Source organism: Panthera tigris, chromosome D1 (assembly GCF_018350195.1).
Source record: "Panthera tigris isolate Pti1 chromosome D1, P.tigris_Pti1_mat1.1, whole genome shotgun sequence".
Lineage (NCBI taxonomy): Eukaryota > Metazoa > Chordata > Mammalia > Carnivora > Felidae > Panthera > Panthera tigris.
This window is the reverse complement of record NC_056669.1, coordinates 105083961-105152634: the sequence shown is the minus strand read 5'-3', so window position 1 is coordinate 105152634 and position 68674 is coordinate 105083961. Positions and strand designations below refer to the sequence as shown.

The following is a 68674-nucleotide window of genomic DNA, read 5'->3' as shown; positions in this document are numbered from 1 at the left end:
AGGCCAGGTGACCTCTCCAAGGTGTCTCCAAGGGCAGATAGTCATGGGGTCTTTTAGAAGGACATCATCAAAGGCAAGATCCTTGACCTCCAAAGGCCTCCAGTCCAAAGGCAGAGGCCAGCTCTCCACTGGGCATGATGATTCTAGAAGAGATCTCCAGGGCTGCAAGCTGCTAGAAATGGAAGGGCGCCTGGGCTGTGCTGGGGTCTGGGGACACAATGTAACACGCAGCTCAAAGTCCAGTGGGAAGGTAGACAAGCAAACAACAGCCAGGGCCCGAGGGATAAGGTCCCCGGCAGAGACATGGTGTGCTGGGCTCTCCCAGCGGGAGCTCCCACAGAGGCAGGAAGGCCTGAGTTGCCTTAAACACGGGGGCCTTCCACGCTCAATCATCCTCAACATCCCAGGTCATGGCTTTTGGCCTTAACCTCTTGGAAAGGGGGGATCCGGAGCCCCTAGACTTTGAGTCTACATTGCCTCTGGGTTTTCAAGAAGTGTGTTAAGGCCAAGTTCTCCGAATCGCGGCTGCATCGTCTAGAAATGCACCGGAATCTGCCTCGGTGTCATTCTTTCCAGTTTTGAAGTTTCCGAACTCCAACTTCCTGCACACTTCGCTTTCCTGAACCTCGGGGTGAATCCCAGACACTTGAAACGTTAGCTGTTCACTTAAAACATCAACCCGGTCCCTCTCGGTCCCCACCAAGGTTTCCAGCCCCGGGATTTTTCTTCAGCGTCCTCGCCTTTGCACCAACTACCTGGGGCTCCGCTTTTTCACATACACATCACGTGATATACACATTCTAGCAACAAGTTTATCGTTGTTCTTAACGACCACGCTGTACTCCACCCTGTGTCCTGGTCTACATTTTCAGCTTGTGTTTCTGCCAGTGACCATGGCCTTGGGCAAGCCTGGCCTCCTACAGGTCTCTCACCTCTTTATTTGTAAAACATGGTGACGTGGAAACTCCCAAGTCTTTTGGCAGCCTTAACGTTGCAAGGGTCTTATGACTTTCCAGCTGTGGAGTCCTAAACTGTAACCCTAGGGTGACAGTCCCTAGAAGGGAGAGGCCTCACTGTGGGGTGGGACGACGCTGAGGAAGAAATAGGTAGGAAAAGTGATTACCACTAGCCCCCTTCCTTGGCTGGGTGATCCAGATCCCTTCGTTGTTCGTCTAGCCTGGGCAACCGGCCACACGCGAAGATGGGGGTGTTCACCCACTCACTCCTCAGAGTGAAGCTACAGCCCTCCAAGCCTCCTAGTCTTTCCCGCCCCTCGATGACAAAGCACTTTTGGAGTCAAAGCTCAAACCCTCCAGACCAGCAGAGTGCTGAGTCACGGTGGGACAGCAGTTGTCGACCACAACCCCACCCCCTGCACCCCCACCCCCCCCACCCCGCCTCTTCCCCCTCCAGTTCTGGAATAAGCCAGTGTCTTCCAGAAAAAATAAAAACAAAAGCAACAACAACAACAACAAAAAAACTAGCCCGGCTCTTCTCTGGCTTGCCCTCCCTCCCGCCGCTCCCAGCCCCAAGAGGTGGCTGTCCCGGGAGGCCAGCCAAACGCCCCGCCTCGTCCAAGTCACGAGGAGCTGGGGCTGGAGGGGCAGGGAGGCGAAATCCTGGTCAGCAAAGGTCCAGAGGGCAGGTCACAGCTTTGAAAGAATCTAGAGGCTTGGAAATGGCAGTTCTAACACTCAGGGTTCCCAGAAGGTGGGGAATGGCCCAAGCAAACACACACACACACACACACACACACACACACACACACACACACACACACATTCAGCCCAGCACAAGATTTCCCTTTCATTCTTCCCAGCCAGCCTCTCCCAATGGCTTACCACAGTCAAAGCTCTCCCTCATGACTGCAACTGTGTTTTTATCTCAGCACAGAGCCAATACTCATTATTGAAACCTACTTTCTGCAATAGACCAACTTCCTTCAGGTGGGTCCAATGTCATGCTGGCTCTGTACGCCTGGATGTCCTGGAGGCCCCGAGAGTCAGCACCCCAGGGTCCAAAAGCAAGCTTGCCTTCCCTCCAACCTGCATTTCGTCCCACACTCACCCAGCTCCTAGGGGCTGGGGGCTCTCTTGCCCACCCCCCACTCTTTACTTCCACCCTTCGCACTACCAATCAGCCACCTCGTCCTGTCTATTCTGTCCCCCTCATATCTCACATCTTCTTGCTGTCTCCTCTGCTGAGAGCCAGGGCTGTTCCCTCCCAAACAGTACCCAGCCCTCTTGCCTGACTGTAATTCACCCTCCACATTCAATCCTGCAGCCGTCTTCTGTTTGCTCAACAGATACAGAGCACCTAGTAACAAGCACCTTGCAAAATGTTGGAAGTGCAGGATGAAGAAGGCAGAAACAACCCTGCCCTCCAGGAGCTTACAGTATCCAGCAGGAAAGATAAGCAAAAAGTGACTTAGGCGTGCATGACATATAATCATACACACAAGTATTCTATACTTTAGTTATTCGTTGTCACTACTTAACCAAGCTACAAATATCAACTCAATTTGTCATTTGTATTTTTTTTTAATATTTATTTTTCAGAGAGAGACAGAGTGCGAGTGGGGAGGGACAGAAAGAGAAGGAGACACAGAATCCGAAGCGGGCTCCACGCTCTGAGATGTCAGCATCGAGCCCAACGTGGGGCTTGAACTCAAGAACCGTGAGATCATGAACTGAGCCGAAGTCGGAAGCTTAACTGACCGAGCCACCCAGGCGCCCCTGTCATTTGTATTTTTAACTTGGTTTATGGCATCTTTTGTCTTACGGCTTGTTGTTTTATGATTCCATTGATGTGAAATTCTAGAACGTGCGAAGTTAATCAATATTGAAAAATGTCAGAAGCTGGTTGTCTTGGGGGGCACGGGGAAAACTTCTGGAAAGGGATACAAAGGAACTTCTAGGATAATGGAAATCTTCTGTATCTTGTTTCAGCTGGATTCAAGGGTCAACACTGGCCCTTAATCAAGCATGTAAGATTCTGTGCATTTTATTGTAATTAATCAAAAAAATTAAATCACTCATTTTTGCAAAGAAAAAACAGTTTTGTTGGCTTTTTATCTACTTGATTCCAGTCTGTTCCATATTCCTATAGCTATACCCACAATTTTTCTTCTAGGTATGCCTCCCTCAAAGATGTAACTACGTGTATTTTGGACTTACCAAGTTTTTGTAGGACATACCCTCTGTTCTTTTTCCAAGTGCTCTGTACAACTGAAAGGACTTACTAGGAACAATTTTATTTTATTTTATTATTTTTTAATATTTATTTTTGAGAGAGAGACAGAGTGTAGTGGAGGAGGGGCAGAGAGAGAGGGAGACACAGAATCCAAAGCAGGCTCCAGGCTCTGAGCTGTCAGCACAGAGCCCGCGACACGGGGCTCAAACCCACGAACCCTGAGATCATGACGTGAGCCGAAGTCAGACGCTTAACCGACTGAGCCACCCAGGTGGCCCGGAACAATTTTAATTCATTTTCACAAACTCTGTGTCAGCCATGTCCTTGATTTTGGTCACTGTCCTGAGGACTCATCTTAATCAGCATTTGCTACTCAAAGTTATTTCTCCATTTTATTTTTTACTGGTTGAAAAAGACAAACAGTTCTAGCTTCAATACCACAAGTCCCAGAAATTTTGGATTCTCTCTGTTCCTCTTGCAAATAGGCCAAGTCTGTTCTAAATTCCTTCTTCCTGTAATCAAGTGCAGCTGATCACCAAGGTAGTTGTAGTAACTTTCGGGTTTGCAAACTTGTTGCAACAATTTGGAGCTCTTACAGGAATTGGGAGTGTCATTGATTTTCTCTTTGGCAGATTCTTTCTCTTCTGAAGACACTGGCTGTTTTTATTTGGCACAATCCCATCGTTGATCGTCCTCCGCATTGTCTCGTGGCGGCCAGGTGCCACTCTCCCACGTGGCTGAGTCTGTCACCTGCTCTCCGTGTCACTGGACCTCCCAGCCATCCAACTTTGCATTTTTTTTAAGTAGTCAATCTGCCAACTGCCCCTTTATGGCTTTTTACAACCTCAAAAGAACACTCCCTACTCCAGAATTTTAAAAGATAATCTCCTAGATATTCGTTTAGTAACTTCATGGGTGTTTTTGTTTTTTAAAGGCTTGGATCTTTAATCTGTCTGGAACACATTTTGAAATACAATGAGTCATTTTTTTTTTTCATATGACTCTCCATTGTTTCAACATCATTTGTTGAACCCATTCTTTCTCCCCAAATTTGAAAGGTCACTTCGGCATCTACGAAGTTCCCATAAGTACCCGAATAGGACTGTTAACACTGATATATCATATCTTCCTGAGCCGGTACCAACTGCTTAGACGACTTTATACAGTACTTTTTAAATATCAGAGAGGGCAAATCAGGCCCTGAGGGCAAACCCTCAGAACCTTTTTTCCGACAAATGCTTATCAGCTATTCTACACATGCATTCTTCCAAATTTAGGATCATTTCGTCAAGTTCCAAAATGTACCGTGGAGTTTTACAGAAATTGCATTGAATCTATAGGTTTCCATGGGGGGACAAGTGACATCTTCACAAAACTGAGGTTGGCTATCCATGGTGTTTCTTCCTTTATGCAGGTTTTCTCTTCTGGCCAGCAGCAAACATTTCTAATTCTCTTCATATACTTCCTGTTCACTTTATTCCTAGGTACTTGAAGCTTCTGTTGCCAGCGTAAGTTAAAAATACTTTTTTCTTGTAACATTTTCTAACTGCTGTTTACTGCTAATATAGGAGAGCTTTTCTATGGATTCAGTGTAAGATTTCCAAAAATAAAACTAATGTAGTATCTCCCTGCTTAGAAATCCTTTAGTGTCTTCAGATCGCCCAGGATAAAATTGAACCCCTTTTTATGGCCCACAGTCTTTCCCCACCTTGACCCGCTATCAGCCTTCCAGAATTCTCCAACATAGACTCTATTTTCCAGGCCAACGCTTTCTTAAGTTACCTTGATTAGGCCATCCATTTCCACACCTTTGCATATGCTGTTCTCCCGGCTTGGAATTCCCTTCCCCATCTCCCTCCCTCCCTCCCTCCCTCCCTCCACTCCACCTTCTTTCTAGCTTTTTCTTCAGACTTAGCTCAACTGTCACTTCCCTTGGGAAGCCTGCCCTGATCTCCCACCCCAGACACGCTAAGGCACCCCTTGTCTATGCTCTCCCAGCAGCCTTCTGCTTATTATTTTTTGTAGCTCTAGCCCCACTAAAATTTTCTTCCTGAAAGTAACATGTGCTCGTTCATTTTGAAAGGAGTGTAGCAGAGACCCAAGAAAGAGAAATCGCAGTAATTCGATCAGCAACTTCTTTTTTTTTAATAGAGCTCCTTCCCTTTTTAAGGTTGGGGAGTTCAGTCTCCAGTCTCATGTCTGTGAGCACCCCGAAAGGGGTCTTGGATAGGTCTCCCACTTGTGTTGAAGGAACCCGGTTAAGAACAGTGAACCTCGAAGCCGGCGGACTGGGAATCTGGAAGACAGGAGCCCGGGCCTAACTCCAATTCTGCCATCCTCGAATCCACACCTACTCGTGCCGGGGGCACAGCTGCAAGCCACACCCAGCAGCCCTGCCCTTCCAGGGTTCCTTGCACCTGTCGCGGAGGTCATGTCGTACATTCAGCCCCACCGGCTTCTCTCCAAGGGTAACCCCAGGAGACGTCTCCTGTAAGTGGGGCCCATAAAAGAGACCATCTCAAAACGGCCTCATGGCTTCGTCTCCAGACCCAAGTGGCTTCTCCTGTCTTTTCTTTAGAAAAGAAAATCGTCCTCTGGATTTTCTCTGAAGCCCAGGCGGCCCACCCCGCCAGGACTCCCTCAGGGAAGGCCCTGTCCAGGCCTCTCGGGAAACAGCCCGCCCAGCCTTTGTTGTAATAGCTGCAGGAGGAGCCATATTTGCTTTCGGCAAAAGGCGGACGGGATCGGAAGGGCGGGGGACAACCAGGGACGGGCCGAGGCCTGCATTTTGCTCCTTGCTAGACCTTGACGAAGAGAAAGCCAGCCTTCTCCCAGCCACATCTCTGACTCACACGGCCTCCTAGGGCCCGTGTTTCCAGTTTCCCAATTTGCATGACGAGGAAGTCACCTCGAGTGTGGGTAACTGCTGCCCTACCGCTCGGATTTTTAACGTGCCCTTGGCCAAGAGCCTCGGGGAGCCAGCCCAGGGCCTCGGGAATCGCCCCGACGCCCCGGGGGCCTGGGGCGCTTTCCGTCGGCTCCGGGACCCGGGACGCCCTGGGCCCCGGATTCCGAGCTGGGCTTCCTGCCCTTCCGCACGTCTTCCCCACAGTTGCACCAAAGGCGCGGCCCAGCGCAAGGACGCCTCCGGCCCCACGCGCGGCGGGACACGCGCGGCCTCCCCCCGCAGCGCCGCCCTCCCCCAGGGCCCCAGGGGCGGGGCCGCGCGCCCACCGGAAGAGGCGGGGCCTGTCCCGGCGGGCGGGCGGCTTGATTGGCCCGAGCGGGCCTGACGCCCGATCCCACTATAAGTGCGGGGCCGCGGCCATCTGCGCCACAGTCTGCCGAGAGTCGCCGCGGTTTCCTGCTTCAACAGTGCTTGGACGGAACCCGGCGCTCGACCACCCTCCTCCGGCCGGCCGCCCAGAGCCAGCCCTCCGCCATCTCCTCACAGCGCCCTCGGACCGCCCCAAGGCTCCCGCCGCCGCTCCAGCGCCGCCACCGCCCGCCGCCGCCGCCTCTCCTCAGCCGCCGCCATGACGACCGCGTCCCCCTCGCAGGTGCGCCAGAACTACCACCAGGACTCGGAGGCCGCCATCAACCGCCAGATCAACCTGGAGCTCTACGCCTCCTATGTCTACCTGTCCATGGTGAGCGCGGGCGCGGCTTCTCCGGGCCGCGGGCGGCGGGGCGGGGCGGGGCGGGGCGGGGGTGTGGCTAACGGGCGGCCTCTCCCGCCTCCGCGCGCGCCCTGCAAGAAAATGGACGTTGCTCGAGGTCTCCCGGGACTTGCGCAGACCTTCTGGCGAGTTCGCCCTTTCCGAGTGTCCCCTGGCAGGGCCGCCTCTGCGCACCCCCTTTATATTTAAAGAGAGCCTGGTTTGCTGAAACCCTGGAGTCGGCCACGGTTGCGACCAGTACGATCCTGCAGCGAGGAAGGTGGTTTTGGCCTTTCCATCCCTTCCCCTGCGTCGATCACGTGATCCTGAGGTCGTCCTTTGGCTTGGGTAACAGGCGAAGTGGTCCAGCCCCCATCCTCTCCCCACCCCCACCGCCCCCCCCCCCCTTTCGGGTATGGCGGAGCCTGCTGGGTAATGGTGTCGGATGGCAACGGCCCGGAGGGGCGGGGGTGGTCTGGTGCTAAGTGGCTTATCTCCTGTAGGCTGACCACTCTCGAGCAGCCGTCGCCACCCCTCTGTTGTGCTTATCTCTGGGTCCCACTTGAATCGAAGCGCGGAAATCTCCCCTTGCGAGGACACAGTTGTCTTAGTCATCCCTCCTTTCGCCTGGATACTTAATTCCTTATCTTTTTGGTGCCTGAGAGTTGTGGCCCTCTAACTGAACCCGTGGTTTTCGGATAAAGTACACCGCCAGTAACTGGGCAAAGAATTTTTCCATGCGCCAATCAGTGGGCTCCGTTTTCCAAAATCCTGGTTTTGAGGCGAGGTGGTGGGAGTTTTACTTAGAATTGTCTTATGATTGTGCAAATTATCCAAGAATAGACATGTTCCAGATGCATTTGAAAACAGGCCTGGATTTCCATGACTGCCGTTCCGTTTGAGGAATACCTGAATACAGCAAGTGTCTAAAACTGAATCAGGTTTTTTGTGTTTTTGTTTTGTTTTCTGCTGGCAACATATTTGTATTCAGGGTTTTTGTTTTGCCTTTTTTTTTTTTTTTTTTTGGCTTTCTGCTGGCAATGTATCTGTATACATTAGCATTGCCCACAGCTCACCATCCCTAATGGGTTAATTTTAGAAATTTGTTTAGAAATTTCACAGGCTGCTGTAAGCTGACAAGTTCATGTTCTGACAGGGGTTAACCAGGGAGTAGAGAGAGAAGGCACTATTTGTACAGGGTAAATACTCCCAACACCCTCTCCAATCAAATTGGACGTTGGGCGGAAGAACTTTGCACTAATACAGAGCCTTAAGAAATTCCATGCTGGGGGCAATTCCATGATAGTCTAAAGGTTCCTTGTAGTAAACTTTCAATTTCAAGGACCAAAATAAAGACACGGTAATTACTGTTGTGTTCTTTGCAGGAACACAACCTGCCCCCAGTCTCCTTCAGCACAGATCCCTTTCTTGCTGTGCTTTGAGAAAGAAAGACTTAGGCCAGCAGGGTGCCTTTCTTGGGACTCCTTAGCATAACATTGATGTTCCCCTTTCAGTCTTACTATTTTGACCGTGATGATGTGGCTTTGAAGAACTTTGCCAAATACTTTCTTCACCAATCTCATGAGGAGAGGGAACATGCCGAGAAGCTGATGAAGCTGCAGAACCAGCGAGGTGGCCGAATCTTCCTTCAGGATATCAAGGTGAACGAAAGATCCTAGAGGTGCCGTGCCTCCTAAGTAAGCTACGTGGCAGTCCTCGGGTGTCAGGAATCACTCGGAAGCTAGCAGTTGCCCTGATGAAATGAGGCGACTTCGGGGTTTTGGGCTTTTTTTAGGCTTAACCATCTAAGCTAAAGGAGGCAAAGAGTAGTGGGCGAGGGTGTTAAGTTGGAAGCCATTGCGGGAGAAACTTGGATGTCCCTTGTGAAGCGCGCGTTAGAGGTGCTTGCTGACTCGTGGGCTGGTAGAGGCTGCAGGTGCGTTGACCTGACCCCCTCTCGTTCAGAAACCAGACCGTGACGATTGGGAGAACGGGCTGAACGCAATGGAGTGTGCGTTACACTTGGAAAAGAGTGTGAATCAGTCACTACTGGAACTGCACAAACTGGCCACTGACAAAAACGACCCCCATGTGAGTACTGACAGCCGGGGAGCCCAGGGAGGGAACCGTTTGCCTCTCCTGGGAAAGCTTACCGCTAACATTCTTCCCCATGTCTGTTTTCTAGTTGTGCGACTTCATTGAGACGCATTACCTGAATGAGCAGGTGAAATCCATCAAAGAACTGGGTGACCACGTAACCAACCTGCGCAAGATGGGGGCTCCCGAATCTGGCATGGCAGAGTATCTCTTTGACAAGCACACCTTGGGAAACAGTGATAACGAGAGCTAAGCCTTAGGCTGTCTTCCCATCGCCACACGGGTGACTTCCCTGGTCACCGAGGCAGTGCATGCGTGTTGGGGTTACCTTTCCCTTTTCTAGAAGTTGTACCAAAACATCTACTTAACTTCTTTCATTTGTACCATTCCTTCAAATAAAGTAATTTGGTACCCAGCTGTTGTCTTTTGAGTAGTTGAGATGGGCTAGAAATGGATCTAGGTCCTCTTTGCAAAATCTGTGAGTGCTGCAGTTCAACCACGGTAGCCAAATGAAATGCCTGGGAGGATTTGTATTTATTCAACTCTTTAGTTTGGAAAAGATGTCAAGGTTGGGGGTGTGGAATTCAGACAGGACGTAAGGACTCCGGATGCTGAATTTGATGTTTTGAATTACATGTTTCCGGTGATTCGGTCTAGCTTTCACAATTGTTATGTACAAAAGGCACTTAAAGGCTTAAGTAGTCCCGAAACTACTGATTTTGTTACCCATTAAGCCAACCATTTAATTCAGGCTGTCATACGAACGTATGCTTCAGTGTGGACAGCTATATGGCTATGACTGGATCAGTGTCCCGCTGGTGTACATGCAGGTAGGACCAGGCCGGCGAAGCGTCCCTCTCGGGGAAACAGACTAAGAGTGTGCTTCATCCCTAGAGAAAATTGGAGAAAGTTAACGTGAGTACAGAAGCTCTCCACTTCAGTGTTAAAACTAGTTGTGTAGTGCGGCAAAGGTTGGGACATCTAAACTACAAAACATCAGTAGTGTCAGGAGACCACAGAACCATCTCCTTGCTAACGACTACATTCATGTCCCTTCCCAAACAAGCCACGGTGATTCGTAAGTTTCTGTCTGGCTAGAAACAAAACCGATGGTAGCCCTTTTCGGGCTTTTAATCACAAAGTGTGCTTTCTGACCCAGAAGTTAACTGCTTGAGAATCTAGAAATAGGAAGTTACACTTCCCACATCATGATTGGGGGTGGGGTAGGGTGGGTCTAATGGGTGAAATCCTGAATGTAGGGAAACACTAGGGTTTTGACAGCTTTGGATGGACCCCCGAGGCAGCATGAAGAGCACACTGAAGTTCAGAAGTCCTGATGAGTTCCCCAAAGCAGTAAGATACCCCAAGGGACCTGGCCACCCTCACCTTGACCATCTACCAGTTCCCAGGGGTGTAATACTTCCCAGGATCACTGAAGGGTTGTGGGGGAGTGTTCATATGCGGTCACCCAGCTGAGGCTGGGTAGTGAGTGGAGTTCTTTGGTTACAGCCTAGAGTCCCTAGCTCTGCCTCATGGTTTTGGGTCTGCTCCTCCAAAAGTGAGCTCCAGGGATAACATGCCCACCTAAGCCTGGGCCTGGTAGCCCCCAGGCATCGTTCCAGTCAGTGCAACCTCTGCTTCCTTCACCTGGGACCCAGGGGACTCTTCCTGGTGGTATCGGGCTCTTGGGGGAAATGAGCAAAAGCCCTCAGCACTTAACTAGGGCCCTTGCTGAGGTGGCCAGGTGTGTGCCCCAAGGCAATGCAAGGTGTGAGTCCAGCATGCTCTGGCAGTGAGGGAACCGTAGGAAAAATGGTGGAAGGAAGGGTAGGCTCCCAGCAAGGGAAGCTGGTGGGGCTTCCCCCCATGTGGGTGGGAGTGTGGGGAGGGGAGGAGGTGAAGTGACCTGGCTAAGGTAGAGAACAGACCTGTCTTCCAAGGCCCAGTAGGGATCTCCGTGACTTCTGAGTATTATCTCTATGTTGCTTGACTGGTCCAAATGTGATTCTCTGAGATGATGTTCCGAGGTCTCCGACACGTCGGTCAGGTTAAACTCCACGGTTTTCTTCTTCATGTGACCCGATTGTGGGTTCTCCGTTGAGGACCCGATGCCATCTGAGAGCAGTTCAAAACTGTTCTCTCTGTCAGGAGTCACAGGCTGTAGGCTTTGGTCTTTGACAGCGCTGTCTGTGCCTGAGACTCTGCGAAGGCCGGAGGGTGCTGACTTTCCAGGTGGGAAGACCATAGGGGTGTGGCTGAGGGGCGTCTGGGGGGCACTGTGGTAGCCTGACCTCCCGTATAGTGCAGCAGTCTCGAAAACATCATCCTCCTCCTCAATCTTCCAAGGCTTGCCGCCTTCCTGGTTCCTAGGGTGCTGTCTGGCACTCCCGAGTTTCTTGGGCTGGCCCTCTTGGAGAAGGCCTTCTTTCTTGGGTCGCAGTAGTTTGGTCTTTGAGTTTGTCCTGGGGGGATGGTGGTCGTGGGACTGTAGCCCTAGGAAGCGGCCAATGATGCCAGTTTGAGGGTCCTCCTCCTCTTCTGGATTTGCCTGAAACCCCATGTCTTCTTTATGCAGACTGTAAAGGAGACTCGGCTGAGCAGCGGACAAGGACCAAAGCCTGACTTGACTTCTCCTTCACCCCCTCTTTTCCCTCTCTATGGCCCAAAGCCAAAGACACACAGTGTTTCTCACTATGCCTGGACTCACCTCTCTCCCGACCCATCCTCTACTGCCCTATGAATCCTTCCAGGCCCGGCTCCCCTCACTGTTGTGTGCCTCCCTCTTGCCCGTGTTGACTAACCCTTCCTTGCCCCCCGCCCCCCCCAGCCTGGCACTTGAGGGCTCTGTCTTCATCTCCATCTTCTCGTGAGCATCCCTCACTCCAGGCGAGCAGAATACTGCTCCCCAGGTCTGGTCAGTCACATGAGGCCCAGGAGTGACTCTGGGCAGGCTGGGGGTTTGCGGTTGTTAACTGCGGAGCAGCATATCCACAAAGAAGTCTGGCTTTCTGGAAGCCCAAGGCCTTTGCTCTGCAGGGAAGAGCCCGCCTATCCCAGAGTGTGGCCTGCCCTCGCTCGTGTCCACATTCTCCCCATGCTTCAAGGCCCAGCTCCGGGTCCAGCTGGAGGCCACCTCCCAGGCCAAAGGCGGTCTCTTGTTCTATGTTCCGTCTCCCCCAGGCACCTGGTACTTTGCACCTTGTATCCAGAGTTGGGGCCTTGGGTTTGAGTCCCCTCACTGAATTGTGTGTTCCTTGCAGACAAGGTCTATGTATTACTGTTCTCTGTCCTCCACCCAACCTTCAGCTGCCAGAGTACAGACCACATGGAATTCAAAAGCAACTTCCAGAAATGTTTCTGACCCGAGCAAGCCTCCAGCCTTCATGTGATCGCTTTTTCAAACCTTCCTCACACCTACTAGAGACTCGCTAATTCTAATTATGGCTTAAGAGAATATTTGGTTTTTATTTTTATGTTATTTATTAATTAATCAATTTATTTGTTTATTAACATTTATTTTTGAGAGAGCACGAGCAGGGAAGGGGCAGAGAGGGAGAGGGAGACACAGAATCCGAAGCGGGCTCCAAGGCTCCGAGCCGTCAGCACAGAGCCCGACGCGGGGCTCGAACTCGCAAACCGCGAGATCATGACCTGAACTGAAGTCAGATGCTTAACTGACTGAGCCCCCCAGACGCCCCAGATAATATGGTTTTTAAAAGCCAATAGTGCTGGGGCACCTGGGTGGCTCAGCTGGTTAAGCACCCGACTTCATCTCAGGTCACGATACCACGGTTTGGGAGTTCGAGCCCCGCATCGGGGGTCCACCATCTGTCCATCTGTGCAGAGCCTGCTTGGGATTCTCTCTCTCTCTCTCTCTCTCTCTCTCTCTCTCTCTCTGCCCCTGTCTCGCTTGTGCTTCCTCTTTCTCTCTCTCAAAAATAAATAAACTTTAAAAAGCCTCTCGAAGAAAAAAAAAATAGACAACAATGCTTAATACTGTGGAAGAAAATCTTGATGGTATGGATCCTGACATGCAGGTGACTCTATAAAGTCCTCCCCACTCTCATACTGGGGACAGAGGGCTGTCTGGGATGGCCCTTCAGCCCGCTGTGACCCTGCTGCAGCTTAGAAGGGATTCGGACGGAATCAGGGAATCAGGACCCATGGTCAGGGAAGTCTGGCTTCCTGAAGTTACCTGTGGTGACCCAGCGTCTTGCTGGGGACATGCTTGCCGTCCTTCCCCTCACTTCCTCCCCCTCCCCGCTTTCACTCCCCGTCCAAACACCCTGGCTTATCAGGAAACGTAGTTCCAGACCAGAGCTGGGAACCAGGCTCTGACATCCCAACTGCATCACTGATCACTGACTGCCCTTGAGTAAGTGCCTTCTTTTCTCAGGACCTGTTTCCAGCTCTGGACGTGGGGGGCTTAGACTGGCTGTACCTACAATCCCTTACGGCTTTAGGAATTACTAAACAGTACAAGGTAAGGATGTGGGGATAGAAGCAGACACACCTGGTCCACGTGTATCACTTGCTAACTATGTGACCTTGGGCTGGACAACCCACTTAACCTCTCTGAACTTGGACTTAATCACCTGAAAACTGGAGGTACCAAACCATTGGGAGGAAAAAGAGAGTTTATACAAAGAGCTTAGCAGAATTCCCAGCACTTAGCACATATCCGATATGTATTAACCAGCGCTATTCTAAGTTTTCAGGGAGGCCCTTGCACTTGGGCTTTTCGACTCACCAAAGTGGTCCCGGGCACTGCTCACCTGATGTTGAAGGTAGAGCCTAAAAAGGAGGGTCGACGATACTGGGCGGAAGCAGCTGTATAGGGGGGTTGTGGTTCTGGATCATTCCAGTACATATCCCGCTCCATTGGGGGCAGGTCCTGGTGCATCTCGTCCACAGCCAACAGGGACACCTGGTTGCCAGGCACAGAAGGAAAATCCAGCAGAAAGGTCAGCCCAAGCAGGACCTTGAATTTGCTAGATGACTTGGAGAGGTCACTTCCCTCTCTCTGGGCCTCAGTTTCCCTACTTGTGAAATGGAGAGACTGATGCCCGTCTGCAGCCTCAGAAGTTGGGGTGAGAATCCTGTGAATGAATGGTTGGCTGGGAGGGGGCAGTTCACGGTGAGGCCTTCCTGCAGACCTGTGGGGTCCCCTCCCTGGCCCTTTCAGGGAAGGACCACAGGATAGGCGCCCCCTCTCCCCAAATACCTGCAGGCTCCTGTCGACAATCCAGTTGGTCTCAAAGTCATCATCATCCTCTCCAAATGGGTTGATGAGCTGCTCTGCCACCTTGGGGAGAGGTGAGGCTCTGGAAATCCTCAGGTAGATTCCCTGCAGCCTGCTCCCTGGCCTTAAACTTTCAGCTCCTTCTAGTTCCACACCCCCCTCGATGCCTGGCCTCCCTAACCACCATCTCCAAAGCCAGTATGTCCTTCCCTTTAGGGAAGCTCTTCAGGGAAGAGCTGTCCTTCATTGTGTCACTCAGTACCAGTCATCACTGGTACCTCCCAAACCTATATGCTCCCCGGAGTTCCAGAATTCTGTGCGTTCGTTCATTTACTCATTCCAGTCTTCAAACACTCATTTATTCATTGTTTTCAATGCAACAGAGACGTTGAGGCTGTGATCAAATAAAGGGTGGCCCAGGCAGGATGAATCCTGGCAGTAACCTGTGAAGTCCCCTGACAAAGCCCCGCAGTAGGGGTGAGCTGCACTAAGGGTTCAAGGGACATCCCGTAAGCCGCTGGGGAATTTCAACCAGAAAAATGGGTGTGATCTGGTTTGAAGCGAAGATGACTGAGGGGCTGAGGGTGTGGATGGGGAAGGAATAGCTGTGTGTGTGTGTGTGTGTGTGTGTGTGTGTGTGTGCGCGCGCGCGCGCAAACCATGCACAGGAGGGAGGGAGGAGGCAACGTGCCATCACCACCGCTACCAAAAAATAAAGGAAAAAAAGGAAGAGACAGAGGGTGGGTGAGAAATGGAGGAAAGATCTGGGGCGCCTGGGTGGCTCACTCGGTTGAGTGTCTGACTCAGGTTATGATCTCGCGGTCCGTGGGTTCGAGCCCCGCGTTGGGCTCTGTGCTGACAGCTCAGAGTCTGGAGCCTGCTTTGCATTCTGTGCCCCTGCCTCTCTCTGCCCCTCCCCCACTCATGCTCTGTCTTGCTCTGTCTCTCAAAAATAAATGTTAAAAAATTAAAAAAAAAAAAAGGGAGGAAAGATAAAGAGATGGAGAGGAAATGGTGCTGTTCAGAACTCCTGTTACGGACAGCTCCGGATGTAGTGGGAGGAAAACCTGGAAAAGCCACTTGGGGTGGGGATGAGACACCTTCCCCCATCCCGCCCTGGATAGATTTCTTGAGTAAGGAGAGGTGGTGCTAATCTGCCTTGAAAGGATGGGGGCTAGGATAGCCGGCTATGTCCTAGGCCTCGGGTGAAGCACTGGGATCAGACACAGGCCTCTGGCGAGTCCCGCTCTTCTCTGGGTCTCGGTTTCTTCCTATGTTAAGACACAGGGAAGGAGGAGACCAGAGGGTGGTGGGCGGGGCTGAGCAGCCCACTTTCCACATTTGAGACTCTCCTTTCCTGGCTGAGCATGGACCTCCTGGCCGTGACCTCACCCGGTCTTGTGAGGCAGAGAATCTCACCTTCAGCCAGCCAGCATAGAAAAAGAACTGCAGGAACGTGAAAACGGGCACAACGAGGTCCAGCTCATGGCCAGGATAGGCCTTGGCCGGGTTCAGAAACTGCCGCCCGATCAAGCAAGCCAGGAAGAAGCTGTAAACCGCCACGGTCACCACCTGGGAGGAAAGGGAGGTGGCAGCAGAAATGAGCTGGGGGAGGCCCTGAAGTCAGGAAGCTCCCTAGGCTGGGAGAACGAGACCTTGCTCTGACTTGTGCAGTCCAGTGACTCTGGGTCTCTGTGATCTCTAAAACGGGGATGACAAACTGAGGGTCGATGGGGGGTGGGAGGGAGGGGGGGGTGGGTGATGGGCATTGAGGAGGGCACCTGTTGGGATGAGCACTGGGCGTTGTATGGAAACCAATCTGACAATAAATTTCGTATAAAAAAATAGATAAAAAATAAAATAAAATAAAATAAAATAAAATAAAATAAAATAAAATAAAATAGGGATGATCACACTGCCTCTGCTGGGCTGAACCAGGCAGGAGCCTGGACTCTTCCAACTTGGCACTGGAGAGGACCCGCAAAGTCCAGATCTAACTCCCAGGGGAGCCTCTTAGCCCCTACGTGAGCCCTTCCTATGACAGGCTGTTTCTCCAAGTCCTGCCAGCACCCCCTACCTCGTTTCCCAAATGGGCAGCTTCACTGGCCTAGTCCTCACCTGTGTGTACACCAGTGGGATACTGATCCAGTCATAGGCAAACAGGAGTCCACACTGAGTACGCAAGACGTTCATCTCCTGGGGAGCAGGAGGGAGGGTTGGGGTTCTGACCACCGTGTGCTCTCCCAAGCTCAAGCCCTCATGGTCCAGCCCCTGGCTGTGTGGTCATGGGCAGCTCCCTTAACCTCTTTGTGCCTCAGTCTCCTCATCTATCAAAAAGGAACCAGGATCTCCAGGGCTCACTCTAGAGAGGAAGTGGGAAGGGAACCGGGGGCAAGGGGCCACGGTGGGTTGTGGAATGCTGTTGGACAAAATCCTACCATCTCAAGGCAGGTTCTGGGAAGACCCGCAAGCCTCCTCTTTGTAGGAAACTTTGTGCAACCTCGGGCACAACCGTCCCCACTCTGCAACAGCCCCATCTGTGTCGGGAAGCTCACGTTCAACAGGCTCTGGAGCAGGACAGGGTCCCGGATTCGACCTCCGATCCACGCCTTCATTGACAGGTTGGCAAACCACACCCAGGGCACCCAGAACGTGTTGTGCGGCAAGCTCAGCTTTTCTAAGTGCTTGCGTTCCGCGGGGGTCATAAAGCCTGCGGGGTGGAGTTAAGAAGGCAGCGCGTGGGGGAACCTGCAGAAGGGACGGGCTGGCAGGGGTGGCTAGGCCAGGCCTTGCCGAAGCCCAGGATTTAGGGCCAAGTTCATTGGGACCTCTGAGCTTCTTTGCCATCCTCTTTCAACAAATAATTACTGAGTGCCTACTATGTGCTGTTCTGGCCTGAGCGCGTGAGAAGTGTCTGTCTTCTTAATGAGGACCAGCTCAGGTAAGGGCCAGGGAAGGTCAGAGACTGAAAACCCGCAGAGCTGGACGGGGAAGGACAGAGGCAGGCAGACCGGTACTTTCTTGCCGATTCCCAAAGCCCCACTCCGGGCCCTCAGTCCCCACTCTTCTCTCATCCCTCAAGGGTCCTTAGCCATATCTCAAAACCCTCCCCTCGCGTGGTTCCCCGGGCCTCGCCCCACCCACCTTCGCGCACCTGACTCCGCCCCGCCCAATTCGACCCAGGGGTCGACCCCATCCCCACCCAATCATCAGCAGGCAGGCCTCTGGCTCCACCCACCGGCCCTGCCCCCGCCCCGCCGCCCCCGCCCACCTGCTTTCACCAGATGCTGGGAACTGGGAAAGCGCTTGTAGACTGCGGCGCTGACGCTGCGCAGGATCAGTACGTTGCCCAGGTTGGCGTAGCGGATGAGCGTGCGCCGCAGCAGCCGGCCTTGCTCGTCCTTGCCCTCCACCAAGCCCGACACCAGGTTCATAAGGCGATCGGGCCATGGCAGGTTCTCGTACTGGTTCCACCAGCGGGTCACGACCAGCGTCACGTAGAAGCCTGGGCAGGAGAAGGGGGAGGGGGGCGAGGCGAGGGCCCAGGCTGCGGCCAGAGCCAAACAAGGGCGACGCCTGGTTTCTCCATCTTTGTGATGGGAGCGGGGCCCAGCCCCAACCCTCCTGGAAGGCACTCAGCAGGGGAAGACCATCGCCGCAGAAAGGCACAAGAGCCCCAAGCTCTTGCTTCCAGAGGCCCCCCGCTTAACCCAGAAATCTGCCAGACCCCTCCCCTCCTGCACAGAGGCTCCAGGGACCCTGTCAGGGCTGCCCTCAGAAACTGGGGTCTTGAGTGCCAACAGCAGGACGTCCTTCCTAATGTCTAACTTCATTCCGTCTGGGGGCAGTCCCCCCATTTCTGTGAACTGCCAAGAGGCACTGACATTCCAGTGGCCTTCACCAGCTAGTTCCTCGTAGTGTCCCTGTCTGGAGCCTGGAGCAGCCCCTGGGACCCCGACGTTCAGAAGGGGGAGCTCACCCAGCACGAAGGAAATGGGGATGAGCTGGATGTAGCTGTCGCAATACAGAGTCAGTTTCTCAAACATCACCTGCTGTTCCTCCGTGAGGGCCATCCTGGGGGGGAGGGGGATGTGTAGACATGGCTGAGACAGGTACCACGTCCATCCAGGCCTAGGGTAGGAATGTGACTGCCGCTTTGCTCCCCCACCCTTCCCTGCCCCTTTCACTGGCCCAACCCGTCCTTCTCTGGCAACCCCAAGCCCCAAGGGGGCCTCTGCTCCATGGCTGGAAGAGGCCCCCTCAGGAGGTTTTCTGTGGGCTATAGGAAGGTCTCGCCAGGAGTCAGTTTCAGGCACCACTGACCCCCTTTTAAAGGATCCCAAGCAGGTTCAAATAGCATTTGGTGTTTAAAAAGCATATGAGGCGCCCGGGTGGCTCAGTCGGTTGGGCGGCTGACTTCCGTTCGCGTCAGGATCTCACAGTCCGTGGGTTCGAGCCCCACATCAGGCTCGGTGCTGACAGCTCAGAGCCTGGAGCCTGCCTCGGATTCTGTGTCTCCCTCTCTCTCTCTGCCCCTCCCCCTCTTGTGTGCGTGCGTGTGCGTGCTCTCTCAAAAATAAATAAACATTAAAAAAATATTTTTAATAAAAATATGTATGGGGGGGGAGGGTTGAATAGGTGAAGCCGGGAGGACTTTTAGGGCAGTGAAACTACTGAGTATGATACTAAAATGATGAATACATATCATTACGCATCTGTCCAAACCCACAGAATGCACAACACCGAGCGTGGACCTTGGTGTATAGTATGAACTTTGGGTGACAATGATGTGACCGTGTGGGTTCATCCATTACAACGCATAGGCCACTTTGCCGTGGGACGTTGATAGTGGGGGAGGCTGTGTGTGTTCGAGGGAGCATATGGAAACTCTCTACCTCCCGTTCAATTTTGCTATCAACTTAAAACTCTCAGAAATGAACTCTAATTTTTCTTAAAAAAGGATCTTGATGGCCTAGTAGCAACCAAAGAAAATCAATGTGCTTTGTTATTGGCATTGTAATTGCGAATCCAAGAACTTTCCCTATGTAAGAGCCCTTCAATCCATTTCGGTCATAAGTGCTTTTCTCCATTCAAAATGCTTTCGTATATTCTGTGATTGTATCTGTCCTATATTTTATTGTTTAAATAAACATGTTTATTGGAGGGGGGGAAAAGTATGGTCTGGGATTGAGCTTGTGTGGGACTCAGGAAAACAGGCTGGCTGAGTGGGACCAGGTAAGGCCTGGGTTCCCGGGCCTGTCCCCGAGTTGGGAGAAAGATACTCCTGGCCTGCCGTGAGCTGCCCTCCCAGTCTGACTCCTTTTATGTCCTCCCAGCCCCCAGCCCCCAGCCCCCAGCCCCCAGGGCTTGGCTAGGAGCTCAGGTCAGCCTTATAGGACTCTGGTCCTGTAAGAGCGTCCCCCTAGTTGTTCCAAGCCCCAGCCGCGCCCCTCCCAGGCCCCACCCCAGCCTGTCCCCCTGCACCTGTAAATGAAACGGATGATGTAGTAGCTGAGCAAGAAGATGAGGAACTCGCCATAGATCAGCTTGTAGATGCTGCCGCGCCAGCACAGGAGCAGGCGGGAGAAGGAGCCTAAGCGGGCATTAGCCACTTGGCTTGAGTAGGTGACGGTCATGACTGAGCACGGGGGGGCACGCTAGTAGACAGACAGGGAGGGACACCGATGAGGGCCTGGCAGGGAGCAGGGGGCTTGGTCAGAGCTTGTCTGGGCGTCATGAGTGATCTTAGCCAGGACTCCTCCCTGCTCTGGGCCTCAGCTTTCCTGTCTGGACACTGGGAGGGGGATGAGGTGGCCTCAAAGGCCCTTTTGGCTCTTCTTGACTGTGGGACATGGGAAGCCAGGGAAGTGAGCCCAGAGCTGCCCACAGCCTTGGCAGAGAAGACACAGATAGGTCTGTGCCCTTAAGTTGTCTGACAGAGGTAATGACAACAGCAATAGCAAAGCCCACACATTGGGCTTGGTCCCCCGAGCCCATCTTGTTCACTAGCTCCCCAAGCACCCTCAGCCACTTTGGACCAAGACTGGTGAGGGGCCTCGTCGGTCTTGTCCACTTCCCTGTCCCCACTGCCCAGAACAGAGTCTGGCTGGTAGAGATGCTCAAATAATGTTTACTGATCAGTGACCCCAGGGCCTTTCCACTTGCTAATCGAGATGCTCAAATAATGTTTACTGATCAGTGACCCCAGGGCCTTTCCACTTGCTAATCGAGATGCTCAAATAATGTTTACTGATCAGTGACCCCAGGGCCTTTCCATTTGCTAATCCTTGTGCCTGGAGGATGCTCTTCCTAATCTGTGTGGCTCATTCCCACTTCGGGTCGTCTGCTCAGAAAGGATGCAGCCAACTACTCTACCTGGAGATAGCCTCCCAGTGCCACTGGTTCTCTGTCCCCTCATCTTATCGATTTTTCTCCATAGCATTTCTCTTGTTATACTTGAATTGGCTGTCTGCCTATTCCCGCCTTAGAATGGGAGCTCCCACTGTGTTCTCATAGCAGGTGCTCAGGAAAAACTTCCCGAAGCAATGGCTGCCACCTGCCCTCCCCCTACTCGCTCTGATGCAGCTGGGGTGGCTGTCTTTGTGCCTTGTGCACACCAAACTCATTCCCACCTCCCACCTCAGAGACTTTGCACACACACACACACACACACACACACACACTGGTGCCCCCCCACCCCCCCCCCACCCCCGCCACGCGCACATGTGCTGCCCATGTGTCCGCATCCCCCACACTGTTGCAAGGACAGCCATCTACCCCAGGGGCCCTCAAAGCCCCGGCCCCACCTGCCTGGGCCAACCGCTACTCACAGGAGGAGCTCCAGTCCTCTCAGGGAATCCCACGACATTTCTGGCCACTGGACCGACGGGACTCTTGGGGGTCCTGCGGCCAGTGACCCTGCCCATGCGTGTGTTAGGCGGTCACTTGACTGCCTAATCCAGGGCCTCCACAAAGGAGCCCTTGTTTTGGCCCCTCCTCATAATCTGCCCATTAGCAGCCAGCACAGCCTGGCCAGGGCCCCTCTAATTCCTTCCTGGGGGCTGTGGGGGCTGAGACCAGGGCTAGAATTTGGGGCAATTCCCTTCCACCATGGGCCCAATCCCGCCATTTTCTCTGGCCCCTCAAATCCAGAGACTGAAGGATCTGTTTCTGACGGCTGAGGTCTTGCAGGGAGAGCTGTCGGGAGTGGGGCCGGGGCCCTGGTCCTCATCTCCGGTGCCAGGAGCTACACGAGAGAGGGAGCCCCGGCCCAGGCCCTTCGGGGTTTGGGCAGCACGGAGGGCAGTGGAAAGGACACTGGACCATGGTCAGAAGTCCTGGCTTCCAGTCCTGGCTCTGCCACCCGTGTGGCTGGCCCCAGTGGGCCTCTGCGTCTCCCTAGGCCTCAGTGTCCCTATCCAAAAAGGATGGCCTCGCTTTAGGCCTCATCACCTTTTTAAGAGTGACATTGGTCTTCCTATGCTGGTGAGGAGCTCTGATTGGCTGATGGTGACATCATAGGTTTCTCGGGCTGTGATTGGCTGGCAGAATCCAGCCGGTGGGTTGGTTCATAGCTACGGAAGAAGGCGGGGGTGGGAGGCTGCTGTGTGGGGGCTGGGCCTGGTGAAGGATGACGCAGCAGCCTCGGTGTTTTTGTTGCTGGCTTTTAGCCAGCCCACGCAAAATGGGGGTATGTACCCAGGTCCCCAAGGGCAGCTGGTTAACGTCTCAGCACCTGCTTCCAAACAGTTTAATACATCAATCTATACGCAAGGGCCCTAAGCCCCTGGAAGTGATGGCTGTCCAGGACAGGCTCCTCTTGTGAAAGCTGGAAGCCCCAGGGGCTTTTGGTCTTCAGCGAGTGGCCATAGGAAGGGTCTGGAACGTATACGAAACATGCAGCTTCTCGGGATCTTGCTCCAGAGCCTGATTCGGCGACCGGGTTGGGGGTCGTGGGGGAGGGGCGGGCTGCATTTATAACGAGCGCTGCTGGCCCACGTCTGAAGATCGCACTTTCGGAAGCCCTGATTTACAAAATGACCTGGAGCCTTAAAATCAATCCACGCCTTCCCTCCCTCCCCCCTCTCCTCCCTCCCCCTTCTCCTCCCTGCATCCCTTTCTCCCTCGTCTCTCTTTCCCTCTCTCTGACATACTCCTGAGGGTTCACAATGCTGAGACTGCAGGTGACTTGTGCGCACCACTTTTCGCCTTTGTAATTCCCCGCCTACGGGGAAAACTTACCCTTTCACAACCGCCTTGCGTATTTTTCTAATCACAGCAAACGATAAGGCCATTGCAGTTAGGAGCGGGGGGGGGTCTCTTCGAGGACGATTTGCTACCTGCTGCCTGTGCAGTGGGAAACATCTTTCCCATCGCTGTCCTTCCCTTGAGCCTCAGCGTCCTCGTCTGGAAAATGGGACAATAGCACTACCTCAGCAATGAGAACGATGGGTGATGATTCAGTCAACTCTCCAAACCAGTGGTTCTCGTGCCCGGCTGCCGGCCCCTGGTGCGTCCGCCCCCACCCCCGCAGATTCGGTTGGGTGGACGGGCCCCGGACCCTCATGTTTCCTCAAGTTCCTCGGGCAAGGCCAATGGACAGCGTGGGTTGAGAATCACTGCTGGAAGGGTTAATTCCCTACCTTGCATTCCGTCTTCCCCCACCCAAAAATGTCTACACTCCAGGGAGAGCTCTCCACTTAGCAGATGCTCAATATATTTTTAGTTGGAACTGAAACGTGTGCCTAGCACCCGTCTGGCGCGGGCATGCTCACTTAACGTTAGCTGAAGGAGTGAATGAAACACCTTCCTTTTTGCGCGCTCAGGTTCCTGCCTCCCCTATAATGACCACTGGAGGGCGCCCCTGACTCGCTGGCTCCGGCCACGGAAGCCCTGTTGGCTGATGAGCGGTCTGTAGGGACCCTGGAGCTGGCCCTGGAGGCTCCTTCTTCCCCTTCACCCTGACCAGCAGCTGTAGAGCCGTGAAAGAGAGTCGGAAGACACCGTGGCAACCGGAGCGCTCTCTCTCTCCCCTGAACTTCAGGTTCCTTGCCGATATCCCAAAAGCCCTACCAGGACCAGCTGACGGTGCTGTGCCCTCCTCCTTCCCCTCCCAGATGCCCCAGGATATCCACAGACACACCTGGTGAGAAGCTGCTCCTGGCCCCAGCCCAGTGCTAAGACAGGTAGACCCCAGGCATAAGTCGGGGTCTTTTCCAGTGGCTCCCAGCCATGAAAATGTCCCCAGCCTGCATCTCAAGGCACACAGAGAGGCTACAGCAAGCACTGATCGACCCACGCTGTGCTTGGACAAAGGGCCCCAGGATTAACCCCTGCAAGGATGGAGTCCACCCCAGTCAGGGTCATCCTCTTCTGCTTTCTGTTCCACAAAGTAGTCCTCCAACAAACCATTTCTGATGCCGGAATGAAGCCTCATCCGATTCCTCCTGCGTCCAAAAATTCATAGTCAAATAAAAACGAAGGAAACCCTTCAATAACTTTAACACAAAATGGCAAGTCCTCGTAGCTGTGTCAGGGACACAGAGGCCAGGGAAACTGTTACACGGAAGGGATCATTTCAGCCGGGTCCTGAGGCATGGGTAGGAGTTCGCCGGAGCTGAGAAGGACGGAGGGGTATTACATATAAGGGAAAGTCCATGCAAAGTCACGGAGGCATTTCTGAGGGACAGTTCGATAGAGTATTATTATCTCCATTTTACAGAGGAGGACCCTGAAGCTCAAGGCCTGTTGTATCCAAGGCCACACAGCTATAAAAGTCTAGGCTGGAGCTGAAATCTGGGTCTTTTCATTTTGAATCCTGTGGCTTTTTCATGACCCGCCATCACCTTTCTAGTGGATGCCAGTTTTGGGGGTGGGGGTGGGGGCAGAGGCTTACTCTTAGGGTAGTGGTCTCTGTTGGGGTTAAAGGGAGGTCCAGGGGGATAGGAGACGCACAGAAGAGATGCTGACCGCAGCAGAGCCATAGCTCTCGAGGCCACCAGCGGAGAGCCATCTCCGGAGGCAGACAAAGCAGAGCTGGGAAGATGGGGGGAGGTTCCGGGGACAGAATGCTATGGTCTTTTCATCTAGAATCACCATGGCAACAGGAGCATCACAGAGGGCCTGCCACTGTGCCCTTCCAGGCCTGCCCCAGCTGGGCAGGAAGCAGAGGACCCAGCTTGGCTGGGGGGCAGTGGGCAGGAGGCCCTGGGGTGGCCCAACCAGCCCTGGATGCTGCCTCCCGGCTCTGTGCAGGCTACTTGCCGGCCCACACCCCTCTCTTGGGCCAATCACAGAAAGAACAGGGCAGAAGCCAAGAGAGAAAAAGGAGGGGGGCTGGGCATATCTGGTCAGAGGAGGGGAGGGACCCTACCAGCCTGGGGCCTGTAAGTAATACAGATAACAACATCTCTACACTGGGGCCAGCAGCCCCGATCCCTGAAGGGCTGGGTAGACTCAACATCCCAAGAGACGAACACATGAGCTCCGGCTCCTGTAGAAAGACAACGGGGACGGGGAGAGGCTGGGACACGCTGGGACACGCCGGGCCCAGCTTCACCAAGCCCAGTCCTGCCGATGACAATGGAATAGCATCGAATGGTCTGGAGCCAGCCCAGCCGGATCCGAAAGGCAAGAGGATCCACCACAGCCTCGCGGAGAACGCTGGGATCTCCGAGCGGCCCTGTCCCCATGGACTCTGCCCCACCGAGGCCAGCCAGGTGAGGCGCAGACCCCATCCACAACCCCCTTCCCCACCAGCTTAGAGCTGGGGCTAATGGGCAGGTGAGGAGGTGGGGGAGAACCCCAGGCCAGGCTTCTCCTGAAGAACCCCGCGGGGTTTAAGAAGACCTGGGTGCTGTCCCACCTTCACTGCATGCGAGTCAGTAGCCTCAGGCTTCCTGATCTGTGGAATGGGCACATTAACGGCTGTAAGAGAACACAGATGGCTGCTCATCCACTCGCTTACTTGGTGGACAAAGACACCGAGGCGTAAGGAAAGGAATGGACTTACCTCAAGTCACAAAGAATTAGATGTAGACCTGGGAGGGTGTGAGGAGGCCACCTGTCCAGGTCAGAGCAGTGCGTCCCTTCACTGTTCCGGGACGTTCCTGCTGTTCAGCTCCCACGGGTGCGTGCCGAATGTCAGCTGAGCTGTGCTTAGCCCCGTGCTGGGCATTGTGGGAGGGGAAGAGAAGAAGCTATGGTTTCCCCGATATCTTGAGCGTTTACTGGGTGCCAGGCAGTGCACGGAGCGCTATTTCGAAATGGTTTCATCTCATCATCAGAACTGGGGAATAAAAGAATAGATACTTCTATTGACAGGTAACCTGTAACACCTGTTACAGGTAGGTGTCAAGGCCCAGAGAGAAGCAAAGTACCTCGTCCGAGCCTCCACTCACACCCGAGTCTCCAGGCCGTTGCAGACTGCCTCCTGGCCCTCGGTTACTGACCCCGGGTTGGTCGGCAGGTCAGGCTGCCTGGCAGCGGTGTCCTGGAGGGGACTCCTCTGCTCTGTGGGCGGCTGGACCAGGCGGCCAGATCAGGTGGGAGTCTGTGTGCCAGTTTCCAGGGCAGTCTTCTCCAGGAGGGGGCCAGGTGGGTGAAACCGACCCAAGGGCAGTGGGGAGGATGGCAGACGGGCGGGCCAGCTGAGGAGTAAGCCGTGTTGGTGGCTATCTGTTAGGTCGACGGGACCACCCAGCAAGCCGCCTTTAGTGGCCTTGAAGTGTCTCAGCCCCAGGTTGCCCGGACAACCACAGCTTCAACCCTTCTTCTCCACCGCAGCCTGGGGTTTCAGGGTTAGCAAATAAAAACAGAGGGCAGTCAGTTACATCTGAATTTCGGATAAACCTCAGTGGGTCCTACACTACATAGGCCCCGGGGGGGCGGTGGGGAGGGCATCCAGAAGCAAGAGTCTTCTCTGTGTGGGCATCTCCGCTGCGGTGCACCTGCTTCATCTGCTGCTTGGGCTGCTGATTTCAGGAGCCTGGCTGCTCCAGGGGAGGTCGGGGGAAGCTTGCTGGGAATGCAGACTCTCAGGTCCCACCCTAGCCCGCTCGATCAGAATCTTCGCTTTAACAAGATCCCCCGGGGAGGTCTGTGTGCACCTGACAGTTGGACAGCCTTGTTTCACACAGCAACAGGAGCGATTTAAGTTTATTCTGGCACCGTATGTTTATTGTAGGCAGCTAGGAAAATGCAGCGCGGTGAAGAAAACCAACTCACCGAAGATTATCATTTTGATGTATTTCCTTCCTGTCTTTTAACATCAAGGTAAAATGCACATGCCATCAAAGTCACGATTTTAACCGTTTTCCATGTACAATTAATTCAGTGGCTTTTACTTCATCCAACCATCGCCACTAATTCTAGAACATTTTCGTCACCCGGATGGAAACTCAGTACCTATTACGCAGTCACTCCCCGTTCACCCCTTTCTCCCATCCCTGGTAACCATCAATCTACTTCTGTCTCTATGGTTTTGCCTTTTCTTGACATTTCATATAAATGGAATCAAAGAACGTTTGTCCTTTTATGTCTGGCTTCTTTCCCTTGGCCTAATGTTTTCAAGGTTCAGCCACATTATAGCACATGTTGGTGCTTTATTCCTTTCTGGGTTGAATAATATTCCACCGTATGGATATACCCCAGTTTGTTTATTCCTTCCTTGGTTGATGGACATCCGGATTGTTTCCATTTTTTTTATCTACTAAGTATATTTATAGACATGTTTTTCTTTAAACGTTCAGTTCTTTGGGGTATATACCTAAGAGTGAAATTGTTGGATCACATGGTAATTCTCTGGCTCACTTCTCAAGGAGCTGCCTGTTTTCCACAGTGGCTGTACTATTCTACATTCTTACCAGCACGGCCTGACGGATTCCTGTTTCTCCATCTTGTTATTTTCCTTAAAAACAAACAAAAACAAAAACAAAAACAAAACCATGCTATCTTAGTGGTGTCTCCTTGTGGTTTTGACTTGCATTTCCCTCATGACAAATGATGTTGAACCTCTCATGTGCCTATTGGTTATTTGCACGTCTTCATTGGAGAAATGTCTATCCAAGTCCATTTCCCATCTTTTAATTGGATTGTATTCCTATTGTTTGAGTTATAAGAGTTCTTTATATATTCTGGATGCTAGACTCTTACAAGACATATATGATTCACAACTATTTTTCCCCATTCTTTGGTTTGTTTTTTCACCTTCTTGAGAATGTTCTTTGATGCCCAAAAGGTTTTGTTTGTTTGTTTGTTTGTTTTTAGGGGTGCCTGGGTGGCTCAATTGGTTAAACGTCCCACTTCAGCTCAGGTTATGATCTCACAGTTCATGAGTTTGAGCCCCGCGTCGGGCTCTGTGCTGACAGCTCGGAGCATGGAGCCTGCTTCAGATTCTGTGTCTCCCTCTCTCTGCCCTTTCTCCACTCACGTCTGTCTCTGTTTCTCAAAAATAAACATTAAAAAATTTTTTTTAAGTTTTTTTTTTTTTTTTTTTTTTTTTTACAAAGTTCAGTTCATTTTTTCTTTTGTTCTTTGTTCTTTTGGTGTCATATCTAAGAAATAGTTACCAAATCCAAGGTCATAAAAATTTACTGTTAAGTTTTCTAATGGTTCTGTATCTCCAGGTCTTACACGTAGGTCTTTGACATATTTTGAGTTAATTTTTGTATGTGGTGAGAGGTAGGGGTGCAACTTCATTCTTTGTCTTTGTCTTTGTCTTTGTCTTTTCTTTTCTTTCTTTTCTTTTCTTTTCTTTCTTTCTTTTTTTTTTTTTTTGAGAGAGGGAGAGAGAGAGTGCAAGCCAGGGAGGGGAAAAAAGAGAGGTAGACAGTGGATCCGAAGCAGGCTCTGTGCTGACGGCAACAGCTTGATGTGGGGTTCAAACCCACAAACCATGAGATCATGACCTGAATTGAAGTCAGACGCTTAACCTACTGAGCCACCCAGGTGCCCTGTCTTTTTTTCCTTTTTAAGTAATCTCTACACCCAACGTGGGGCTCGAACTCAGACCCTGAGATCAAAAGTCACATGCTCTACCAACGGAGCCATTCAGGTCCCCCCCACTGACTCTTTTCTTTTGCATGCAGATATCCAGTTGTCCAAGCACTATTATTTGAAAAGATTATTCTTTCCCCACTGAATGGTCTTGCCACTCTTGTTGAAAATCACTTGTCAATAGATGTATGGGTTTACTTCTGGACTCCTGATTTTATTCCATTCGTCTATATATCTTTATGCCAGTACCACACTGTTTTGGTTGTGCAGCTTTGTAGAAGTTTTGAAATTGGGAAGTGTTGAGTTCTCCAATTTTGTTCTCCCATTTCAAGATTATTTGGGCCATGTAGGATCCCTTAAAATTCCATATGAATTTGAGGATCAACTTGCTCATTTCTGCAAAAAAGACAGTTGGAATTTTGATGGAGATTGAGTTGAGTCTGTAGACCACTTTGCTTTCTTTACAATATTGTTTCTTTACAGTCCATGAACATAGGATGTCTTTTCACTTATTTAGATCTGTTTAAATTTCTTTCAACAATGTTTTGTAGTTTTCAGTGTACAAGTCTTGTACTCCTTTGTTAATCTTATTCCTAAATATTATTTTTTATAATATTATAAATGAAGTTTTCTTTTTTTTTAATGTTTATTTTTGGGAGAGAGAGAGAGAGTGTGTGTGTGTGTGTGAGTGGGGGAGGGGCAGAGAGAGAGGGAGATACAGAATCCTAAACAGGCTCCAGGCTCTGAGCTGTCAGCACAGAGCCTGATGCAGGGGGCTCAGACTCACAAACCGTGAGATCATGAACTGAGCTGAAGTCGGACGCCTAACCGATTGAGCCACCCAGGCACCCCAGTGAAGTTGTTTTTCTAAATTTCTTTTCCGGATTGTTCATTGCTAGTGTATAGAAATACAACTGATTTTTGCACATTGATCTGATATGCTGCAACTTTGCTGAATTCATTTATTAGCTATGATAATGTCTGTGTGGATTCGTTAGGATTTTCTACATATAAGATTACACCATCTACAAATAGAGACAGTTTTACTACTTCTCTTCCAATTTGGATGCCTTTTATTTACTTTCTTCCCATGGCTAAAACTTCCAGTAAAATGTTGAATAGAAGTGGCAAGACCAGACATCCTCGTAGTGTTTCTGATCTTAGGAGGAAAGCTTTCAGTCTTTCACCATTGAGTATGATATTAACTGTGGATTTTCACAGATCTCCGTTATCGAGCTAAGAAAGTTCCCTCTGAGTCCTAGTTTTATGAGTATTTTTATCATGAAAGGTGTTAGGTGGGTTTTTCCCCCCAAACTTTGTTTATTGTGGTAAAATGTAACACAACATAACATTTAAAATTTTACCCATTTCTTTTTTTTTTAATTTATGTATTTATTTTGATAGGGAGAGAGAGAATGCCAAACAGACTCCACAGTGTCAGCACAGAGCCCAATATGGGGCTTGAACTCACCAACCATGAGATCATGACCTGAGCTAAAATCAAGAGTCAGACGCTTACCTGACTGAGCCACCCAGTGATCATTCCAACAAATGCCCTCCTTAATGCCCATCACCCATTTGGATCATCCCCCTACCCAACACCCCTCCAGCAACCCTCAGTTTGTTCTCTGTATTTAAGAGTCTCTTATGGTTTGCCTCCCTCTCTGTTCTTATGTTCTTCTTCCTTCCCTTCCCCTATGTTCATCTGTTGTGTTTCTTAAATTCCACATATGAGTGAAATGATATATTTGTATTTCTCAGACTAACTTATTTCGCTTAGCATGATACAATCTAGTTCCATCCAGGTTGTTGCAAATGGCAAGATTTCATTCTTTTTGATTGCCAAATAATAGTCCATTGTGTATATATATACCATATCTTTATCCATTCATCAGTCAATGGACATTGGGCTCTTTCCATACTTTGGCTATTGTCGATAGTGCTGCTATAAACATTTGGGTGTAGGTGCCCCTTTGAATCAGCATTTTTGTATCCTTTGGATAAATACCTGGTAGTGCAATGGCTGGTCTTAGGTTAGCTCTATTTTTAATTTTTTGAGGAACCTCCACACTGTTCTCCAGGGTGGCTGCACCAGTTTGCATTCCCGCCAACAGTGCAAAAGGTTTTCCTTTTCTCTGCATCCTCACCAACATTTGTTGTCTCCTGAGTTGTTAATTTTAGCCATTCTGACAGGGGTGAGGTGGTATCTCATTGTGGTTTTGATTTGTATTTCCTGATGATGAGTGATGTTGAGCATCTTTTTTGCATGTCTGTTCGCCATCTGGATGTCTTCTTTGGAAAAATGTCTGTTCATATCTTTTGACCATTTCTTCACTGGATCACTTGTTTTTTGGGTATTGAGTTTGATAAGTTCTCTATAGGTTTTGGATAATAACCCTTTGCCCAATATGTCATTTGCAAATATCTTCTCCCATTCTGTCAGTTGCCTTTTAATTTTGTTGATTGTGCAGAAGCTTTTTATCTTGATGAGGTCCCAATAGTTCATTTCTAAGTATCTCATATAAGTGGAATCAAACAGTATTTGTCTTTTTGTGACTGCCTTATTTCACTTACCATAATATTTTCAAGGTTCATCAGTAAGGGTGTTGGGTTTTATCAAATTATTTTTCTACATCCGTTGACATGGTCATGAGACTCTTTTCCTCTATTCCATTAATACTGTGTATTACATTGATTAATGTTCATAAGTTGAACCGCCTTTGCATTCTTGGGATAAATCCCACTTGCCCATACAGTATGATCATTTTAATTGCTGGATTCAAATGTCTCAGTATTTTGTTGATAATTTTTGCATCTATATTCATAAGGCATATTGGTCTATAGATATCTTTCCTTATAATTTCTTTGTCTGGCCTTAGTATCAAAGTAACACTGGCATCATGGAATGAATTAGGAAGCAGAGTCTATTTTTTGGAAAAGTTTGAGAAAGATTGGTATTCATTTTTCTTTAAATGTTTGAGAGAGTTTACCAGTGAAACAATCTGGTCCTAGCATTTTCTTTACTGGAAATTTTTTGTTTACTTTCACAGTCTCTTCTTATGGGTCTATTCAGGTTTCTATTTGTTCTCGAGTCAGTTTTAGTAGTTTGTGTCTTCTAGGAAATTTTCTTTTCATCTAGATTATCTGATTTTTTGGTATATAATTATTCATCATATTATCTTACAATCCTTTTTGTATCTATAAAGTTGATAGCAATGTCCCTACTTTCATTCCTGATTTTAGTGGTTTGAATCTTTTATCTCTATTTTTTGTCATTCTAACTAAAAAGTCATCAATTTTGTTAACTCCTTTCAAAGAAGCATCTTTTGTTTTTATTGATTCTCTTTGTTGTTTTTCAATTCTGTATTTCCTTTATTTCCATTCCAATCTTTATTTCCTTCCTTCTGCTGACTTTGGGTTTAGTTTGGTTTTTTCTAAGTTCCTTAAGTTGAAGTTTAGGGTGGGACTTGAGTGAGGTTGAGTTATGAGGTTGGAGACTCTGTAAATATCTTGCTACCAAAGAGAGCACCAGTCTGAGAATACAGTTAAACCAGGAAGAGGACAAGAGAGACATTGGATCTTGAGGACAGTGCTTGAGCCCCTGAAACAGTCCATGTCTAAAGCAAGTCCTACTTCTGGACATTCAGTTACATATTCAATACATTTTCTTTGGGCCCATTTAAAAAAAGTTGGAAGTTTAGTTATTGATTTGAGATCTTTCTTCTGTTTAATATATGCTGTTTTTATTTTCATTCATCTCATCTAATTTCCCTTGTGATTTCTTTTTATGCCATTGGGCATGTAAAAGTATTATTGTATTTTCACATATCGCATTTATTAATTTCTGGTTTCATGTCATTGTGGTCAGAGAAAATACTTCAAATGAATTCAGTAGTTTTAAATGTATTGAGACTTGTTTTGTGGTATGAACATGGTTTATCCTGAGGGATGTTCCGTGCTTACTTGAGAAGAATGTATATTCTGCTGTTGTTGGGTGGAGTTAGGTCTAGTTGGTTTATAGTGTTGTTCAATGCTTCTATTTCTTTGTTTGTCTTTTGTGTAGTAGTTCTATCCATTACTGAAAATGGAATATTGAAGGGGCACCTGGGTGGCTCAGTTGATTAAGTGTCCGACTTTGGCTCAGGTCATGATCTCATGATCGGTAAGTTCGAGCCCTGCATTGTGCTCTCTGCTGTCAGTGATGAGCCTCCTTCAGATCCTCTGCCCCTTTCCTGCTTGTGCTCTCTCTCTCTCTCTCTCTCAAAAGTAAATAAACATTAAAAAAAAAAGGAAGTGGAGTATTGGAGTCCTTATTATTATTGTAATGTTTATTTCTCTCTTAAGTATATGTTTACTATTGTTATATCTTCTTGATGGATTGAGCTTTTTATCATTATATAATACCTCTCTTTTAATAATTTATAGTTATAAATGAAAAAAATATAAATAATTTATAAAGTCTTTTTTAATAATTTTTGCCTTAAAGCCTATTTTTAAAATAGTAGTACAGCCATTTCATCTCTTTTTTGGTTAATTTTTGGCATGGATTATCTTTTCCATCCTTTCACTTTTAACCTATTTGAGTTTTTGAGCCAAAGAAAGACTCTTGTGACAGCATATAATTGCATTATGTGTTTTTTTAATCCATTCCATTAACCTCTGTCTTTTAATTAGAGAATTTAATCCATTTATATTTAATGCAATTACTAATAAGAACTTACCTCTGCCACTTTGTTTGCTATATGTCTTATATCTTGTTGTTTCTCAATTCCTCCTTCTTTTGTGTTAGACGTTTTCTTTTTTTTTTTAATGTTTATTTATTTTTGACAGAGAGACAGAGCATGAGTGGGGGAGGGGCAGAGAGAGAGGGAGACACAGAATTGGAAGCAGGCTCCAGGCTCCGAGCTGTCAGCACAGAGCCCAACGTGGGGCTTGAACTCACAGACCGCGAGATCATGACCTGAGCCCAAGTCGGACACTCAACTGACTGAGACGCCCAGGTGCCCTGGTGTTAGATGTTTTCTAATGTAACATTTTGATTCCCTTGTTGTTTCTGTTACCAGATATATTTTATTTTCTTAGTTGTTGACCTGCGGATTACAATTAACATCTTAATTTATAACAATCTAGTTCAAATTAATACCAATTTAGTTTTGATAGTATAAAAAAATTTTGTTCTTCTATAGCTCCATTCCCTGTCCTTTATGTTGTTAGCATCACAAATTACATCTTTATATATTAGGTATCCATCAGCATAGATTTATAATTATTACAGTTGTCCTTTAAATTATATAAGAAAAAAAGAAAAGTTACATTAAAAGAATTCATCATTGCTGACTTTTATATTTACTTATATCAGTGTTCATTTCTTCATATGGATTTGAGTTACTGTCTACTATCCTTTCATATCAGCCTGAAGGACTCTCTTTAACATTTCTTGTAAAGAAAATCTACTAGTGACAACTTCTCATAATTTTTGTTATTCTGGAAATGTCTTGATTTATCTTTAATTCCTGAAGGATAGTTTTGCCAGATAAAAATTCCTTGCTGCCTTTTCCTTCCCTTTCAGAACTCCAAATATATTATCCTACTTCCTTATGGCCCCCAAAGTTTCTGATGAGAAATCAGCTGGAGAATCTGAGGTTCTCTTGTATGTGATTAGTCACTTTTCTCGCTCTAAAGATTCTCTTTTTGGTTTTGGCCTTCTACAGTTTGATTATGTCCTGGTGTGGATCTCTTTGAGTTTATCTTACTTGAAGTTAATTAAGCTTCCTGGATGTGTAGATTAAGTCTTGCTTCAAATTTAGAAGTTTTTAGCCATTATATCTTTCTTATTTCTCCTCTGCCCCTCCTTCTGGGATTTCCACTATGCATTTGTTAGTATGCATGATGTTGTCTCATACATCTCTTTGGTTCTGTTTCTTTTTTTTTTTCATGTTTTTTTTTCCTTTCTGTTCCACAGCCTGGGTAATCTCAATTGATTTATCTTCTAGTAGGCTGACTCTTTCTTCTGCTTTCTCAAATCTGTTGTTGAACAACTCTAGTCAATTTTTCATTTCAGCTAATTCTCTTCAAATCCAGAATTTGTTTCTGTATTATAACTTTTGTTTCCTTATTGATATTTTCTGACTGGTGAGATAAATAATTATCATGTTTTCCTTTAGTTCTTTACACATGGTTTCCTTTATATCTTTGAGTATATTTTAAATAGTTGATTTAAAGCCTTTGTCTTCTATATCCAATATCTGTGCTTCCTCAAGGACATCCCCCCCCCGCCCCCCACCATGTATAAGCCATGCTCCCTTTGATGCATCATATTTTTTTTTCTAAAACTGGATATTTTGAGTATTATAATGAAACAACTCTGGGAATAGGATTTCCTACCATGCTAAGACTTATTGCTGCTTGTGATAGAAATTATTGTTTATTAGTTTAGTGACTTTTCAGGAACTAACTTTGGAAAATCTATTTTTTGTTGTCCATGGCCACCAAAGTCTCTGTGTCATTAGCTTAGTGGTCAGTTAGTCATTTGACAGAGATTTCCTTAAATGCCTAGAACAGCAACAACAAAACCTCCCAGTCTTTGCAGATGAGCACTGTATGTAGATTGGGAAATGCCTTCAACAATCCGTCATGCAATTTACAACTCTACTTTGGCCCTCATTTCCTGCTTGCAGAGAATCTGGTGATCAGCTAGAGGTAAGATCTTAGGGCCTTGTCAGGGCTTTTCTGAGCATGTACCCAGCCCTAGGCATGCATATGGACCTCTATTCCCAGGAATATGTAGGAACTTTTTGTTTTTGTTTTTGTTTTTGTTTTTGTTTTTGTTTTTGTTTTTGTTTTTAGAGAGAGAGAGAGAGAGAGCATGCACATGAACAGGAGAAAGGAGCAGAGGGGCAGAGGGGGAGAGAGAGAGAGAGAGAATGCACGTGAGCAGGGGAAAGGAGCAGAGGGGCAGAGGGGGAGAGAGAGAGAGAGAGAGAGAGAGAGAGAGAGAGAGAGAGAGAGAGAATCTTAAGCAGGCTCCACGCTCAGTGTGGAGCCTGACATGGGGCTTCATCCCACAACTCTGGGAACATGACCTGAACCGAAATCAAGAGTCAGACACTCAACTGACTGAGCCACCCAGGTGCCGCTGTAGGAGCTTTTCAAAGTCCTTGTTCCCTAAATCATTTTATCCTCCAGCCTTTCTTCCTAAGCTTTTTTATTTGCTTGTTGTTTTCTCCAAATGCGATCATTTGTCCCAGTTGGCAGCAGCCAATCGCATGGCCTTTATATATTTTCAACAAATGCCCCCTCGGTTCTGGGAGAGTTCTGCATTAGGCAAAACAAAGGTAAGCCCTTTGAGCCAGACATGCAGAGAGCCACCAGACAGGTCAAAACAAACAGCCCCAATACTTTCTGTAGCAGGTCTGTTCTGCTTCCTCTAATACTAGGAACTCACACCAGGAATATTGTCTTCAAGGTTACTGTCTTCAAGAGGCTGCCACAGAGCTGGCGAGCGGGGGATGGCCAAAGTAAGTGAAATTATCATGAAGCTTTCTTGGTGAAATTCAGCTGTTTCTTTCTTGTTTGTTGTTTTTTTTTTAATGTTTATTTATTTATTTTGAGGCAGAGGAAGCAGGGGGAGGAACAGAGGGAGCGAGGGAGAGAGAGAATCCCAAGCAAGCTCTGCACAGTCAGCAGAGCCTGACATGGGACTTGATGTCATGAACGGTGAGAGCATGACCCGAGCTGAAATCAAGAGTTGGATGCTTAATCAACTGAGCCACCCCGGCGCCCCTGTTGTTTGTTTCTTGATAAGTGTTCACCTGGTTGCTCTAAACTTGGAGCTGTTTCCAGAGTTCTGGTAAAACTGATTTTGATGGTTTTGCCAGTTTGTTAGCTGCTTTTGTGAAGTGATGGACTCTAGGAGTTCCCTACATCCCCAGTTTTGGTTTTTTTTTAGTGTAGAATTTTTATGTGAAAATAATTATTACCTTATATATAAAAATCTGCATACTGATTTTTTCACTTGATGTTATACCATAAAATTTTCTATTTACTTGTATTATTCTTCATATAAATATCCACCTTAGTAGTTCATTCGGCAAATATTTATTGGGTACCATTTACCTGGTGGTCACTCTTCCAGGGACTGAGTATACAGTGGTGAGTGAAACAAGGCCCTGTCCTCACACAGCTTACATTGGAGTAGGGAGTGAAGTAAGTGACATATAAATATTCATTCACTGTCGTTGCTGTTTAAAGTTCTATTATAAGAACAGAAGAACTATGATAGGATGAAAACTGCCCCCCACCCCACCCTACCGCCCCGCCAAAGACATCAGGTCCTAGTCCCGGAAACCTGTGGATGTTACCTTATTGAAAACAGGATCCTTGCAGCTGTGATTAAGTTAAGGATCTTGAAGTGTGTGGATATTATCCTGGATTATCAGGGTGGGCCCCAAAGTCAATCACATGCCTCTTTATAAGAGAGAGGAAGAGGAGATTTGACATGGACGGAAGAGGAAAAGCAAAGCGATCATTGGAAGCAGAAATTGGAGTGAAACTAAGGGATGCCAGCAGTTGCCCAGAGCTGGAAGAAGCAAGGAACAGAAGTCTCCCCTATACCCTTGAGAGGGGACACGGACCTACCAGCATCTTGGTTTGGGCACAGTGATAGTCATTTTGGACTTTGGGCATCCCGAATGGTGTGAAATAAATTTCTGTTGCGAAAAGCCATCTAGTTTGTGTTAATTTGTTTCAGTTACCATAGCAAACTAATACAAAGTTTGGAATCGAGTAGTATGCTGCTGTAACAAACACCTAAAAATGTGAAGATAGATTTGGAATGGGTAATGGGTAGAAGCTGGAAGAATTTCGAGAAGCACTGTTAGAAGCACTTGTACGTGATAAACTTGGATTTTAGCTGAGGTGATTCCCAAGCAAAATGTTAAAGATACGGCCTGGTTTTTTCTTGCTGATTATCATAAAATGAGAGAGGAAAAAGATATCTCAGGGAAAGAACTGTTACATCAAAAGGAACCAGCACATGATGATGGGGGAAATTTGCAACCTTTCCGAACTGTGAAATATACTAAAATTAGGCGATTTACTGTTAGAACAACGTGCTCTAGGGAGAAGGCCATGGGTGTGGTTGAACAGCTTTTTGCTAGTCTTGAGGATATTAAGTGTATGACTCATAGATCCACTCAACCATCTCAGCAGAAGCCAGGAATAGAGATAGAATTATCCAGGAGAGATCTGTGGAGGGCTGTCTGTAATGATGTGAATCTCTGTGACATACACAGGAGACCCACAAGACTTTTGAGAGTTATACCAGCAGAAACGCTGCCATCTTAGATGGAAAGGGACAGAGACGGAATGGAATGAAGGAAGGCTATTGGACTCCCACGATTCTAGAGGCAGGAAATAGGCTTATAAGATGACTCAGCTTCACACATGTGCCTACTGTTAAGAAAAACGAAGAATGACAAAAGGGATTAACCTCAAGCCCAGAGGGCAGAGCCTTGGACCTGGAAGTCAGAACCACAGATGTGGAGGCAGGAACTGTGGGTGACAGAGGATTAGTCCTACATCTTGAAAACTAGAGGAATTTGTCCTGCTGGATTTTGAAATTACCTGGGACCAGTCCCTTTCTCTCTTCCATTTTCTCCCTTTTGGAGTAAAGATGTGTGTAACTGTTATACTATGCCCACTCCATCATATTAGGGGAACAGATTACTCGTTACTAGTTTCACAGTTTTAGAAATGGAGAAGAACTTTTTTCCCCCCAGAATGGACTCTATCCAATCTTACAAACCTAGTTTAGATGAATTTTGGGGGTTTCAGCTGATTATATTTAGATGAGATTTTGGGCTTGAGTTGATATTACAATGGGTTAAGACTTTTGGAGATGTTGGGATAGGGTGAATGTATTTTGTGTGTGTGACAGACTGATGGCAGACTGCAGAAAACTGGGGGGGGGGGAGGGAAGCCCTCCCCCCCCAACATATCAGAGTCTAACCCCTAAACCAATATATTGTGACTTACATAAAAACAGGATCTTTGCAAATGTGATTAAGTTAAGCATTTTGACATGTGGAGATTATCCTGGATCATCCAGGGGGGCTCTAAATGCAACCACAAGTGTCCTTATGAGAGGGAGCCAGAGTGACATTTGTCACAAATGAAAGAGGAGAAGGCAATGTGAAGATAATGGAGAAGTGGTGTGGCTACAAGCCAAGGAATACTAGCTACCACCAGACCCCGGAAGAGGCAAGGAACAAACTCTCCCCTAGAGCCTCCAGAGGGAGTAGAGACCAACTGACATCTTCACTGAGGCCCGGTGATCCTGGTTTTGGACTTCTGGCCTCCAGAATGGTGGAAAAATAAATTTCTGTTGTTTTAAGCCTCCTGGTTTATGGTAACTGGATACAGTTGCTATAGGAACTGTAAACGAATAACACGATGCATTTATCTAGCCCCTGCTCATTGGACACTTGGATTGCTATTATGAAGTGTCTTGCACACGTTTCCTGGTGTAAATGTGCTAGAATTGTTGTAGCACATATACCTGGGAGTGGAATTGCTTGGTCACGGCACACACAAATGTTCAATTCTAGAAGGTAATGTCAAATTGCTCACCGAAACAGTTATCAATTTACACTCATACCAATGCTATAGTTGTTGTGGATGGATGTGCGTTTTGTTCATCGCTTGGTATTATCCGATTTCTTAATTTTTGCCAATCCTAGGGAATGTGAGATGCTCTCTCGCTGTGGTTTTATTTTAATTTCCCTGATAACCAACGTGATTAGGTTTGAGTATCTTTTCGAACCCTTATTGGCCATTTGTAATGTTTCTTCTCTGAAATGCTTGTTCATATCTTTTGCCCGTTTTTCTAATTATTTTATATATATTTTTTAATTGACTTGAGAGTTCCTGTTCCTTTTATATTCTAGATACTACAACTTTGTTGGTTATGGCTCATCTTTTTATTTTTTATTATCACTATTTTTAATGTTTTTATTATTATTATTATTTTTTAAATTTTGTTAACGTTTATTTATTTTTGAGACAGAGAGAGACAGAGCATGAACGGGGAGGGGCAGAGAGAGAGGGAGACACAGAATTGGAAGCAGGCTCCAGGCTCTGAGCCATCAGCCCAGAGCCCGACGCGGGGCTCGAACTCGCGGACCGCGAGATCGTGACCTGAGCTGAAGTCAGACACTTAACCGACTGAGCCACCCAGGCGCCCCATAATGTTTTTATTTTTGAGAGAGAGAGTGCAAACAGGGGCAGAGCAGAGAGAGAGGGAAACACAGAATCTGAAGCTGGCCCCAGGCTCTGAGCTGTCAGCACGGAGCCCGACGCGGGGCTCGAACTCACAAACTGCGAGATCCTGACCTGAGCTGATGTTGGACACTCAACCGACGGAGCCTCCCAGGTGCCCCATGGCTCATCTTTTTATTTACTTTATGGTGTCAGTTGATGAAAGGAAGTTCTCAGTTTTAATGTAGTTGGATTTATCAGTCTTCCTTCATGGTTAGCGCTTTTTATGTTTTCTTTTTTTTATTAAAAAATTTTTTTTAATGTTTATTTATTTTTGAGAGAGAAAGAGACAGAGCATGAGCAGGGAAGGAGCAGAGAGAGTGGGAGAGACAGAATCCGAAGCAGGCTCCAGGCTCTGAGCTATCAGCTCAGAGCCTGATGTGGGGCTTGAACCCATGAACTGCAAGATCATGACCTGAGCCGAAGTCAGACGTTCAACTGACTGAGCCACCCAAGCGCCCCTATTTTTTTTTAGAATCCTTCCTTTCGTGGGGCACCTGGCTGGCTCTATCAGTAGAGCATATGACTCTTGATTTGGGGGTTGTGGATTCGAACCTCACATGTTGGGTGTAGAAATTACTTAAAAATCTTTCTCTGAAGTAAAAAAGATATTCTCCTACAATTTTTTCTAAGAGTTTTTCTTTCCATATGTAATCAAGCTGGAATTAATTTTTCCGCATAGTGTGAGATAGGGTTCCAATTATCTTATCCACATAGACTCGGTCAGTTGTTCCTACATGATGTATTTGATGGTCCCTTCCTTTCCCCACTGATCAGCAAGGCTATATCTGAACATCAGAGCTCCAGATATGTGTTGGTCTTTTTCCGGTTTCGATTTCATCAGTCTATATATGTTCATTCTTGAGCTAATATCATACTGTTTTTAGTACTAGAGTTTTATAAGTCCTGATAGCAGGGGAGTAAGGAAGTGCCTCATTCTTCAGGCATGTCTTCGATATTTTTACTCTTCTATATAAATTTTAAAATCAGCATGTCATATTTAAGGAAAACGCTGTTGGAACTTTTATTACAATTGCATCAAATACGTAGATCGAACTTGAGAAAACTGGCATTTTGGCGAAATACCTAGTTTTAGAATTTGTATCATTTTGATATTTTTATTATTGGAATAATTTAGATTATATAATAATACTATAATTATTATAATTTGTATCCAAAATTAAAATTTCCTCTATAATAAGTCTTGCAAGTGTTTTGTTAGATTTATGATAGGTTCTTATTGTTTATTGCTATAATAAATAATGTATTTTTAAAATTCTATTTTTCCAACTTCTACCAGTGTACAGAACTGTGAATAATTTTTATATTGATATTATAGCCAACCTTTTCGCCAAGCTCTCTTTTTATAATAATAGATATAGATAATAGATAATAATAATAGGACTCTATGGAGTCCTTTGGGTTTTGTTTTTTTTCCAAGATTTTATTTAAATTCAAGTTAGTTAGCAGATAGTGTAGTATTGGTTTCAGGAGTAGAATTTAGTGATTCATCACTTATGTATAACACCCAGTGCTCATCACAAGTGCCCTCTTTATTTAAAAAAATTTTTTTTTAATGTTTTATTTATTTTTGAGATAGAGACAGAATACGAGTTGGGGAGAGGCAGAGAGAGCAGGAGACAGAATCCACAAAGCAGGCTCTAGGCTCTGAGCCATCAGCACAGAGCCCGACGCAGGGCTTCAACTCACAAACTGTGAGATCATGACCTGAGCCAAAGTCGGATGCTTAACTGACTGAGCCACCCAGGCGCCCCACAAGTGCCTTCTTTAAAGCCTATCATCCATTTACCCCATCTCCCCCCAACCTCCCCTCCAGTTTGTTCTCTATAGTTAAACCTTTGAATTTGACACGTAGACAATCATTTAGGAAAAAGAAGAGTTCTGATTTTTCTTTTCCAATATTTGTGTCTTAAATTTCTTTTTCTAGACTTATTGCACTGTCTACAATCACCAATATAGTATAGAATAGAAGTAATGATAGCAGCCATGCCTGTCTCATTCCCGATTTTAAAAGATTGTTTCTAGAATTTCAGCGTTAAGAATATTTGCCAAAAAAAAAAAAAAAGAAAAAAGAAAAAAGAAAGAAAGAATGATATTGGCTGTGGGGTGTTGGTGGATACTCTTCATCAATTTAATAAAGTTCCCTCTCATTCCCAGGTTTCCAAATACTTTTTAAAATAAATTGTTTTGTCCACTAATATCTTCTCAGCACCCAACACAGATGCTCATTATATGTTGCTTGAATGAATGCATGAATGAATGAATGAACATGTTTACTGGACTCCTATTTCTTTTCTTTTTTTTTTTTCCTTATTGATTTTTGTGACTTCTTTATATATTAAAGATGTCAACACTTTGCCACTTGCTGGGAATATTTTCCCTAGGCCTTTTGCCTTTTAATTTTGGTTATTTTTTGGTGAAAGGAGGAAGATGGAGAAGTTTTAAATTTTAATGTAAACAGATCTATTGGTTTTTCCTTTTGAGGTCTCTTCAAATGCATCTAAGTTTAGAAAGCCTTTACCTCTCAGGATATTTGATAAGTTCATTTCTATTTTCTATGCACACTGCTGTTAATTTAATCTTCCCATAGCAGGGCTCTGATCACGTCACTCCCCTGCTCAAAAATGTTTAACTGTCTCCTTGGAGCCTTTAGAATAAAGTCCAAACTCTTTAACTTGGCCTCTAACACGTTTCGTGATTCATTCCGAGACTGCCTGTCCAGTCTTTTCTCTAGTGTCCCCCAAATCAGCTTGAGCTCCAGCCAAAGGGAAGAGTTGGCTTCTCTCTGTGTGCCCTGCTCTGTCCCACCTCCAAGGCTTTGTTCCTGGTGTTCCTTGGCATAGAATGCCATCCTCCATTTTGTATATTTAAATCCTGCTTGTTCTTCAAGCCCTCTTTTCTCAAAAAAAGCCTCACCTTACCCTTTGAGAGGATAAATGGTAGAGGGATGAGAACATGAGCTTTTGGAGTTAGACAATGTGGATTAAAATCCTAATTTCTTGGGGCGCCTGGGTGGCTCAGTAGGTTAAGCGGCCGACTTCGGCTCAGGTCATGATCTCGCGGTCCGTGAGTTCCAGCCCTGCGTCGGGCTCTGTGCTGACAGCTCAGAGCCTGGAGCCTGTTTCAGATTCTGTGTCTCCCTCACTCTGACCCTTCCCCGTTCATGCTTTGTCTCTCTCTGTCTCAAAAATAAATAAACGTTAAAAAAAAATTTTTTTTAATCCTAATTTCTTCACTTGTTCCTGTTGCCAAATCTTTTCACCTAGTCTCCATTCCTCCATGATTAAAATGGGAACAGAAAGCAATGAAGGACCACATCGGGTGGTCTGAGGGTGAACCCAATCGATCAAATGTAAAGATCCTGGCACAAGGCGCCTGGCTGGCTCAGTCGGAGAAGCATGCAACTGTTGATCTCAAGGTCTTGAGTTTGAGCCCGCACATTGAATGTAGAGATTACTTAAACAAATAAATATACTTAAAAAAAAAAAACAACAAAACTCCCTGCCTCATCCCACCGTTTTGGAAGGGAGTGAGGTGGGGCCAACCCACCCCCTCTAGCCACACCTGCCTCTGAAAGTTTGGCTGGTTCTCGAATACCATTAGGTGGCCGAGAACTTTCCTGCTCAGGTGCTGGGAGTGGCCAAACAGGTTCCACCTCCAGGAATCTAACCCAGGCCTCCAGGCACCTCGGTGGGACTCCCACACCCATCTGGGCTCAAAGGAATCCCCTCCCTCCTTTCTTCAAGTGAGCTCCAAAGGTTTTATTGCTGGGAAATCTTTAAGTCTCCAAAGGGGCCCACTGGAACCTCCTGTTCCTTGTCATCAGCACCCACAGTATGATGGCAAGGCAAGTGGAGCAAAGGTAACCTTTTCAATTTCAAAGTGAGCAAAGTGAGGCTCAAACTGTCTTCCATATAGTTGGGTCTAGGACTTGTGTGTCTTGTCAGCCTGATTCAAGGGGCTCTGGGAGGCCTGAGCAGCTGTGTTGGGGAATCTGGGAGACCTCTGGCCCCAGGGTGGGAGAAGGCGCAGGAATTCTGGCTACCAGAGCCTCCAGCCTTTGTCTGCAGTGGGTTAATGCTCTCAGAGGCTGGCAGCGAGCCTAGCGTCTGTGTGTTCTCTTTGTGAACCTTCAGTACCCCCACTTGCATAGGTTATTCCTTTTTATTTTTAATGTTTGTTTATTTTTGAGAGAGAGAGACAGAACGCTAGTGGGGGAGGGGCAGAGAGAGGGAGACACAGAGTCCAAAGCAGGCTCCAGGCTCTGAGCCATCAGCACAGAGCCTGATGCGGGGCTTGAACTCATGAGCAGTGAGACCGTGACATGAGCCAAAGTCAGACGCTTAACCGACTGAGCCACCCAGACGCCCCTTGTCTGCGTCCTTTAAGGAAGAGGAAGGATGACGATTCAGTGGCGGGGGTGTGTGTGTCTCTGGGGCTGGAGATGAGGGTGGGAACATGAAAATAATGAGAAGAGTGAGCTTCGGTTCTGGGGCCCTGGGTTCTAGCTCTACACGCAGCATGCTGCATCACCTGGGATGGTCTACTCTCTCTGGACCCCAATTGTTCTATCTGTAAAATGGGGATAGTAGCAGATGGACCCATCTCTGTGGTGGAATCTTCGCAATCTTAGTGTTCTCAAAGTGCTGTCGTGGGCCTTGACCCTTCCCCGAGCCCAGACTGTCTCCAGGGCCTGACCTCACCAGGTTGGCCCCACCAAATCTCTGACACCATTTGGCTGCCTCCACCCTCTGCTCTGTCCTCCTCTCGGGGGCCTGAGGCTCATTCCATCTCCCCACCGCACTGGGGCTGGCCAGCCAGTGGTCTTGGTCGGGTCTGGGCAGGGCGTTGGGGGAGGGGGGGCGCTCCAGACTCCTATTTGACCTCTTGAGCCTCTCTCTCTCTCTCTCTCTCTCTCCCTGGAGCCAGCATCCTCTGCCCCGCCCCTCTTGAAATCTGAGCTCAGGGACCCAGGGAGGACTGTGGCTGCAAAACATTCCATCCAGTTGTCCAAACACTCAGCACAGCTGGCCGAGGGAGGGGCGGCCAGAGCCGAGCTCTCAGGGAGCCCTCGGGCTGTTGTTTTCATGGGAATGGTGGAGTCCTCCCGAGGAGGGCCAGCCCTGGATGCCCCGAGGGGGTTCACGGGGCTGAGGCTAAAGGTAGCGCTCCCAACACGCACACTCAAGGGCTTGCCCCAGGCCTCACTTCCCAGTGCCCGGCTCCTGGTGGGGAAGATCCAGGTCCGGCTGGCCAGGTGCTGCGGGTGGCCTTGTGAGCATCCTCGTGATGGGGCCCAGGGCTCCTTGCGGGGGAAGGGCAGCGGGGATGATGAGATAGCAAGCCCGGGAAGTGACTTCGGGGAGCAGCTTTTACTGGCAAGCAGTCCCCGGCTGCCTCTTGGCTCTGACTCACCAGTGACCCTGGACGAGCCTCCAAGTCAGTTTCCTCATCTGCAACAGCGAGGCCTGGGCCTCTTCTGGCTCCGATTTTTTTCTAAGTCACAGCCAAGGACAAGGCCCTTAAAGCTCCCCATGAAGTCCCAGCTATGCCTAAATGTCCAGAAGGTAGCAGTTTTTTCTCTACGGCCCCCAAAGCGACTCTGACTCCGTTTCCTCCCCGAGGGGCTGGCTGGTGCTTAGCAGCGAGGGACTGTCTCTTATATACTTTGTCACCAGCCGGACTGAGCTCCTTTCCCTCCTGCCATGTTGGGATGATGGAGAGACCCTCCCCCACCTCCCGCCTTTCCACACTTCCTGTTTTCCATTAATTGTTTCCAGGTGGGCCCAGAGGTTGCCCTGCAGAGGAAGGTGGGGGCACGAGAGAATTTAGCAGGGGATCCGTGAGGAGCAAAAACAGGAAGGGGGTGGGAGCAGGCCATGGAAAATTCACTGCCAGGAAAGGCAAGGCCAGCATCTGGTTTGCATTAGGCTGAGAGCATCGAAGCCCAAAGCCTGAGTAGGAGATATTGTTATCCGCGGGGCAGGGCTGGGGGGTGGGGGGTGTGACTGCTAGTCAGGAACTGGCGGCTTCTCCCCCACGGGGAACTCAGAGGCTGACAGGAAAGAAGAGGGAAGGTGAGGGAGAAAGGAGTAGAGAGAAATGAAACTCTCATTTCAAGGGTGGCAGACCCTTCACAGATGTTACCTTCTGTGACGTTCACAACCTCACCGGGGACAATCGTGCCCGTTTCACAGATGAGGAAACTGAGTCCCAGAGAGGTGAGGTGATTTGCCCCAAGGCCACAGAGCCAAGGAACCGCAGAAGCAGGATTAGATTTCAAGCCAAATGAGACAGGGTGAAACACACCAACTATCTTGGGTAGACTGAGCCTGACCACGTCCCGGACAAGGGGGTCCTGAGGATTTGGTGGTGAGTGCGGGCCAGCCTCTGCCCACGGGGCCACTCATTTCTTGTGGGGGTGTCCGACCGTTCCAACTGTCATGACACAAGGTGGACATCTGTCTGAGGGCTCCCCCCCTCCCATGCCACAGGGGAAGGCTTGTTGGCAGAGGGGGTATTCGCAAAAGGGATTTATCAGCAGGGGGTAGGATGTGATGTAGGGGACATTGTGTGAGGAAAGCGGAGGTGTAGGGCATGTCTGGGGCAGTAGCAGCTGGCCTGGTGTGCCTTAGAGGGTGAGATTCCATATTACAGTTGGGGAAACTGAGGCACAGAAAGTAACATGCCCAAAGGTTTATAGTCTAGAAGTGGGGTGTGAATCCGGCCTGACACCGGGCCTGTGTTCCTCACTGCTACACTGAGGTGTCCATGCACGCCGGTGGTTGATATCGAGGGGATATCGAGGCCGGGGATGGGGGGTGGGGCAGGTGGAGGTTCTTGCCCAAAGCCACACAACCGACTGGTAATAGATAGAGCCTGGGCTGGACCGGCTCTTTCCAACTCAGCAACCTGGCCAAGGAGGGGACAGACAGCTCCGTCTTCGGGCCGAGTGAAAGCCTGGGGCCTTGGGCATGTAAAGGAAAGTTCCCACGACCCCTTAGGGTGTCTTACCTTTCCTGGCCCAGAGCCCGGGAAGGAGGGCCCCAGAGCCGTCTGCTGCCCGCCGAGCCATGGGAGTTAATAATTACGGGGTTTCAGGAGATAGAGGCCTGCTGGGAGGGGCCTCCCTCCTGGGCTGCTGCTTCTCAGAGATAGCAAAGGTTAGCAGGAGGCTCAGCCCGGGGGTGGGGGAGAAGGGCTTCTGCTGCTCGCCTGCTTGGCAGTCTCCGGAGGGACCTTCAGGCTGGCCCTGGCAATGGATGCCCCCAAGGAGCACACCAGGTGTCCTGCCCGAGGGACATGCCCCGTGTTCCTGGCAATGAGCTCGGGGGCTGTCTGCTACACTCCGTCGGTTCTGGGACCTGCCCTTGACGGGAACTTGGGAGAGGAGCCTTGGGACCCAGACAGGTGAGCTAGTGACCTTGATCATAGAGGGGAGGGGAGGAGGATTCTTGCCACTCTGCAGCGGCACTGGGGAAGAGGGGGTGAGAGGCCAGGCTCCTGACTGGGGCGGGGGGGGGGGGACTGGCGTGGAACCATGAGGGATTTCATGAGCCTCCTACAAGGTCAGTTGCCAAGGGGTGACCCTGATTCTCTAACTTGGTGGTTGTACAGACACAGAATCTGAGGCTCAGAGGGGGCAAGGCACATCTCCTGGGTCACACAGTGAGCTGAGGAGAGACCTAGGTTCAGAATCAGGGCCTGGGTCATCCAGGCCGGCAGTTTCCTGCTCATCTGTTTCCAGCCAAGGGTCTGTGGTCAGGGCCGTCAGGGGGGGATGGGGATGGCAGGGAGGAGGGTGGGGAAGGGCAGTGTCTTAAAGGCAGAGGACACACCTTTCACTTCTCCCTCCCCTCCAGCTGGCCAGGCCTCTCCTAGGCTCCCCATTTGTTGTCTGGCTGCATGTAGCTGCAGCCTCTAGTGAGTTCTCTGGCTTCTGGGCTGTCCTTCCAGAAAACTGGTGTAAGGGGTCTCAGCCCCATCACCCCTGGCTGTGTGATACCAAATAGGTTCCCGAACTTCTCTGAGCCTATCCTTTGCGGCTGAGGAGCAGAGCTCAGTGGGCGGTGGGAGGAGCTAGTGAGACCCCGGAATCCGCTGGATGACCACTGGATGTATAGATGACGTGATGTTTTTTGGTAGCACTTGGGTGTCCGTGCTCCCAGAGTGGCGATCCCACATTTGTCCTTGGAGGCCTCGCTTAAGGGCCTCCACAGCCCACTAGCCATCCCCCCTCCTGCTAAGGACTCTTCCTCTGGGCCGACACCCTCTCCATGCCTTATCTCCCACCAGTCTGGGTTACCCTGACTTGGACCAGGTCTTATCTCCTGCCCAGGCTTGGAGGGTAAAGGCCCTGTCCTGAGCTCTATTTGTGTCTTCTCCTCCTTCCTCTAAATAACGAACAGAGCACGTGTCGGGAAGACCACTGTTGCTCAACGCTTATTTGGTATAGAATTCAAGTCAACAAACATGATGACATCTGCTTTGGGACAGACTCTGGGATAGGCTGGGGTAGGTGGAGAAACACTGCACCGAGAAGCAGCTGGTCCCTGCCCTTGAGAAACCAGTCGGGGAAACAATTGCCCCACAGAGTGAAGGGCGTTGGAGGCCTGGGTAGAATGATTCTGGTAGGTCAGAAGGGATGTCACAGTGGCCTGCACAGGTTGTGCACTGCACAAGGTGCCAGCCAAGGGAGTGAGTGAGCAAGGCATGAAATCTAGCCTGCCCTCCACTCGCCAAGTCCTGTGCCTTGGCATGGGCTGTGCCCACCTGGAAAAGCAGTACTGTTTTCTGTTTTTGACAAGGACACCATGCACTTAGCAAGGTGTGCCCTGGGCAAGCCGTGACCCTGGAAGTGGAAGTCCTTGTGAGTATGTCTCCCACCCCCCTTCTCCCTCCCATATCGGAGCCCCAGGATAATAGAGCATGCGTCTGCAATTTCCCTTTGGGTCCCTAGCCCTTGTATGGTCCACAGTTTGTGTTCCGAAGGGGTACATGAACGAATGAACAAATGGATGAATGAAAGAAATGTGTGTCCCCAAATGAAGACCTGACAAATTCAAGCCTGTGGTTTCAGCTCTGTGGGCTCGGAAGAGTAGTGCCCTGAGTTCTGGTAGCTTCTGGAAGGGAAGCACCTCCTTCCTCCTGGCCTCCCAGGCCTCCCTAGACATGGAGGGTGGAAACTACTGTCCCTGGCGGGAGGTTAGAGCTATATTCTCACTGGATCCAGCCCCGGGCTGAAGTCGAGGCCAGTGATCAGGGCTCAGGACGGGTGACAGAGGGACGGAGGGACTCAGGAACAGGAAGACCAGTGGTCTGGGATGCAGAAAAAGGTTTTGCAGAGGACGTGAGACCAGACGGCTGTGCTTGGTGGGGATGCATTCCCCCTAACTACAGATGCTGGGGAAAGGCAGGGAAGGCACCGGCAGTGAACCCGCTGTTCAGAACAAGACGGAAAGGCCCCTTTGCGGGGCTGGCGGGGGGTGCCCGGGGTTGAAGACTCCGGCCAAAGGTGGGTCCTCCCTTGGGAAAAGCGGATAGGCACTCAGAGTAAACCCGAAGGAAACTTGTTTTGGGGGCCTGGCCCCTTTCCCACCACGCAGGAGCAGGCACAGAGCGGGGAGCCCAAGGAAGAAGAGCCCCGGGGGAGGGGGGGGGCGGGGTGTGGGCGTGGGAGGGTGTCAGCAGGCTCTCGGTGACAAGTCGCCAAGCTTCTTGATGAAGCGGTGGCCCAGGGCTCGGGCCTCCCTGCGCCGGGGCCGCGGGGGGCCTAGAGACGAGTCGGCCGCGGGCTGCGGAGCGCGGCGCGAGGCGCAGGACGCCGACACCGGGCTCCTCCCCACCCTCGGCTCCCGCGGGCGCACCGTCCCGGGGCGCGCGGCCGGCGGAGGGGCGGGGCCGGGCACGTGTCCTCGGGCCACCCCCTCGGCCACGTGACCCGCGGAGGGCAGGGGCGGGCTGGGCCGGGGGGCCGCGCGGCCGGCGGGGCTGCGGGAGGGACTGACAGGCGGCGGGCGGGGACGCGGCGCCGGGCGGCGCAGGGAGCTCGCGGCGGCGCCGGGATGTGGAGCGGGTAGGTCCGCGCGCGCTCGCCGCACCGCGCCGGCTTGGGCCGCGGCAGCCCCCCGGGGGTGGGGGTCCCTGCCGTGTGTGCCCCCTGCCCGCGGCGGAGAGGGGCCCCCGGTGGCCCGAGGACGGACGAGCCGACTCGGGGCGGAGGTGGAAGGACACCCGGCGGGGGGCGGTCGGGGGTCTCCGGGAGGGTGGGGACTGTGAAGGGTGGGCGGCAGACCTTCCCCGGCGGGACGGCGCCAATTCCTAGCTCCTCTGGAGCGCCAGTGAGGAGGGAGGCAGCGGGGGGTGCAAGCCAGAGTAAGTCTGGGGGGCGCGCCTGGAGGAGGGGGCCCCCAAGCCTGGATGAACCTTTGGAAAGCGGTGCAGTGGGGGAAAGGGGGCCGGGTCTCTGCCAAGGTCGCTAGTAAGTTGATGGAGCTCCATCTGGGGCTGCTGGCTCCGGCCTGGCTCGGAGGTGTGGGGTGGGACCTCCCTGCGGGCTGAAGGAGGGCGGCACAGCCGTGGGGCCCGGCTTCGTGGCCCCAGTCCCCGTGACTGTTTATTGGCTGTCAGGGGTGATCCCAGTCTCTGGCCCACCTGGCGTGGGACCCCTGCCCTGGCCGTGCAGAAAGCCTGTGGTCTTGTCAGGAACTTGGGCAAACACTTCCTCTTCCCCATAGCCTGGAAAGGCCAGGTCCTGGAAGAGATGTGGCCAGAGTGGGGTGGGTTGTATTCCTGTCAAGAACTGGGCCAACTGGGTGGTCCCAGGACAGGGCCCCTTCCCAGCCACAGCTGGGGAGTGAGGGAAGCCTCTCGGGAGACTGGCAGGTTAGAGAGGTTTCTAATGTGGGCTGGGTCCACTTTACTCGAGGCGCCCAGCAAAGCTGGAGCTGGAGATGCTAGGGAGTTGTGGGGCTTTGTCCCCAGCAGGGGGTGCTGAGAGAAAGGGCTCCTGGTAGGGGTGAGGTGTGGAGAGGGGTGAGACTCTTAAAGGGCGAAAGTTGAAGCGGAGCCTGTGTGTTCTTTGGAAACGTAGTAGTCACCGCACCATGACCACCACCACCCCCACCCCGCCCAAGAAGAGTGAGTTTCCGGAAAAAGTGGTTAATGTGGAACCTGGTGAGATTAGCGCAATCCTTGCCTGAGGTTAACTGTGTTTAAGGGGCAGCCTAGTCTGGAAGAAGCTTGTGACCCCATGTGTTGGGGCCACCCAGGCAAAACACAGTCGCTGAGTTGCTGTGTGATCTTGAGCGTATGGCCTCACTTCTCTGGGTCTCTGGATGAAATGAGCAGGTGATCCAGGCGTGATCCAGGCCCAGAGTGCCCTTCCCTGGAGGCATCCAGGCCAGGGCCAGACAGACAGGGCTGGGAGCCATCAACAGATAGACGCTCTCTTTAAAGACAAAGTCCAAAAGACTCCAGGTCTTGGAGAAGACCCCTAGTCCGGCCTCCCTGCCAGATTTCCAAGAGCCTTCTGGATGAACCAGGCTGCCAAGCTGACCTCCCCACGCCATGATCCTCAATATAGCTCACCTTTTGCATGTACGTTTGGACCCCTAGGGCTTCAGGTACAGAGCACCTAGCAGGTGCTTTATAAATGCAGATGGAAAGCATAGGGGGCAGAAGGAGGAGCTGGACCTGGAAATGAGAGGCAGAGTTTTGGGGTTCCCCTGAGCACTGCATTTTTATGGACCCCCCCTCCCCCCACTTGGATATTGGAGGCAGGGACTGAAGAAGGATCAGGGGCCAAGCTGCCAGCACCCACGGGGGGTCTGGTGTCCTGGAAACTCATCCAGACCCCAGCAGGAGCTGGAAGGGACCCTGCTTGGGGTCACACTTGCCCACGTAAGTCTGACTGAGCTGCTTGGGCTTGTGGCCTCCAGTGGCTCATGACAGTCTGGGTAGGTATATATTTGGGCCCTCATTCTAGAGTATGAGTCGGGGATCAGGAGTCAGTGGCCCTGGCTAAGCTGTCAATGTCCCTGGGGTTTCGTTTTCTCATCGGTAGGTGAGGAATAGCAGCTGTTGATGGCTGGGTCCTGGTGCCAGTTCGCCCCCTTAGCCCCAGACCCAGGGCTGCTCTCCTAGGGTGGTGGCAGGGGCAGGACTCTGCAGGAGCTCAGGCAGGCCCTCTTCCTGGGGACTCCGTGAGCAGGAGCCCTGAACTCTGAACCCAGAGGCAGCTCCGCCATAACTGGGATACTCCCCTCCCCATTTCCCACAGTTTCCCACGTCCCCAGTCTTGGTGGCCAAGCCTGCTCTGAGGCGGTGAGGACAGCATCTTGGGTATATCTGTGGCTGACATGGTGCTGGGCACTTGGGGCTCGGTCAGCAAAGACCAGAAATTGAGTTCTGGGCTAGTTTTCTGCTGCTAAGCGGCCACATGCCATTGGTCTAGCCCCCTGGTCTCAGTTTCCCTATCTGACCGATGGGGCCAATCATACTTCTCTCTAGGGAGGGCCAGTCTCTGACTGACCCCTCAGGAATGAAACAAGCCCCCCCAACCTCCCAGGGATGGAGGACTGTGTCCTAGCAGGCAGGACCCTGGGGGGGGGGGGGGAGGCGCTCCAGGGCTGCACATAGGCTGTGTGGCCTTGAGCAGGTCACTTAACTGCTCTGAGTGTTGATTACCCTACGGGGCTTGGATCGGTGAGCCCCTGCCGGTTGGGCCGAGGTCACAGGGGTCTACAGGCTCAGACTTCCTCCGAAGTATGGCCTGGGGGCTTCAGGAGCAGGAGGGTGGGCCTCCTCCCTGGGAAGCAGTCATTCACCTTTCCCAGCTGCTCCTTCCGGGGAAGCTCTCCTGGATCGAACTAACCCCGCCCCCCCACCAGCCCCTGCCCCCTCAACCGGTGGAGCTATATTTCCTGCACTTGTGTGGAGCTCAGACCCTCATGAGAATCCTGCTTGTCCTAGACTCTCCCCAGGTCTGCCCAGGATTTGTGCCCAATAGGGTGGTGGAGGAGGGGCAGCAAAATGAGTTAGAATGTGGTGCGAAGGGGGCTCCGTGTGCAGTCATGCAGATTGGGTGGAGCGGGGCCGGTGGGGTGCCCAGCACACGATGGGCGCTCACTATATATGTATTGGACTTTCAAGGTCATAGGGCGTCAGATTCTTCTAGGACTAAGCAGGAGGATGTGAGGCATGTGCTGTGTGCCCCCTTGCTCGGCGCCCACCCTCCCAGGCCTTGTGTTGGCTCCCAGTGGAGACACGGGGCTGGATTTCCTGTCTGGGCTGGGACCGGGTTGGCAGCCCGGGGGCTGTGGCGGGGAACGGTTTGCTTGGTCTGGTCCACCGGGTTCAGGCGTCCAACCTCCCTGCTTTCCATCCCGAGGCTGTTGCTGACCTCCGCCCTCCCGCTCTGTTTCCCCCTTGCACCTTCTCTCCCCGCCCCCCACCCCACGCTGGGGTCCCACTCTGTTTGCAGGCCTGGCCTCCTGTTCCTATGTATGAAATATATGACACCGTTGTCCTATTCTTCTGGAACCATCCCTTCTCAACCCTGGCAGTGGCTGCTCCTCAGACCTCCAGGCTGGCTCTCTGGCCCTAGGCACTGCAGTTTTGTTTTTTTTTTTTTTTTTTCCCCTGTCCCTCTCTCCAGCCCCAGGTCGTGCCACAGTCCCCCCAGCCCTGAGTCTTTTGTGTCTGTGTGGCCTGTACACAGCCCCCTCCCGGCCCACAGACTTCCTCAAACCCCATCTGCATCCCGCCCCACTTCTCCAAAACCACCATTCATCTTTCCTCCCGTCTGGATTTTTCCGGCTGACGCGTCACATGATGCGATAGAGCTGGGACTCTGGGTTCAGTTCCCACCCTGTCACTTTTTGGCTGTCTGTTCCGGTCAGGTCGCCACCCCTCTCTGAACATCACGTGCCTCATCGTCCAAAGCGGGCTAGGGAGAGCATCTCCCTGCCGCGGCATCATGAGGTTGGGACTCGAACACGGCTTGACGGTTTGGAGCTGTGGGCTTAGCCCCTCTCTGTCAGCTCAGCCTGGCCTGGCTTGCTGGCCAGTCGGGGAGCCTCTGCAGGAAGCCTTTCCTGGGACCCCCCGCGGCCCCCAGACCGGAGTCACCTGGCTGTCAGCCTCAGTGCTCTCAGGGCTTACGGGAACACCTGTGGGTGCATGAGCACGAGTCTGAACTGGGCCCCTGTGCCGTGGCACCACCCTGTAGACCGGATCAGCCAAAGCCACCCTGTTGGCCCCGGGGCAGAGGCTAGCGGTCCCATTGTGTCCCGGTGGTCCCAGCTCTGCTCCCTCCAATTCCAGAGCCTCCCTAACCAGCTCCTTCCAGCTTCTTTAATGAACCTGTCATGCCCATCAGCACAGGGATCTTTAATTCAAAGAGGTGACCTGGGCCCTGGTCAGTGGACAGGGAGAGACCGCGGGGCAGAAAGACCTCATGGCAGGCCGGTTGGGCTGGAGATGGGAAGAGGTACGCAGGATCCTCGCTGGGCCCTCCTGGCCCCTGGGAGTGACCTCTGCACAGGCCCTCCTGGTCCAGTGGGGGTTTCCGGGTGACTGAAGACCATAGGATCCAGGGGACCTGATTCTCATTTTGCCATGTTTTGTGGATGGAGACAAAGCCATGCTGGCTGGCCTAGGGCAGGATTGGCGGGGGTGAGGATTGCATTACTGCACCCCCACCCCCTTGTGTGTTTCCTGGGGAAGTGACCCAGTGGGGCCTTTCCTGTATAAACTGTCGTGGGCTCCGGGCAGTGGAGCCGGTTCAGGATGGAGGGTGTTGGATGCTCCCACTTTCCTCTGACCTTGACTCTTACTATCTCCTGCCTCTAACCCCTTCCCAGGGGCCCCTGCAGCGTATTGTGGATGCTGGACTCTGTTTCTGCGGGGAATGGGGACTGAAAAGGTTCCAACAGAGGGCCGTGGACCAGGGCTGAGGGGTGGGGAGGGGGTGCGGTGTGGTAGCCCGTGCCTGCCCAAGGAGTGCAGGTGGTCCCGTTGAGGTTTGCCAGCCTTTGGTTTGGGATGCTGAAGTGTGTGAAGCTGGGGCTGGACCTGTGGGGCCTAGGGCCCCTCCTGAAATTTCTGAGTCGCCTCACAGCCTAGAAGTATGAGGGGAGGGCCTACAGATTCAAGCGTCCCTTCCAGTACAGAGGTGGGGGGGGTGTCTTTCCTGAACCCCTGGCCCCGGCATTGGGTGGTTCGTGACTACGGGGTGGATGTGTTCTTCATATGCTTTCAGCCATTAGGATTTTTTGAGTTGGGCTTTTTCACTGGGGAAGCGGGGGGCAGGGAGGATGGGAGATGGGTAGTGGGGAGGCCACTGTTGCCTCTGGCTGCAAAAGAGGGCCCCCGTCCTTCCCGGCAGGGGGCTGAAGTGAGAGCCTGTTGGGAAACTAATGGGGGGCAGTCCAGCCATAACCCCAGCCCATGCCCTTGGGACCAGCAGGAGAGTTAGTGTCTTTCACTCGGGCCCGGGGCCCAGACCACACTGGTGGCCCTCGTGGGAGGGGCTGGAGGTCTTTTTCTCCTCGGCGGGGACATGGCTGATGTGTGGGGTGGTCCTTGCAGAGGGAAAGGCACTGGGGCTGGGTGTCTGAAACCTGGAATCCTGCCTGGGTCACCCCCACCCTTGGCCCACAGTTCTCGCCCATCCTGTTGAAATGTGCAGTCCTCGAGTTGGGGTCTGCCACCCGCCCCCCCACCCCACCCCCAAGCCTGAGTGACTGTGGCCATCGTCTCTCACCTGAAGAAATGGGCACTGGGCCCGGGGCCTCCAGACTCTCAGCGGGAAGGACCTCCCTGAGGCCTGCGGTTTCAGCCGCGGGACCCAGAGCCCGGGCAGGCACAGTAGGGGTATCTGCCAAATGTGGCCACAGACGGCACGGTCTTTACATGGTGCTTCTCCAGTGACTGTAGGTCGTTACCCCCGTTCCACAGGTGGGAAGCAGCTTCAGAGAACTCTGGTGACATTCGCAGGGGCTGGCGCATACCCCAGCTCAGAGCCTGGCATGGACCCTGGCTTTGCCCTCCTGGGAGGCAGTGTCTGGGCCCGAGCAGAGGCTGAGAAGTTGGTCGGGCCAGAATTGGGTCACATTTCCCTGCTGCGGCAGGGAGTCGTCTCCTGAGTCCACCCGGGGCCTTGTAGACCTTGACCCTGAAGCTGATGCAGTGATTTCATACTCCCCCCCCCCCCACCCGGTGGGGGCTTCAGGCCAAAGACCTGGCTGCCCATCCTGCACAGCCACCCACCAGCTGTGTGAGCCCGGGCAAGTTCTACACTTCTGTAGACTCTGTCCCTCATCTGTGGGATGGGGACAGTCCCACAAATGCTACTGAGAGCCCTAAATGAGAGGGCATGGGCAGAGTATCCCAGCATCTGGCATGGTGGGAGTCCCCTGGGTGCGGACCCCAGCCCAGGGCCGCCATAGTGCTGCCATAGCCCCTCCTCGAGCCTCAGGGACCCCTTGCCAACGAGACTGTCCCCCACCCCCAAGGGTATTAGGAAAGATCATTGGCATAAACGCTGTTGATGGAGTGACAGATGTGTTTTCCCACTTCATCTATCAGTCCCCGGTCCCTGCCAGGCAGGACTCAGCCAAGGAACCATGAGGCCACACTCTGGGCCAGTTCCAAAGCCTAGGGCAGGCCAAACTAGGTGCCTGGACAGGGCCACGTGAAGGGCTGGGAATGGGCTCATTGCGGGGGTCCCTGGGTCCCCAGCCCCTTTGTGTTACCTGGGAGGGTCACCGACGTTCAGGGGCTGCTTGGTGACCGTGCCGGGGTCCACATGACAGGGAGGAGCAGCTGATCCCCAGTCTTGCCTTTCACACTTTCCCCTCAGCAATCCTGAGTCTCACGACCCCTTGGCCTCATCTTTCCTCACTCCTGTGTGGGCCCCGCCGAGCCCCCTCCCCTCCACTTCCCCACTGTTATCAGTGGCCTGGCCCAGCCACTCACCCTCAGCCCAGCCACCGAGGCTCAGAAGCTGCTGGCTCAGGAGCTGCCAGCTTTTGCTGACTGAGCGAGTCCAGAGGTGCTGTCTTGGCACAAACCAGTGCCGGCCGGGCCCTCTCCCTTCCTGCCTCCCTCCCTCCCCAGGGTCTGTTGCAAAGTGAGGGGTGTGGATGGACAGTGGGGGGTGGGGGACAGAGGCTGATGGCCCCCTCACTACCTCTAGGGTCTTCAACTTCAGGGAGAGAAGGATCCTGAGGCCCAGAGAAGGGTGTTTGCCTGAGCTCACAAGGCAGACCAGCGGAGAGAGCCCAGACTGCTCCCCACAGGGAGCAGGAAGACAGTCCGCCCGGCCTGGGCTATTTGGCAGAACTTTCCTACCTCAGCAATGCCTGCCCTGGCTGGGTCCTTCCTCTCCCTGCCACCCTAAATGGGGTATAATTTGCATAAAATTTGCATTACCGATAGCCAAGAAGGCGGTTCCCATTTAAGTGCCTCCTGGGTGCCAAGGTTTTATGCAGGTCACATCCATCCAGTGACCCTGGAGGTAGGGCCATTGGGATCGTCCCCACTTTGAAGAAGTGGAAACTCAGATTCTCAGCACTGATGCATTTCCAGTCTTCTGCTGGACAGATAAACTGAGCACCTACTGTGTGCCAAGCTCAGCCCTAGGCCCTCAGCTGGAGAGGGTGGTTGACAAAGGTGAGTGAGTCGTGGCTTTGCCCCCAGGTGACCTCATGTTTGGTCCTTCTGCCCTTGACAGCCTCATGGGTAGAGTCCCTATTTTACAGAGTAGGCCGCGAGTGGCAGGTGCGCTGTCCAGGGTTGGTGCCTGGGCTCAGCTCTGGGTCTCAGGACCCCACCCTGTATTTGCTGTTTGCCTCGCAGCCAGCCCCACCCAGACGAGGGCCACCCGCCGCCCCTTGAGGCTGTCCCCGTCCCCTGGAAGAGCGTGGGCCCCTGCAAAAGCCACAGGACGGAGTCCCCAAGAGGCCTGGCAGAGACCCCTGGAGGGGAGGAGGCCCAAGGTGAGGAGGGCCCTGCGGCCGCCCCGCTGGACGTGCTCCGCCTGCGAAGCTCTTCCATGGAGATCCGCGAGAAGGGCTCAGAGTTCCTGAAGGAGGAGCTTCACAAAGCCCAGAAGGTGGGGGCTCAGAGGGCAGCGGGAGGGGCTGCGGGGACGAGGGGCCCGTCTGGAGGAGCTGTGGGCTCTCCCTGGGCACCCAGAGAGATCGAGCACCCGCCAGGGCCGGCTGCGCGGAGGCCTGTGCTGGGCGTGAGGGAAGCACAGAAGAGAGTTCTGCTTGTGACTTTTGAAGGACTTCTAGAAGTCTTGACTGCTCTGAAAGCCTGTCCTAAGCTCTAATAGACCGGCGGGTGGGGCTTCAACATGCCACAAGCTAAATGGAAAATGCATCATAAACTGTAGGGCAACAGAGGAAGGGCGGTCGGGGCCCAGAGGCCCACGTAAGATGACCCTGGCAATGGAGCCTGATGGGGGCGGGTGGGGGGAAGCGGGGTGCCCGGTCCCCTCCATGCCAGGCCCGGGGCCCCTGTGGGGCTCACGGCCACCCACCTGGAACCCCTCCCCCTCCCCAGGAGCTGAAGCTGAAGGACGAGGAGTGTGAGCGGCTGTCCAGGGTGCGGGAGCAGCTGGAACGGGAGCTGGAGGAGCTGACAGCCAGCCTGTTCGAGGTGTGGTGGCCGGCTTGGCGGGGGCGGGGGGTGGTTGCAGGTTGGGGAAGGCGGCTGCCGGGTGTCCGCAGGCCCCTCTGCACTCACGCGGAGCCTGCCTTCTTCCCAGGAAGCCCACAAGATGGTGCGAGCAGCCAACATGAAGCAGGCAGCGTCGGAAAAGCAGCTGAAGGAGGCGCGGGGCAAGGTGAGGGCCCCGCGGGCTTCGAGCCACACCCAGAGCTCCCGCCCCGCCCGCCCCGCCAGCCCCCGAGAGCGCTGGGCTTTCGCCACCCGGTGGGACCCCGGCGTGTTCTCGTGGGTGGCGGGGATGGTTAGACCACGGCCCAGGACGTCGAGGCAGAGGTGTCTGAGACGACACAGCTCCCCGGGGACTCGAGCAGCGTTCGCACCGCACCAGAGACCTTTGCGGGGCCTCGCCAGGGCAGGGAGGATCCCGTGGGCAGTGCAATTTCTCCTGCCTCCTTCCATGCGCCCTTTACAAAGCAGAAACCCCAGTCTGGCTACGGGAGCCTGGGCAGGTAGCTTCCTCTCTTGGAGTCTATTTGCACATCTGTAAAATGCGAGGGCTGTGTGGTTCCTGGCTCCTGAGGGCCCCTCAGTGGGAGGCCCGGCCAGCTCCCAGACGGGTGCGCGTCACAGAGCCCTGGCGTACGGTGTGACCTCAGGCAGGCCGCGTTTCCTCTCTGAGCCTCAGTTCCCTTAGCTGTGAAATGGGGGTGTCAGTCCCCCCTTCAAAGGCCATTCCAAGGGTAACAGCAGGGGTCGGGTACTAGTCACTGCCAGGACAGGCTGTCCTGAGCCGGGGCGGCAGGCCGGGGCAGCCTGGGCAGCGTTAGCCCTGGACTAAGGTTGACGTCCACCTCACCCCGGCCAGATCGACATGCTGCAGGCGGAGGTGACAGCCTTGAAGACACTGGTCCTCACGTCCACACCGGCCTCTCCCAACCGCGAGCTCCACCCACAGCTGCTGAGCCCCACCAAGGCCGGGCCCCGCAAGGGCCACTTGCGCCATAAGAGCACCAGCAGCACCCTCTGCCCCGCCGTGTGCCCCGCTGCCGGACATACCCTCACCCCGGACAAGGAGGGCAAAGAGGTGAGGGGCGGCGGGCGGGCGGGCGGGCGGTGGTGGACGCGGGACAGGGAGACAGTGCCCAAAGTCCGCCAGGCAGTGGGGCCCAGTGGAGAGGCCTGACCCCTCACAGTGTGACCTGGAGCCTGGCCTGCCCTCTCTGGGCCTCTGTGTCCTCTGGGAGAGCTGGGCAGGTTTCTGTGATAGGAGGTTTGGGCCTCGGCCTCTGGGTGTACCACGTGGGGGCCCTGATAGGCCCTCCAAGCCCCTCTAAGCAGTAGGTGATGTTCTGTGCGCCTGAGGCTGGCCTTGGCCTGAGGGCCTGCCTTGGGTGGGGGGATGGGGGAGTTCTGCTTGGAGACACAAGGAGGCCTCGGCCTAAGGAGGCCACTGCTGGGCCTCTGGGGACAGGCTGCTTGGACCCTGGGCGCTCACAGCCCTGACGCCCAAGACCGTCTTGGGACATCCCTGGACTCGAGGGTCTTCGACACCTTCTGGCTCCGGTGCCTAGACAAGCATAGCATTTGGGAGCTGTCTCCCTCCCCGCCCGGCTGGGTGCATGGGCTGCTTGGTCCAGGCTGGGCAGCGGCCACAGGTCCTTGGCCACAGGTCCTTCGGCGAGTGAGGTCACCTGTCAGAGCCTCAGTTTCCTCACAAAAGTAGGGCCTCCTGGGGCTATGGGGCTCTGACGAGACCTGGATGTCAGGAGCTCGGCTCAGGGCTGCACCCGGCGAGCCCTACAAGGGCTGTCGTGGGATTCTGTTTCCTGTGGTCTTTGACACCAAGGCAGCCCCCAGCCCGCTCCTGCCCTATGTCTCTGGAGCCTCCAGGGAGGAGGTGCGGGCCAGGCCTCTCCCCCTCCCCCCGCTTCCGAGCTCTCAGCTTCCGACTGAACACTAACATCTCCTTCCTCCCGTCTGTCTCTGTGCACCTGTCTGTCTGTCCGTCCGTCTGCCCTGCCCACCCAGCCCGGGCTGGCCCCCCTCCTCTCCCTGCTCCTCTGCGTGGTCCCCAGCAAGGCTGTTCACCTCACCTACGAGCCGGCTTGGCAGCTCCTACCTGGGGAGCCGCCCACGGCCCCCACCTCCACCTCCGCTACCTCTCTCTCCTTTTCCCGACAGGTAATGGCCGCAGAGAGGGGCCGCCCCTCCGTCCCCCACCCCCAGCCTCACTCACACTGCACGTGCCCCAGGGCGGCCAGCGGGTGGCCTCTCCAGAGCAGGTGGCCCGCGTGTGTTCCCTCTGTGTGCCTGTGTCTGTGTGTGCCGTGGTACCTGTGTGTACGGGGAGGGGGGCGGGGGTCCCGCGGGGCCACTTTTCAACTTCTCCCCCTCCACGAGGCAGTGAGGGTCTTCAGGAAGGGGCCCTGGACCCAAGTAGAGGCAGGAAGCTAAAAGCACACCTGGATGTGCAAGCTTGAGTTCTGAGGTCTTTGGGGCGAAAGGAAGGAGGCCGTCCTTCCTGGGGACTCGGCTTCCCCGCCTGGCCGCTGGGGACAGACTCGCCGGCAGGCTGGGGCCCGTCCCGCAACCTCCCCGCCTCCCCACCGCTGTGGGCTCCGCCCTTCCTGGCCATGCTGCCCCTCCCCACCACCCAGCGCCTTGACCGCTGCGCCCCGCTCACCCTCCCCCACAGGTGGACACGACCCTGTTCGCAGAGTTCCAGGCCTGGAGGGAATCCCCCACCCTGGACAAGACCTGCCCCTTCCTTGAAAGGGTGTACCGGGAGGACGTGGGCCCCTGCCTGGACTTCACCATGCAGGAGGTGAGGCAGGGCAGAGGGCGGCCGGCCCGGGGCCCAGCGCCTCAGCCAGAGGTCAGCCCCTCACCGCTCCACCTGCTGCCCCGCTTTGTTGCAGCTCTCGGCGCTGGTACGGGCCGCCGTGGAGGACAACACGCTCACCATCGAGCCCGTGGCTTCGCAGACGCCGCCCACCGCGAAGGTGGCCGCGGTGGAGTGTGGCAGCACCAAGTACGTTCAGCGCCCTTCACCCTTCCTTGCGCACTTGAGAGAGCCACACCTAGCCTTGAGCTCTGCCGAGGGGGTGGCCAGGGATTGAGGTCAGGCCTGCCTGCGGAGGGTCCGGGTGTGGGACCCGAGAGGAGCAGGGGCGGGGGGTGGGCTAGAGTGCAAAAGCACGGTGGCTGCCATCACCACCCCCCTCTCCCCGCCCCCCCCCCCCCCCCCGCCCTGTGCGGGGAGGACTCTTTGGCAGAAGTTCCTGCCTTTAGTCACGGACCCCCAGGCCATCCAGGGGGGTCTGGGAGCTGGAGTCTCCCTCTTCCCAGCCTGGCAGACATCCCTCTCCCACCCCCAACTCTCTCTCCCACAATGGGCTCTGGGCCCCGACTGACATGTAAGTGAAGTCATTTCTTGGCTCCCCTTCTGCTAATAAATAACCAAACAGCCCTCATGTCTTGGCTTTCCTGCTACTCAGCTGGCATCGAGCAGGGCTCGCAGCAGAACAAAATAGCCTTGGTAGAGCAAGGGGCAGAGACAGGGAGCATTTTCCCTTGGCAGCCCAGGATTTGACCTGCCAGGGAGGCCCCTTGGGGAGAGTCTTGTCACTCATGGGAATATTTGAGCCATTTTGAAGGATGAGTGGCAGTTTGCCAAGTAGGGATGTGCCTTGCAGGCAGAGGGGACAACATGAGTGAAGGTGTGAGAGGCCACGGTATGAATGGAAGCATCACTGGGTTTGCAGAGCGGTGGCGTGGGTAGGGAGTTGGGGCTGAGGCCACACAGGAGGGCCAGAGTGTAAAGGGCCTTGAATGAAGTTTGGGCTTTGACCCACTACACCAGCATTTCACAAGCTCATCAATAGATGTACCCTGAAAAGAGGGTTGCCAAGTCCAATCAGAGTCACAGTGAATCTGGAGGCAGCAAAGGCACTGATAAGTCCCGCACCCCAGGAGCCTACTTAACCTTCCTCTGCTCTGGATTCTCCATAACGGTTTCCTGGGCAATAGCAAAGCAGCGGGGAAAGATGCTGGGCTACATACGGGCTTTTGGAGGAGCCCCTGGCTGTAATGTGGAGCTGAGAGGATCCAGGCAAAAGGCCCCTTGCGTGACCTAGCCTGGGGACTTGGTGACAGAGTGGAGGAGAGAGAAGACTCTTGTTTAGTTGGGGAAGGCATCACTGAGTCTGAGGGCCCCGATAAAGTAGGGGGACTGCAGAGAGTGGAGCTTTGGTACACCCGGCATGAGGTTGACTGAACTCTCCTGCCCAACAGTGGCGAGGTGAGGGCTTTAGGGGTGGGATCCAGCTTAGTTCCGAGATCTATCCCAGGGACTTCTAGGGCTGCCCCTTCCTTGGCCTGGCCCTGGGCTCCTTGGGGAGCTGGGGTCGAGGGAGGGGCTGCCAGGTCCCACCCCCCCGTGTCTGTTTGCCTCTCCCTCCCTCTGTGCATCTTTCTGGCTGCTGCGTCCTGCCTGCGTGAGCTGGGTGGGCGAGCCTCGGCCAGCTTCCAAGGCCCCCTCTGCTTTCCTCTAGTACCTGTGCCCTGAGCGGGCTGGCTCGTGCCTGTCGCCACCGAATCCGGCTTGGGGACTCAGAGAATCACTACTACATCTCACCGTCCTCCCGGGCCAGGGTAAGTCATCCAGTGGGAGTGTCACTTGGCTTCTCAGGGGCACAGTGGGCTGGGGCTCCGGGCTCCAGGCCTGGGAGCACAACCTTGATCTGCAGAGCAGGGCACAGGCTCAGAGAGGTACAGAGACTGACTGGGGCCACACAGCCGAGCCCGGTGAATTAGTTTGTCATTACCACAAAACAAATGACCATAAACTTAGTGGCTTAAAACAACACCTGTTTATCATCACGGTCTCCCTGGGGCGGGAGTCAGCCCAGCTTAGCTGGATCTTCTGCTCAGGGTGTCAGAGGCTCCAGTCAGGGGGTAGGCTGGCTGCTTCCTTCCTGGGGATAGTGGTCCTCTTCTGAGCTCCCGTGGCCATTGGCAAGACTCAGTGCCTAGGGGTGAAGGACTGAGGGACCTGTGTGCCGGCCGAAACCTAACCATGGGAGTGACATTAGAGTTCGGGTTAAAGTTCCAGGCTCCTGACTCCCAGCTCAGGCTCTGGCCCCAGGCTCTTGAGAACGTTCTGAGGCACGTCTGTTACTCGAGCCTGACTGTCCGTGGCAGGTGCCACGAGGGCTCCGGGAATCCCAGCTTCCGTCCTCACGTGCCAAGCGGCCCAGGCTGCGTCAGTGGACCTCACTGAGCTGGGGGCAGGGGTCGGGTGGTCCTCGTTCCTCTGTCCCCTCACAGACTGTGAACAGGACTGCAAGGAGCCAAAGAGAATGTGTGAGAAGGTTCTGAAGCTTGGTACAAAGGTGACACAGGGTGGGTGGGTCCTCCTTTAGGAACCATCTCCTGCCCTCAACCTACTAGAGGCTCCTCACAGGGAGCAGAGTGGACAGAGGGCCCCACTGCTGGGCAGCTTGTCCGGTTACGACAGCTCCCGCAGGGCATCCAATGTGTTGTCTTGGCCACCCCCACGGCAGTGAGCTGAGCCCCCATTTGTATATGGGGAGTCTATGCCTTAGGAGGGGGTATAGCCTAGACCCGGAGGCTCCCCATTCTGAACCCAGTCCCCCTTCGCTGCAGCCTCCGCCCCACGCATCTGTGCCCAGAGCCCTGTCCGGTGGCATTTTCCTGATCCCCACCAGGGCTCACCAGAAGGATCCGCGCCAGACATTCCGTGCCTGGCAAAACTACCTCTAGAACCTTGTTTCTTCCAGGCCTCCTATGTCTCTGCGTTGGGCAGAGCTGGGATGGGAGACGAGAAGGGTGTGAAGTTTCAGGATGTGGTCCCCACACTCTGAAGAGACCAAGGAGTGTGGAATCCACAGGGAGAAGAGATTTGTGTCCCCAAAGTGGAGCCCTGGGGAGAGAACCTCACTGCTCGGTGCCACACCTTGCTCACCAGCCTCCTGTGGGGGCCCGCTGGCCACTGGGAAACACCACGGCCTGGCCCACAAGCTTCTCCTGCACCGACCTCTGCCCTGACCCCCCTGCGCCTGCTTTGTCCTGCTGGCCAGGATTCCTACGTGGTTGAGGGCCCAGGGGTGTTGTCCCCTCCCTGGAACTCTGGACCCTGTGGGCTCCCACACACTTGACGTCCCTGCCCCCGGGCGCCGGACATTCAGTACAGGCTTCCGTGGGCACAGCTGCCAGCTACCCTCTGCCCTTTCTTAGGCTGAGTTCCCTAGAAGCTGAGCCCCGGACGAAGATTTTATGCTATTCTTAGGAGGCATGAATGCGGAATAGGGTGGGCAGAGGAGTGTCCGGCCTCAGCTGGAGTCTGGCTGCAATCTGATCCGTGGGGGCCCTGGAGCCCAGAGTGGGTTCCACCCTGAGGCAAGGGGGCTGACCTTTTATACACCGCATGCGGGCCAGTCACTGGCTGTGGCATGCAGGGGACGGGGGGACGGAGGGGCACCTAGGCGCCATTAGTGGACGACCCTCTCAGTAGTGGGGAGAGGGGGCCCCAGCCTGGGGAAGGGGCCTGGGCAGGGTACCAGCAGCACCCTCTCTGCGGTATGTGAGTCTTCGTGGAAGGGCCAACTTGGGGTCCGCGGTGCCCAGCACAGGGCCCGGCATGGGGCAGGCCTCAGGCCAAGCTGGGAACTTCAGGCCTGGGGATCCAGGGCAGCCCCGGTGAGCAGCTCCGGATCCCCCTGTCCCGCCTGGCATTACCAGGAGCACTGGGCCAAGGCCTGGCTGGCCGGGGCCTCCAGCGCCCAGAGCAGGCAGGCCTGCCTGGGGACGAGTGTGGTTTCTAGGCCGAGCCACCTGGTTTCGTCTTCCAGCTCAGCCACTGACTGTTTCGTGACCTCTATAATTGCTGTCCGGTGGCTTCATTCTTGGAGTCTCTGCTTTCCTCCTGGGTCAACTGGGGATGATACGCATGTCTGCCTCACTCGGATACGCGTACCGGGTTAAACGTTAGCTGCTGCTATTGTTCTTCCCAGGAGCAGGACTAATACCACTGTTGGCAATTAAATTTGAGAGCCCGGTCCTGTGCCACTCAGGGAGCATTCGTTATCTAGCTTTGATGGGACGTGGGATTTGTGGCTCGGGTCTCCGACCTGCCCTGGCTCTTGGGGGGACCCTAAGCGTGAGGGCTGGCAGGTCACAGCCTCTTCACTTGTGTCCACAGATCACCGCAGTGTGCAACTTCCTCACCTACATCCGCTACATCCAGCAAGGCCTGGTGCGGCAGGAAGGTGAGCGCCCCCTGGTGGCCGGCGAGGGCGGCGCCTGGGAGGGATGGGGGCAGCGAGAGGGCGGGCCAGCATCTGAGGGGTCGACCGGCTGGGCTTTGCCCTGACAGAGGGGAGGACCCTGCCAGGGTCTGCCGGGTCCGGCTGCCTTCTCCCACCCAGCAACCTCTCCCAGGCCCCGGGGCTCCCTGTTACCGGCCTGGCATCAGAAACCTTGCACGATGGGGTGTCCCTTGTGAATCTCCTCCCCGCTGGAGGTAACCTTCTCACCGTCGGTCGTTTGACACTGAACGCTGCCTCCCACTTCACTCTTGCCAGGGCTGGTCCTGCATCCACCTGTTATCCCCTTCAGCCTTATTCTGCAAGGTCTAGCTTCCCACCCCTCCTCCAAACTCAGTTCCCTGCTGCCCAGTCCGTTTGGAGTCTGAGCCTCTCCTCCCCAGCTTGGGGGTCAAGGCCTTGGAGGGGATCTTGGGCTGAATCCATGGCTCTGCTGACTGCTCGGGGTCTCTGAGACCCCAAGGATACGGGTTGGAAATCACCACCAAATGTGTGGCAGAGTGCTTGTGTGGGTGGGTGTCAGGCCGCAGGGGTGGTGTCACCTCTCCCACTGGTACGGTGCAGAGTGGGTTCAGCCCTCAACAGTTTGCAAGGCCTCAGCGTGGCGCTTGTAAGAGGTCCAGCCACTTACTGAGGTTATCTGTCCTGGGGGACCGGGGAGCCCTAGGGTACCTGCCAGCTGCCCTGCCCAAAGCTAGGGGACGGGGGCTGGACCATCTGCCTGAGGTGACCCTGTCACTGAGCCGTCCACCTTCTCTCTGCCTGCAGCGGAGCCGATGTTCTGGGAGATCACGAGGCTGCGGAAGGAGATGTCGCTGGCCAAGCTCGGCTTCTTTCCCCAGGAGGCCTAGGGCATGGCCGGAGCCTGGAGGGGGGCTCTGAGCCACAGCCAACACCTGCCCCGGCACAGACAGACGGGAAGACAGGGTCCTGGCGCCAGCCCTGAGCCAGAAGCCGAGCAGATGGACACATGGCCAGGCCATGGAGGCCTTGCTGAGCCGGTACCAAATCTGCATCCCGGGAAGGACAGGACCTCATGAGCTGACCCTTCGCCCTTCCCCAGTGGCCCTACAGCCACCAGGAGACTTTCAAGAAAGCACCAAAGACCAAGGAGCTTGGACCCGCACTCAGGGGCTCAGCACCCCCTTTGCAGTCCTGGGAGCTGCTGCTTGCAGTCACCTTGTTGCTGTGATGTCCTCAGAAAGGGCTCACACTGGGTGGCCTGACCTCCAGGGTATCTCCCACCTCAGTTCCCAAGCCCTGGGCCACCAGCACCCCCGTGTGGCCATCCCTCCCCCATTCCCGTGGGGGCAGTGCAGCCACAAGGGGCTGTCAAGGACTTGCACACCATCTGCTTGAGAACTACCCCAAACTGTTCTTAAGATGGATCAGGGCCCCTCCTCCCACCCTCGCACTTGACCTTCCCCCCCTCCTCCATCTGAGCCTTGTGCTCCTGGAGGCCCTGCCCCCACCACTGGAAGGATTAGGATACTTTGCTCCCGAAGTAAAATACAGACAGGGCCTCAGGACACCGTGTCTGTGTTCAGCTGTGGGTGGCCGTTCAGACAGTGGGGGCTGAGGTCGCCAAGCCCTGTACACAGGACCGGGGGAGGGTGGGCAGGACGCAGGCCCCTCCTCGCCCCTCACAGCCCACTCAGGACCGGGGTCCAACCTGGACACATCCCTCACCGTGGCCGATTTCCTCCTTTGAATGGAATGTAACACGATCTCTATTTAATAAAGGAAGGCTTTGTTGGTAGAGGCTGGGCAGCCACGCGCCTTCACTCCTCCGCCCTGGGGCTCAGGCCAAGGCTTGGGCATCTGAAGGAATGAAACCAAATCCTTCCCTAGCCCGCCCTCGTGCTTGGGATTAGGCCCAAATCCTGAAGGGATTGCTGTAGGGAGTACCACTCGAGTCTTCTCCAGCGGTCCAGTCCGTGGGGCTGTGGGTTAGCAGGGCCGATCCCCACCTCCTCTCCCCTGCGGGGTGGCCTCCTGTGGGGAGAGTGGAGCCGTCTCAGGGGCACCTTGGGCAGATCCCCCTCTGGTATCCCTGCCTATTTTATTATTTTTTTAAATGTTTATTTAGTTTTGAGAGACGGAGAGAGACAGACCATGAGCGGGGGAGGAGCAGAGAGAGAGGGAGACAGAGTCCGAAGCAGGCTGCAGGCTCCAGGCTCCAGGCTCTGAGCTGTCAGCACAGAACCCGATGCGGGGCTCGAACCCACGGGCCGTGAGATCATGATCTGAGCCGAAGTCTGATGCTCAACCCACTGAGCCACCCAGGCTCCCCCTCCCTGCTTCTTTCCAATGGAAGGTTGGAGTTCACAATCAAAACCTCAGGGCTGCCTGGCGAGTGCAGGACAGTGGTGCGGGGATCGATTGGTGATGTCTGCAGGCAGCGCAGGCAGGGATGTGACGGCTGTGGCCTTGCCAGCCACTCCCGCTCTTAGATGGTTTCTTCGCAAGGAAAAGTAGTCACAGGGTGGGCCTGGAGAGGTGTCTTGTGATTCCACATCCCCTCCCCACCTGTAGGGGTGTGGGTCCAGGCCAGTGGGGGAGGGGGAGGGGCATAGCAGCCTCGGAAATCCGTGTGTGCTGGGGCTGGTGATACCTTGAAGGGGCCCCGATTAGCCTGAGGCCTCAGGGCCTCTCAGCTAGCAGATCGGGACTCTGTCAAGGCCATCGAACCCTGTCACCCTGTCCAGCCGCCAGCCTGGTCCCTCTTGATCTCCAGCCTCGCAGATTTCCTCCCATCCCCGCCCCCAGCTTCCATGGCCCCGGACAAGCCACACCCGGGGCCAAGGAGACACCGGACAACATTTCAGAGCCCTGGCAGCGGGTCCCACACCCCAGACTTGCTCTGCCTGGCCCTGTGATAGGATTTCCTGTCAGGCCTAGAGGGTTGTGGTGGGCAACGAGACGTGTGAGGGACCAAGGGACACGCAGTCTGGCCTCAGTATCTCCCAACAGTAGCCGATACTAACACATTTAACTCTCAGGGCTGTCCTGGGAGGTACCGTTTCCCCGTTTTGCAGATAAAGCCCCCGAGGCACTGAGAGTTCACCCAGGAAACGGTGGCCCTAGATAGGAATGGATGAGACCAGCTCCAGAGCCGGCATCCT

General features: G+C 52.7%; 3 protein-coding genes across 9 annotated transcripts; 2 read left to right on the top strand and 1 right to left on the bottom strand.

Moving 5' to 3' along the window:
* Nucleotides 1-6518: 6518 nt before the first annotated feature.
* Nucleotides 6519-9363, top strand: FTH1 (ferritin heavy chain 1). Its single transcript, XM_042958542.1, has 4 exons — nucleotides 6519-6842; nucleotides 8366-8512; nucleotides 8817-8942; nucleotides 9037-9363. Exons 1-4 carry the CDS (start codon nucleotides 6729-6731, stop codon nucleotides 9199-9201), a joined length of 552 nt encoding a protein of 183 aa, XP_042814476.1. The 5' UTR covers nucleotides 6519-6728; the 3' UTR covers nucleotides 9202-9363.
* Nucleotides 9270-19827, bottom strand: BEST1 (bestrophin 1). Its single transcript, XM_007091983.3, has 10 exons — nucleotides 19675-19827; nucleotides 18170-18264; nucleotides 17462-17695; nucleotides 16746-16900; nucleotides 16309-16386; nucleotides 15610-15762; nucleotides 14173-14253; nucleotides 13724-13875; nucleotides 10877-11524; nucleotides 9270-9838 (listed from the first exon to the last, which is right to left on the bottom strand). The coding sequence occupies exons 1-10, from the start codon at nucleotides 19824-19826 to the stop codon at nucleotides 9820-9822; spliced, it is 1767 nt and encodes a 588-aa protein (XP_007092045.1). The 5' UTR covers nucleotide 19827; the 3' UTR covers nucleotides 9270-9819.
* A 4472-nt stretch (nucleotides 19828-24299) lies between these two features.
* Nucleotides 24300-67308, top strand: RAB3IL1 (RAB3A interacting protein like 1). 7 transcript variants are annotated; one of them, XM_042958003.1, is made up of 12 exons: nucleotides 24300-24908; nucleotides 35622-35702; nucleotides 57385-57640; nucleotides 58096-58191; nucleotides 58301-58378; nucleotides 59069-59287; nucleotides 60232-60384; nucleotides 60899-61027; nucleotides 61122-61234; nucleotides 62757-62856; nucleotides 65426-65492; nucleotides 66318-67308. In XM_042958003.1, exons 1-12 carry the CDS (start codon nucleotides 24787-24789, stop codon nucleotides 66398-66400), a joined length of 1497 nt encoding a protein of 498 aa, XP_042813937.1. In that variant the 5' UTR covers nucleotides 24300-24786; the 3' UTR covers nucleotides 66401-67308. The 7 variants fall into 7 exon arrangements, with proteins under 7 accessions (XP_042813937.1, XP_042813939.1, XP_042813940.1 ...); XM_042958009.1 differs by having other exon boundaries at nucleotides 24777-24908; nucleotides 35651-35702; XM_042958005.1 differs by lacking the exon at nucleotides 35622-35702.
* Nucleotides 67309-68674: the final 1366 nt, after the last annotated feature.

Excerpts from the sequence above, each read along its gene's own strand:
- BEST1 (XM_007091983.3), bottom strand. The coding sequence starts at position 19,826 with ATGACCGTCACCTACTCAAGCCAAGTGGCTAATGCCCGCTTAGGCTCC. Across the intron at positions 18,265-19,674 it reads ATCATCCGTTTCATTTACAG|GATGGCCCTCACGGAGGAAC; the intron begins GTGCAGGGGGAC and ends CCTCCCCCCCAG. Across the intron at positions 16,387-16,745 it reads TGCTCCAGAGCCTGTTGAAC|GAGATGAACGTCTTGCGTAC; the intron begins GTGAGCTTCCCG and ends CCTGCTCCCCAG.
- FTH1 (XM_042958542.1), top strand. The coding sequence starts at position 6,729 with ATGACGACCGCGTCCCCCTCGCAGGTGCGCCAGAACTACCACCAGGAC. Across the intron at positions 8,513-8,816 it reads TCTTCCTTCAGGATATCAAG|AAACCAGACCGTGACGATTG; the intron begins GTGAACGAAAGA and ends CCTCTCGTTCAG. Across the intron at positions 8,943-9,036 it reads CTGACAAAAACGACCCCCAT|TTGTGCGACTTCATTGAGAC; the intron begins GTGAGTACTGAC and ends TCTGTTTTCTAG.
- RAB3IL1 (XM_042958003.1), top strand. The coding sequence starts at position 24,787 with ATGGTCTGGAGCCAGCCCAGCCGGATCCGAAAGGCAAGAGGATCCACC. Across the intron at positions 59,288-60,231 it reads CGGACAAGGAGGGCAAAGAG|CCCGGGCTGGCCCCCCTCCT; the intron begins GTGAGGGGCGGC and ends CTGCCCACCCAG. Across the intron at positions 62,857-65,425 it reads CACCGTCCTCCCGGGCCAGG|ATCACCGCAGTGTGCAACTT; the intron begins GTAAGTCATCCA and ends TTGTGTCCACAG.